Below are 72,089 nucleotides of genomic sequence, written 5' to 3'. Positions count from 1 at the left end.
CGTATGGATTTCCCAAATCGTCGAAAGCCTCAGATGTTTCCTCCTGATCACGACTTGGCTCTCCGATGACATAAATCTGATGATACTTTGTATTCAGATCTATGTTGGGTTTGGTGACGCCATCATGAAGATTGGCGAAGACCTTGCCCATTGTAGTAGATTTGTCGATGAAGTCGTAACTGTCGACACTGCTTGAGCCATCGCTTATATAGGAGTCCGCAGATGACTCAAACGACATGTCGCTGAAGATCTTGGCAAGTTTTTCTCTTGCCCTGGTGCTGATGAAGCGTGACGTCGAAGTTTCTTCTTCTCCTGACTCGGTTGACGATGTATAGCTTGAAAAATCGGAATCGACTGCCGACGATCCCGACGAAATCGGAATTTCGACACGATACGATCCCTCTTTCTCGACGCGAAAGTGAAATCTTCCGAACGTCATCTCCATAGGCTCCTCCAGATACGCATATGCATCCAAACGGGAGGGCGGGTGAGGAACAAAATCGACAAGACCAGTTGCGATCTGTTTACCTCGATCCATCGCGTTGCTTGCGGTTGATGAAGTCGACGATCTTGAACGTGCCATCGAGATCGGATCCTTGACGCCTCTAGTTCCCACAGACGGCGCCAATTGACAAGGTATTAACTTGTCAATGCCTACGGGTTGTAGACTAGGGTTTAGTTGGAAGTAGAGGGCAAGTAGATCTCGAAGGTTTCAGCCGAAAAGTACTCGACGATTATGAAACTAGGGTTTGAGAAACGATGATTCGATGATTTCTTTGTCCCTCGACTCCCCCTTATATAGGAGGCGGAGCCGAGGGATTCGTATTGTACAAGTTACAGAGTCCGGGAAGGTTTCTAACTCATCCCGCAAGATTACAAATAATGCTTCCTATTACAACTCTACTTTCCTTAATAATATCTTGGCTTCCGAATCTTCTTATTCTTCGGGTAGTGGGCCTTCAGTAAACCCCGGGTACTATCTTCGGCAGGCCCACTGGGGATGCCTATGTCAGGCTTCATCCACTTATCCAATAACTTTGCAAAAAGAGCTGGCAATGGGGTTCCCAGTCCCAATTAATTAACTTTCATAATTTTACAAATAGACACTCCTCCATGGTATGTGATTGTTGGACGGCACCCGAGGATTCGGTTAGCCATGGCTTGAGAAAGCAAAGGAGGGGAGGAGTGTCATCTAAATAAAACTAAAATAAAAAGGCACTCCTTCATGGTATGAGATTGTTGGTAGGCACCCGAGGATTCGGTTAGCCATGGTTTGTGAAGGCAAAGGTTGGGAGGAGTGCCAACCTAAAATAAAACTTTATGGGAGCTGCTCTTCGAGAGTTTGTCTGGCAAGGGGGTTAGAGTACCCGCTACCAGTCGTTGACAACAACAAACACCTCTCAAAATATTACTTTTATTCTCTTTATATGATTTCAAATCTGAAAAAGCTCTAGCACATGATTTAATCCCTGCCTCCCTCTGCGAAGGGCCTGTCTTTTACTTTATGTTGAGTCAGTAAACCTATTTCCCTCCATCTTAAGCAAGCATTTGAGTTGTTGTGATCAAACCATCTATATTGTGATTTACTTCATCATGTCTTTTACTCTTCCTTGTTTAGTACAAGTTTTATCCGAATGAATATAGCTTTGAAAGTTATCAATGATTATGAGGAGATTATTATGATTGAGTATGCAAGTTGTGCCATATAAACTTTAACATGAGAGCGCTGCTCGATAGATAAGTATAACCGGTTAATTGTTCTCTGACCAAGAACGAAGTTTGCCCTCACCAATTATGATTTCTTATGCACCTTTATTCGTGATTACCTTATACTTGTTTCAAGTTAAATTATATGAGGAAGTTGTTCATTAGAATGTCTTGTGTGAATGAATATGATGCTTCTTGTCCGTATTTTATTTATCGACTCTTCACTCCATAAACATGTGGTCCTGTTTACCGAGTTCAGTTTCGCTTGGGGACAAGCGAAGTCTAAGCTTGGGGGGAGTTGATACGTCCATTTTGCATCGCTATTTTATATCATAATTTGCTGTTATTCATTGATATATTTCATATTTGGAGATGATACTTATGTTATTTCATCTATTTTGCATGTTTCATGATTATTGGAGGATCGCGCACCGGAGTCAGGATTCTGCTGGAAAAAGCGCCGTCAGAATGCAATATTTCGGAAGATCAACAATTGACGGAAATTATATGAAAAATCCTATTTTTCCAGAGGACGAAGGGAGCTAAAAGGAGGAGCTGAGGAGGGCCGCCATGGGCCCACCTCACAGGCCGGCGCGGGCCAAGGCCTGGCCGCGCCGCCTTGTGGGGAGGGGGCCCACAGCCCCCTCTGGCCTCCTCTCCTTCGCGTACATCTTCGTCCCGAAAACCTAAGCTCCAGAGAATAGTCGCGAAGAGTCACAGCCGCCTCTGCGGGGCGGAAAACACCAGAGAGAAAAGAGCTCTTCGGCAGGCTGAAATCTGCCGGGGAAATTCCCTCCCGGAGGGGGAAATCGACGCCATCGTCACCGTCATCGAGCTGGACATCATCTCCATCATCATCACCATCATCTCCATCATCATCACCGCCGTCGCCACCGCTGCACTTCGTCACCGCTGTAACAATTAGGGTTGGATCTTGATTGTTTTATAGGGGAAACTCTCCTGGTATTGATTTCTACTTGTTATTGATGCTATTGAGTGAAACCATTGAACCAAGGTTTATGTTCAGATTGTTATTCATCATCATATCACCTCTGATCATGTTCAATATGATGTCTCGTGAGTAGTTCGTTTAGTTCTTGAGGACATGGGTGAAGTCTAAATGTTAGTAGTGAATTATGGTTGAGTAATATTCAATGTTATGATATTTAAGTTGTGGTGTTATTCTTCTAGTGGTGTCATGTGAACATCGACTACATGATACTTCACCTTTATGGGCCTAGGGGAATACATCTTGTACTCGTTTGCTAATTGCGGGGTTGCCGGAGTGACAGAAACCTAAACCCCCGTTGGTATATCGATGCAGGAGGGATAGCAGGATCTCAGAGTTTAAGGCGGTGGTTAGATTTATCTTAATTACTTTCTTGTAGTTGCGGATGCTTGCAAGGGGTATAATCACAAGTATGTATTAGTCCTAAGAAGGGCGGTGCATTAACATAGGTTCACCCACACAACACTTATCAAAACAATGAAGATTAATCAGCTGTATGAAGCGAAAGCACTAGACTAAATTCCCGTGTGTCCTCAAGAACGTTTGGTCATTATAAGTAAACAAACCGGCTTGTCCTTTGTGCTAAAAAGGATTGGGCCACTCGCTGCAATTGTTACTCTCGCATTTTACTTACTCGTACTTTATTCATCTGCTACATCAAAACCCCCTGAATACTTGTCTGTGAGCATTTACAGTGAATACTTCATCAAAACTGCTTGTCAACACCTTCTGCTCCTCGTTGGGATCGACATTCTTACTTATCGAAAATACTACGATACACCCCCTATACTTGTGGGTCATCAAACAACAAGTTTTCCCTCAGTAAGAAACCAAGGTTTATCGAACCAGTAGGAGCCAAGAAGCACGTTGAAGGTTGATGGTGGCGGAGTGTAGTGCGGCGCAACACCAGGGATTCCGGCGCCAACGTGGAACCTGCACAACACAACCAAGATACTTTGTCCCAACGTAACAGTGAGGTTGTCAATCTCACCGGCTTGCTGTAACAAAGGATTAGATGTATAGTGTGGAAGATGATGTTTGCGAAGAACAGTAAGAACAAGTATTGCAGTAGATTGTATTCGATGTAAAGAATGGACCGGGGTCCACAGTTCACTAGTGGTGTCTCTCCGATAAGAAATAGCATGTTGGGTGAACAAATTACAGTTGGGCAATTGACAAATAAAGATGGCATGACAATGCACATACATATTATGTTGAGTAGTGTGAAATTCAATTGGGCATTACGACAAAGTACATAGACCGCTATTCAGCATGCATCTATGCCTAAAAAGTCCACCTTCGGGTTAGCATCCGCACCCCTTCTAGTATTAAGTTGCAAACAACAGACAATTGCATTAAGTATGGTGCGTAATGTAATCAACACAAATATCCTTAGACATAGCATTGATGTTTTATCCCTAGTGGCAACAACACATCCACAACCTTAGAACTTTCATCCTTTGTCCTGCATTTAATGGAGGCATGAACCCACTATCGAGCATAAATACTCCCTCTTGGAGTTACAAGTAACGACTTGGCCAGAGCCTCTACTAGCAACAGAGAGCATGCAAGATCATAAAAAGCACATATATGATAGATTGATAATCAACATAACATAGTATTCCATATTCATCGGATCCCAACAAACGCAACATGTAGCATTACAAATAGATGATCTTGATCATGTTAGGCAGCTCACAAGATCCAACAATGATAGCACAATGAGGAGAAGACAACCATCTAGCTACTGCTATGGACCCATAGTCCAGGGGTGAACTACTCACACATCACTCCGGAGGCGATCATGGCGATGAAGAGTCCTCCAGGAGATGATTCCCCTCTCCGGCAGGGTGCCGGAGGCGATCTCCTGAATCCCCCGAGATGGGATTGGCGACGGCGGCGTCTCTGGAAGGTTTTCCGTATCGTGGCTCTCGGTACTGGGGTTTTCTCGACGAAGGCTATATGTAGGCGGAAGGGTAGGTCAGGGGGAGTCACGAGGGACCCACACAACAGGGCGGCGCGGCCTCAGGCCTGGCCGCGTGGCCCTGGCATGTCGTCGCCTCGTGGCCCCACTTCGTATCTCCTCCGGTCTTCTGGAAGCTTCGTTGGCTTCCTCATTGCTATATTTCTTTCAACTTTGTTGGCTTCCTCATTATTACGATGGCTTGTATTTTGTCGGGATTTGCTTCAATCCCTCTTGCTGAAACTAGGAACCCAAGAAGTTCTCCAGCTGGGACGCCGAAGGAGCACTTCGTCGGGTTCAGCTTGAGGCAGAATTTGTCGAGGTTGTCAAAGGTTTCCTTGAGATCCTCGATCATCGTCGTCCCCTTTTTTGACGTTATGACGATATCGTCGATGTACACTTGCACATTTTTTCCAATCTGTGTCGCCAAACACTTCTGCATCATCCTTTGATATGTTGCTCCCGCGTTTTTCAAACCAAAAGGCATTGTTCTATAGCAAAACACGCCGTAAGGTGTGATGAACGTTGTTTTTACTTCATCTTCTTCTTTTAATCTGATCTGGTTATAACCAGAATATGCGTCCAAAAAGGAAAGACGTTCACATCCTGCCGTGGAGTCGATAATTTGATCGATCCTTGGGAGGGAAAAGTGATCCTTTGGACAATGTTTATTGAGACACGTAAAGTCGACGCACATGCGAAGGACCTTAGTGTTTTTCTTTGGCACCAACACTGGATTTGCTACCCATGTGGCCTCTGTGTGCAGCTCCTTGATAAAACCAGCTTCTCTTAGTCGATCAATTTCTGACAGCATAGCCTTGCGGTTTGGTTCCGAAAAACGTCGCAAAGGTTGTTTGATTGGTCTCGCTAGTGGATCCAAGTTTAGGTGGTGCTCGGCAAGTTCCCTGGGTACTCCTGGCATGTCAGCTGGACACCATGCGAAGATTTTCCAGTTCTCACGGAGGAACTCGACGAGCGCGCTTTCCTATGCGAGGTCCATGTCGTTTGCGATGGACGTCGTCCTTTTCGGGTCTGTCGGGAGAATCTGCACCTCCTTAGAATTTTTCTCAGTGTTGAAAGTTGATTCTTTATTTGGCCTTCCAACGTCTGGCAGCACGTCGTAGTCAGTCATGAGCCTTGACGCCAAATACTCAGCTTGCATCCCGAAAGTTTCTGATATTCGATGAAAATCCTTATCACATTTATCGGCTAGGGCGAAGCTTCCTTTGACTGTGATTGGCCCCTTAGGTCCAGGCATCCTCCACAACAGGTACGTGTAATGTGGTACCGCCATAAATCTAACATATGTTGGTCGTCCCAATAGAGCGTGGTACTGTGACGGGAAATCTACGACTTCAAACTCCAACTTCTCAATTCTGTAATTTTCTCGGGTCCCAAACTGAACGTCGAGATTAATCTTCCCCAGCGGATAGCTTGGCTTCTCTGGTGTGATACCGTGGAATCTCGTGTCTGTTGGCTTCAGGTTTGCTAGGGATATGTTCATCTTCCTTAATGTATCTGCGTACATAAGGTTTAAGCTGCTGCCGCCATCTATAAACACGCGAGATACGTCAAATCCTGCGATGACCGCTGGTAGTATGAGTGCTGACTGCCCTGGTCGAGGAACTTGCTGTGGATGATCCGCTATGGTGAAGCCAATGTCTTGCCCTGACCAATTAAGATACTCATTGTTGGTGGAGGCATTTTTACGCCATGAACACCTGTCGCGAGATTACTTTCTGAGCTCTATTGGATGGCCTTCCCTTCTGAATCATCGAGACCGCTCCGTTAGAGTTAGGATCAACGTAAGGCGGTGGTGGAGGTGCTGCCGCTATTCTGAGCTGATGTCGATTGTCGTCCGTAATCGCGGGAGGAGGTGGCAAGTGAATCTCACTCCTGGGTTCTCGAGGATTTCTCTGTGCTGCCTAAGCATTAGCATGCCCTGCATACCTTAGCATTGCCTGGAAATTGCGACAATCCTTTTGCGAGATGTCTGTTGTCTTTTCCGTTCTTTGTCGAGAAAAAAGTGCGTCTGACACGGCCCGTTCATCATCTCTTCGGGAGACACGAAGGGTCTCTGGAACCTTGGCCCGCTATTTTGCCTATTGTTTCGAGAGTCATCTCTATTGTCGCCTCGTTGCTCGTTGCTTCTCTGGTACTCATCTCTGTTGTTTCCTCCTGCGCTTGCTCGGAAACCAGCCGAGATTTGTCCTGGAGCATCATAGCTCGAGTACTACCGAGGAAATCGTCGCCTTGGTTGATAATTTCGACCGCGGTCTTCCTCTGGCGACCTATGCCGTTTGTTGTGAACAGCATCTTCTCCATCTGCCCATCTGTTTGCTATTTCCATTAACGCGGATACTGTCTTTGGATTGGTCCTCCCCAAATCCTCGACAAAATCTCCACGCTTTGATCCACTGCGACAAACGCATCTATTGCTCTCTCGTCGGATATATTTTACGCCGAGTTTTTGATGATATTCCACCTTTGGATATATTTTCTCATTGGCTCGTACGGCTTTTGTCGGCACGCTCTTAGCTCCTCTAATGACGCAGGTTTTTACATGTGGACCGAAAGTTCTTGACGAACACTTCCTCGAAGCTATCCCGGTGTCGATAGATCCTGGAGGAAGTTTCTTTATCCAAGATCGTGCGGCTCCACTCAAGTGCACCTGGATGCTTTGCATAGCTATTGCTCTGGTTCCTCCTGTGAGCTTCACTGTCTCGAGATAATCAACTAGCCAATCCTCTGGATCTTGGAGGCCGTCGAATTTCTTGAAGTTATCAGGTAACTTGAATCCCGAAGGGACTCGAGTTTTTCGAACTCTCCTTGTGAAGCATGGCAAACCACACATATCCTCGTCGTTTAACTGCGGGGACCGCCGATGTTCCCTTACGCTTTGTCGCGCTACGTTGACCCTTGCTTGTGCTGCCGTGTCCCTTGCTCCACTTGGTCCTTCGGGAGCTGCTGTTGTTGCTGCCGCAGGTCGTGGACTATTTTGCCTTGCCGTTCCTTCGGGAGGTGTTGATACAAACGCCGTCCCCATGGCTCCAACTCCTGCCATCGCCATGTTGTACAGTGCCTCTCTTGGATCTCCTGGGGGTGGTCTGGATGCAAGGATGAAAGCTTGTGTCGCCATATACCCAGCTTCTGGTGTCTTGGGGATGATGTTTCCTCTCGTGTCTATCGACATAAAAGACATGTCGAGGTTTTGAACCAAGTGCTATCTTTCTCCTTCAGGTACGTTTTGTAACCTTGATCTTGCTCTGTTCCGAGCTTCCCTGTGGCTATCGCCCGAAGTTCTAGATTGTCGACTCAGCTACGCCTTACTGCTCCTACTTGATGCGAGCCTGCCTCCTTTCTTACGTTTTAACTCAGTGTCTGTTTTTCCAATTCCCTTGCAGCTCGTGCGAGCCTATATTGATATGCTTGTAATTCTTCTGGCGTGGCTGTGGTGGCCATTGGTTCAGAGCCATCCATAGCCCTTGCGGCTCTATCCCATGCTGTTTGCGGAAGTTGGACTCTGTCTCGCGGCTGTGGCCCGATATATTTATTGCCTAGGCCTCGTCGCAAATCAGAGGGATCGACGTATGGATTTCCCAAATCGTCGAAAGCCTCAGATTTTTCCTCCTGATCACGACTTGGCTCTCCGATGACATAAATCTGATGATACTTTGTATTCAGATCTATGTTGGGTTTGGTGACGCCATCATGAAGATTGGCGAAGACCTTGCCCATTGTAGTAGATTTGTCGATGAAGTCGTAACTATGCCGACACTTTGCTTGAGCCATCGCTTATATAGGAGTCCGCAGATGACTCAAACGACATGTCGCTGAAGATCTTGGCAAGTTTTTCTCTTGCCCTGGTGCTGATGAAGCGTGACGTCGAAGTTTCTTCTTCTCCTGACTCGGTTGACGATGTATAGCTTGAAAAATCGGAATCGACTGCCGACGATCCCGACGAAATCGGAATTTCGACACGATACGATCCCTCTTTCTCGACGCGAAAGTGAAATCTTCCGAACGTCATCTCCATAGGCTCCTCCAGATACGCATATGCATCCAAACGGGAGGCGGGTGAGGAACAAAATCGACAAGACCAGTTGCGATCTGTTTACCTCGATCCATCGCGTTGCTTGCGGTTGATGAAGTCGACGATCTTGAACGTGCCATCGAGATCGGATCCTTGACGCCTCTAGTTCCCACAGACGGCGCCAATTGACAAGGTATTAACTTGTCAATGCCTACGGGTTGTAGACTAGGGTTTAGTTGGAAGTAGAGGGCAAGTAGATCTCGAAGGTTTCAGCCGAAAAGTACTCGACGATTATGAAACTAGGGTTTGAGAAACGATGATTCGATGATTTCTTTGTCCCTCGACTCCCCCTTATATAGGAGGCGGAGCCGAGGGATTCGTATTGTACAAGTTACAGAGTCCGGGAAGGTTTCTAACTCATCCCGCAAGATTACAAATAATGCTTCCTATTACAACTCTACTTTCCTTAATAATATCTTGGCTTCCGAATCTTCTTATTCTTCGGGTAGTGGGCCTTGATAAACCCCCGGGTACTATCTTCGGCAGGCCACCGGGGATGCCTATGTCAGGCTTCATCCACTTATCCAATAACTTTGCAAAAAGAGCTGGCAATGGGGTTCCCAGTCCCAATTAATTAACTTTCATAATTTTACAAATAGACACTCCTCCATGGTATGTGATTGTTGGACGGCACCCGAGGATTCGGTTAGCCATGGCTTGAGAAAGCAAAGGAGGGGAGGAGTGTCATCTAAATAAAACTAAAATAAAAAGGCACTCCTTCATGGTATGAGATTGTTGGTAGGCACCCGAGGATTCGGTTAGCCATGGTTTGTGAAGGCAAAGGTTGGGAGGAGTGCCAACCTAAAATAAAACTTTATGGGAGCTGCTCTTCGAGAGTTTGTCTGGCAAGGGGGTTAGAGTACCCGCTACCAGTCGTTGACAACAACAAACACCTCTCAAAATATTACTTTTATTCTCTTTATATGATTTCAAATCTGAAAAAGCTCTAGCACATGATTTAATCCCTGCCTCCCTCTGCGAAGGGCCTGTCTTTTACTTTATGTTGAGTCAGTAAACCTATTTCCCTCTATCTTAAGCAAGCATTTGAGTTGTTGTGATCAAACCATCTATATTGTGATTTACTTCATCATGTCTTTTACTCTTCCTTGTTTAGTACAAGTTTTATCCGAATGAATATAGCTTTGAAAGTTATCAATGATTATGAGGAGATTATTATGATTGAGTATGCAAGTTGTGCCATATAAACTTTAACATGAGAGCGCTGCTCGATAGATAAGTATAACCGGTTAATTGTTCTCTGACCAAGAACGAAGTTTGCCCTCACCAATTATGATTTCTTATGCACCTTTATTCGTGATTACCTTATACTTGTTTCAAGTTAAATTATATGAGGAAGTTGTTCATTAGAATGTCTTGTGTGAATGAATATGATGCTTCTTGTCCGTATTTTATTTATCGACTCTTCACTCCATAAACATGTGGTCCTGTTTACCGAGTTCAGTTTCGCTTGGGGACAAGCGAAGTCTAAGCTTGGGGGGAGTTGATACGTCCATTTTGCATCGCTATTTTATATCATAATTTGCTGTTATTCATTGATATATTTCATATTTGGAGATGATACTTATGTTATTTCATCTATTTTGCATGTTTCATGATTATTGGAGGATCGCGCACCGGAGTCAGGATTCTGCTGGAAAAAGCGCCGTCAGAATGCAATATTTCGGAAGATCAACAATTGACGGAAATTATATGAAAAATCCTATTTTTCCAGAGGACGAAGGGAGCTAAAAGGAGGAGCCGAGGAGGGCCGCCATGGGCCCACCTCACAGGCCGGCGCGGGCCAAGGCCTGGCCGCACCGCCTTGTGGGGAGGGGGCCCACAGCCCCCTCTGGCCTCCTCTCCTTCGCGTACATCTTCGTCCCGAAAACCTAAGCTCCAGAGAATAGTCGCGAAGAGTCACAGCCGCCTCTGCGGGGCGGAAAACACCAGAGAGAAAGAGCTCTTCGGCAGGCTGAAATCTGCCGGAAATTCCCTCCCGGAGGGGGAAATCGACGCCATCGTCACCGTCATCGAGCTAGACATCATCTCCATCATCATCACCATCATCTCCATCATCATCACCGCCGTCGCCACCGCTGCACTTCGTCACCGCTGTAACAATTAGGGTTGGATCTTGATTGTTTGATAGGGGAAACTCTCCCGGTATTGATTTCTACTTGTTATTGATGCTATTGAGTGAAACCATTGAACCAAGGTTTATGTTCAGATTGTTATTCATCATCATATCACCTCTGATCATGTTCAATATGATGTCTCGTGAGTAGTTCGTTTAGTTCTTGAGGACATGGGTGAAGTCTAAATGTTAGTAGTGAATTATGGTTGAGTAATATTCAATGTTATGATATTTAAGTTGTGGTGTTATTCTTCTAGTGGTGTCATGTGAACATCGACTACATGATACTTCACCTTTATGGGCCTAGGGGAATACATCTTGTACTCGTTTGCTAATTGCGGGGTTGCCGGAGTGACAGAAACCTAAACCCCCGTTGGTATATCGATGCAGGAGGGATAGCAGGATCTCAGAGTTTAAGGCGGTGGTTAGATTTATCTTAATTACTTTCTTGTAGTTGCGGATGCTTGCAAGGGGTATAATCACAAGTATGTATTAGTCCTAAGAAGGGCGGTGCATTAACATAGGTTCACCCACACAACACTTATCAAAACAATGAAGATTAATCAGCTGTATGAAGCGAAAGCACTAGACTAAATTCCCGTGTGTCCTCAAGAACGTTTGGTCATTATAAGTAAACAAACCGGCTTGTCCTTTGTGCTAAAAAGGATTGGGCCACTCGCTGCAATTGTTACTCTCGCATTTTACTTACTCGTACTTTATTCATCTGCTACATCAAAACCCCCTGAATACTTGTCTGTGAGCATTTACAGTGAATACTTCATCAAAACTGCTTGTCAACACCTTCTGCTCCTCGTTGGGATCGACATTCTTACTTATCGAAAATACTACGATACACCCCCTATACTTGTGGGTCATCAAACAACAAGTTTTCCCTCAGTAAGAAACCAAGGTTTATCGAACCAGTAGGAGCCAAGAAGCACGTTGAAGGTTGATGGTGGCGGAGTGTAGTGCGGCGCAACACCAGGGATTCCGGCGCCAACGTGGAACCTGCACAACACAACCAAGATACTTTGTCCCAACGTAACAGTGAGGTTGTCAATCTCACCGGCTTGCTGTAACAAAGGATTAGATGTATAGTGTGGAAGATGATGTTTGCGAAGAACAGTAAGAACAAGTATTGCAGTAGATTGTATTCGATGTAAAGAATGGACCGGGGTCCACAGTTCACTAGTGGTGTCTCTCCGATAAGAAATAGCATGTTGGGTGAACAAATTACAGTTGGGCAATTGACAAATAAAGATGGCATGACAATGCACATACATATTATGTTGAGTAGTGTGAAATTCAATTGGGCATTACGACAAAGTACATAGACCGCTATTCAGCATGCATCTATGCCTAAAAAGTCCACCTTCGGGTTAGCATCCGCACCCCTTCTAGTATTAAGTTGCAAACAACAGACAATTGCATTAAGTATGGTGCGTAATGTAATCAACACAAATATCCTTAGACATAGCATTGATGTTTTATCCCTAGTGGCAACAACACATCCACAACCTTAGAACTTTCTGTCACTGTCCCAGATTTAATGGAGGCATGAACCCACTATCGAGCATAAATACTCCCTCTTGGAGTTACAAGTAACGACTTGGCCAGAGCCTCTACTAGCAACAGAGAGCATGCAAGATCATAAAAAGCACATATATGATAGATTGATAATCAACATAACATAGTATTCCATATTCATCGGATCCCAACAAACACAACATGTAGCATTACAAATAGATGATCTTGATCATGTTAGGCAGCTCACAAGATCCAACAATGATAGCACAATGAGGAGAAGACAACCATCTAGCTACTGCTATGGACCCATAGTCCAGGGGTGAACTACTCACACATCACTCCGGAGGCGATCATGGCGATGAAGAGTCCTCCAGGAGATGATTCCCCTCTCCGGCAGGGTGCCGGAGGCGATCTCCTGAATCCCCCGAGATGGGATTGGCGACGGCGGCGTCTCTGGAAGGTTTTCCGTATCGTGGCTCTCGGTACTGGGGTTTTCTCGACGAAGGCTATATGTAGGCGGAAGGGTAGGTCAGGGGGAGTCACGAGGGACCCACACAACAGGGCGGCGCGGCCTCAGGCCTGGCCGCGTGGCCCTGGCATGTCGTCGCCTCGTGGCCCCACTTCGTATCTCCTCCGGTCTTCTGGAAGCTTCGTGGAAAAATAAGACCCTGTGCGTTGATTTCGTCCAATTCCGAGAATATTTCCTTACTAGGATTTCTAAAACCAAAAACAGCAGAAAACAACAACTGACTCTTCGGCATCTTGTCAATAGGTTAGTGCCGGAAAATGCATAAATATGACATAAAGTGTGTATAAAACATGTGAGTATCATCAATAAAGTAGCATGGAACATAATAAATTATATATACGTTTGAGACGTATCAGGGATCGCAATAGTCTTCGAGGGAAGTAAAACCCAAATTTATTGATTCGACACAAGGGGATGTAAAGAATACTTATAAGCCTTAACAACTGAGTTGTCAATTCAGCTGCACCTGGAAAAGCACTAGTAACAGGGGTGATGTGAAAGCGTGATAATATGAGAGCAATAATGCTGATAACACTGACATCGATGCTTGATAACACGGAGGCAATGGTACCAGAAAATAGATGATACTACTTCCAATGTCATATAGGAACGAGTATATGATGATGAGAGATGGACCGGGGTTCCCAACTATCTACACTAGTGGTAACTCTCCAATAACAAGTGACAAGTGTTGGGTGAACAAATTACAGTTGGGCAATTGATAGGATTGAAATAGCATTAAGATAGAACATCAAGTTCATTAATCATGTAGGCATGTTTTCCATATATAGTCATACGTGCTCGCAATGAGAAACTTGCATAACATCTTTTGTCCTACCAGCCGGTGGCAGCCGGGCCTCAAGGGAATCTACTGTAATTAAGGTACTCCTTTTAATAGAGCACCGGAGCAAAGCATTAACACTTGGTAAAAACATGTGATCTCATATCTAAGCCATCCCCTCCAGTTATCCCAGTTGCTGTCACTCTGGGGCCTCGGGTTCCGGACATAGACATGTGCAAACAACTTGTAGATACAATCTAAGCAATAATTATAGAGCTTAAATCTAAGATCATGCCACTCGTGCACTAGTGACAAGCATTAAACACAACAAGATTGCAGCAACAATAACTTCACAAAATTTATAGATAGACTAATCATAATGTAACAATTCATCGGATCCCAACAAACACAACACCGATTACATCAGATGGATCTCAATTATGTAAGACAGCTCATGAGATCATTGTATTGAAGTACATGGGAGAGAGAGTACCAACTAGCTACTGCTAGAACCCGTAGTCCATTGGGGAACTACTCACGGAGCATGATGGAGGCGGTGGCGTCGATGGAGATGACTTCCGAGGGCACTTCCCCGTCCCGGCGGCGTGCCGGAACAGAGATTCTATCCCCCGAAACGGAGTTTCGCGATGGCGGCGGCGCCCCTGGTGTCTTTCTGGAGTTTAGTCAATTAGTGTAGGGTTTTTACGTCGCGTGGGATTATATAGGCGAAGAGGTGGCGCGAGGGGGTGCCTGGGGGGCCCACCCCATAGGGCGGCGCGCCCCCCTCCTAGGCCGCGCCCCAGTGTGGTGTGGGGGCCCTGGGCCTCCTCTCCGGCTCCCCTTCGGTGTTCTGGTCCGTCTCGGTGAAATAAGATGTTTGGCTTTTGTTTCGTCGAATTCCGAGAATATTGCCCGAACAGCTTTTCTGGAACCAAAAACAACAGAAACGAGGCGGCACCTCGGCATCTTGTTAATAGGTTAGTTCCGGAAAATGCATGAAATCATTATAAAGTGTGAGCAAAACATGTAGATATTGTCATAAAACTAGCATGGAACATCAGAAATTATAGATACGTTGGAGACGTATCAAGGCATATGCCGAAGATGAGGAAGAAGGCGACGACGTCGGGTGGGAGAACGACGTGTACACATATTTCAAGGCTCCCGAAGAGATCCCGCCGGCCGTTGCCGACCCCAAGGGCAAGAAAAAGAAGGTCAGCATCGCGTCGGGCGCCACCGCGACGGACCCGAAGAAGAAGGCCGGCGGGCGCGTGCCAAAGTGGAGCTCGAGGGAGGACGAGTGCCTGGCCGAGGCATGGAAGACCGTGAGCATCGACCCCTTCACCGACGCCAACCAGAACGTAGAGTCCTATTGGAAGAGGGTGAAGGCCACGTTCGACGAGCGTCGGCTACTTGATCCCTACTTCAAGGCGCTCACCGCCGATCGCAACGTGTCCGCCATGTCTCATCGTTGGCACATGATCCAACACGCCTGCAACAAGTGGCACGACGTTGTGGAGGAGGTTCGCCGCATCCACATTAGCGGCGCCAGCTTCGAGAATCAGGTATTATCGCCGCTCCCACCATGCATTGCCCTTGATCACCGACGTTTCAACCATCCGCAGTTTATTGCAGATGCGCGCCATGATCACCGCCTACCGAGAGGACAACCACGCCGCGAGTTCAAGTTCGTGCATGTGTTCGCCCGTAATCGTGACGTGCGACAAGTGGAAGGAGGTCTGGACTGCCCTAGCCAAGGCCATCGCGCCGTTTGACCCCAACGACGCACCTACACCAGTTGCTGTTGGCCAGCCCGTCGGGAACAAGAAAGCCAATGCAATGAGGGATGCCGCGCCGGCCATCGATAAGCTCCACTCGTTCATCCTGGTGTGCATCGCTGACGCTACCGCGCACACTGCCACGCGGGCGGAGCAAGCCACGAAGATGGAGGAGGTGGCGTCGGCAAGGTGGGCATTGGTCATGGAGTGGCAAACATCAAGCTGGACCTGATCAAGGCCAACATCGTCGACAAGAAGAGGAAGGAGGATCTGGTGATCCTGCTCATCGACACCAGCGGCATGGACGACGACGTCAAGGCGTGGTGCGCCCCGCAGCGTGGCACGATCCTAGCGGAGAGTCGGTCTCCACCCGCGCCCCAGCCCAGCACCGCGACTCCAGCAACGGCTACTACTCCACCGGCCACTGGCGCTACCCCATCGACTGCCTCACCGCCATCGCCTATTTACGGGTTACGCGCCGGCACCCTCATACGGTCATGCGCCGGATGCCGTGTGGGGGGGGGGGGGGGGGGACGAGTGGAGATGCTCTAATAAGTGTAAATTGTAAGGTGAGAAAAGAGAAGACTAAATAAGTATCTGGGTTGTTTAAACGTGAGCCTTACTCAAAGAATAATCCAGAGTATCTACTACACGCAAAAGAAAAAGATAAAAAGAAACACTGGAACCGGGAAAAAAGACCGCGACATAACCGACACCTAAGAAACCTCCGGCATAATCCGCTCGCCGACGCGTGGGCCCCACCATCATTCACCGCCCCGTCCGTCTCCCAACTTCTCCACCGCGATAACTCCGTGCCTCACAAATATCTTTTTCTCGCCACAGAAATAGCCTCTCCTCGTCATCATCATCTCTATCCATCGCCACACTCAACCACCCACCCACCGCTCCGCTACGGGTACTCGCCATTCCTCCCCCGCCGCCTCCCCTTCCCAACTCAGAGCAAGCCAGCCCATGGCCGGCGGCGCCGCCCTGTCACCATCGCTCCAGCCGCCGGCGCCGGCCCCAGCCCCGCAGCCGCAGCAGCAGCAGGCCAAGGAGCAGCTGCAGAAGGCGGTGGCCATGAACGGCCTCCGCCTGCAGGCCATCGGCGACCGGATCAAGGTCCACTTCCGCGGCGGCCACAACACGCTCCCCTCCTCCGACCTCAACCACCTCGTCTACGCCTTCGCCAGGTCCGTCCGTCCACTCACATCCGCGCTTCCCGGCATTCCCCCAATTCTTAGGGTTTTTGGCCGCCGCCGCCGCCTTGTTTCGCGCGTCTGACACAGCGCTGTGGCCTAATTTCGTTTTGGGCGTGTGCTTGCAGAGGGATCGATTACGCGCTCTCCGGCGGCGATGTTCCCAAGATCGCGGCCGAAATACCCGACACTATGAGAAAGGTAAAAATTTGTGCTTTTCCTCTTCTTCCTGCACCGGACAGTTTCCGCTTGCTCTTGTTCTTCCAGGGCAGTCTTCTCAACTGCCTCCACCATCTTTTTATTATAACTGCTCCATACAACTGATGTGGCAGTTATCTGCTCGCGTGTCAATCGTTTTCCCATGACTGTTCTTCTTAATTTTAGTGGCAGACTGTTCGTGTGGCTTACTACTGCAGTGTGCAGTTACAAATTTTGGTCAACTTAAATATGTATAGAATAGTGGTTATTTGCTGTAATTGAGTAAGGCATTTTACCTTTGATCTTTTGCGAATTAGCTTACTTTGGCCTGAAATTGGATTGTTTAGCGAACCAACATAATATATAGGGAGTCAGGGAGTGCAAGCTGTGTAATTTGGGGGGAAATTTTACAATTTGCCACACTTTTCTTCGCACTTTCTGTGTCACTTACATGTGATGGTAATGTGGCAAATAATAGACACTTCAAAGAAAAGTGTGGAAAATCATGAAATGTACCATAATGCCATGTTAGGCCCGTATGTTTTCTGTAAATTTACCATAACTTCTCTTTGACACTGTTAGGGCTATCATAGTCCTAGTCATACGTAGATGTCACTTGGTTTTCTGCAACATCCCAAAATGCCACCTGTTCTGGCTTAGAGGAATGTAATTTACATGTCCCAACTTCTTTCTTTTACGCAACTTTCTTACTTTCCAGCTTTGTTGTGTGAGTTACCTAACACAATGACCTGTTCAGTTATGTAATTTCACTGTCAACTGTTTCCTTTTCACTTTCTTTGGAAAGGCTGATCATGTGTTTATGCAGTGAATTGAGGTATGCACACATTTTTTTTTGCACTCGTGTGTTACTAATATGAAGTCTACCTCTATTCACCAGGTGTATCAGCTGAGAAATGATCCTTATCTACAGTCTTCCGTCATGATACTAATTATATCATGCAAGGTAGATTGCTTTCCCTCTCAGTCATGTATTGGCAGTATGAGTATCAGTTAGAACCTTTTTTCTCATCCATAACTGTTACTCTATGTAAAATATCCATGCTTTTAGCCTTCATTCATTCACGTTGGTTTATTTAAAAATCCAAGCGTATACAGGTCTATAGCTAACAATATATTTTGTTTTGTAACTGCATTGATGTATCAACAGTTAATTTGCTTGAACACAATGCTAACTATATTTCCTTTACTGCATAATCACATTCTACTTGGAGCTGTCTCAAGCGGCTTAAAGGGTTTCATGCATATGCTAATTATGTTATATGCCAAAGTTACAGTTTGTGTAATAAGCTTACTTCTCCACCATATTATGTGGCTTATCACCCACTGAAACTTTTTTCTCATCCATAACTGTTACTCTATGTAAAATATCCATGCTTTTAGCCTTCATTCATTCACGTTGGTTTATTTAAAAATCCAAGCGTATACAGGTCTATAGCTAACAATATATTTTGTTTTGTAACTGCATTGATGTATCAACAGTTAATTTGCTTGAACACAATGCTAACTATATTTCCTTTACTGCATAATCACATTCTACTTGGAGCTGTCTCAAGCGGCTTAAAGGGTTTCATGCATATGCTAATTATGTTATATGCCAAAGTTACAGTTTGTGTAATAAGCTTACTTCTCCACCATATTATGTGGCTTATCACCCACTGAAACTTTTTTCTCATCCATAATTGTTACTCTATGTAAAATATCCATGCTTTTAGCCTTCATTCAATCACGTTGGTTTGTTTAAAAATCCAAGCGTATACAGGTCTATAGCTAACAATATATTTTGTTTTGTAACTGCATTGATGCTTCAACAGTTAATTTGCTTCAACACAATGCTAACTAGATTTCCTTTACTGCATAATCACATTCTACTTGGAGCTGTCTCAAGCGGCTTAAAGGGTTTCATGCATATGCTAATTATGTTATACGCCAATTTGCCTAATAAGCTTACTTCTCCACCATATTATGTGGCTTATCACCCACTGAAATGTTCTGGTAACACACTTGCGTTTTTGCAGAATGCTTGTAAAAATAAATGGTTTCAACCTGCAGATTACATCGACATTCTCAGAATGGCTGATGAGGTGGGTATGAAATATTATCATGTTTCGTTTCTTCTTGTATGGTTCTATGATCACCTTTGTCCTTCTGGGTGCATGTTTGTATTCTTAGGCAGTGGCATGGCCGTATCATCTTAGCTAGTTATAATTTCTCTTGCCATGCAGATATCGGGGAACTTCTGCACGCCGGTTAGCCAAGCTAATGACAACACTGTGCTTGAAATCATTTCAACAGTAATGCCAAGGTAAGGAAGGAATTGCTTCCTCTGAATATTTGCATGATATTTGCCATCAATTTCACTGTTGTCTAGGTTATGTAGATCCCATGGTTTGCGAGTCGACGAGTCGACCGGTCGTTCTGGGCCAGCGACTCGTAGACTAGTCTAGACTAGTCTCGACTCAGCAAGACTCATTTTTAATAAAAATATATAATTTAGGATAAAATCATAGAATATGAGGCTGGGGACAGGGGAAAAACCTGGGCAATTCCTTCCAATGGCCAAGGCCTTCCTCTTGTCCATGAACCAGCAGCCTACAGGTTGGGGACAGGGGAGTGGGGGAAAACCTGGGCAATTCCTTCCAATGGCTGGCAGGTTCTTGCAGAGGCGGCGGCCAAGGGAGAGAACACCAAGATGTGTTTTGGCTTTTGGGGTTGAGCGGGGGAAACTGTCTCTCGATCTTGGTTTCATGGGGAAACACGGGGGAAAATGGGAATGGGAGGAAAGAATGGAAAAAATTATAACATGTGGGGTCATTTTTTAAGTCGACCGACTCACAAACCTGGACTAGTCGAGACTAGTCAAGACTAGTCGATCGACTCATCAAATGAGTCGAGTCGACAGGCCGAGTCGACCTTGCAAATGCGACTCGTAGACTAGTCATCGACTAGTCTCGACTAGTCTCGACTAGTCTTTCGACTTGAAATCCATGGTAGATCCTTATACATGATAGAATTTGGGACTACAAAAACTAACAAAAAACCCTATTTTCTTGAAACTTGTTCAATTATTTGATTAAAACTTTTAACTTATTATATTCAAGCTGACACGGATATCACAATCATATTATCAAGTTCAAATGTGAAAATTACTGGAAATATATTATTTGTAATATGGAATCCGAATCCAATATTTGGTAGCTTAGAGCAGTATGTATTTAAGTTTTTTTTCAGTATTAAATTCAAAATTTAGTTCCTTATTTTCAGCTGTTTAGGTTGACAAAATTGGTTATAATATGATCAACTTAAGCCATTCATTAGCTTGGTAGCACATGCTATATGTTTTAATGTAATCCTGCTTGTAGGTACTATCCTAAGTTGAAGTTCGACCGTTTAGTCACTTCGCTGGAAGCAAAGGTGGTCAATCTGTTCAATTTAAATATCTGTTTTTGAAGATAAAGTTCTCCATTGTTGATTACTATGCCAACTTTTTTGCATTCTTAAATCCTCATATGTGAGAACATATGTAGATGACCGATAAAGGTATGTTTTGTAAATATAGCCTGATTTGGATACATCTGTCTGTACTTACAGGTTGGATATGATATTTTGATGGCTGACTTCTTTATTCATAGAAATCTACCTAAAAATGAGAAGATTGTAAGTATCATTCCAGGCAAAATATTTGTTTCATTAATTTTCAGTGATGTTACATGTATGGTTGTCTCAAGGAGTGTTAATTAAGCTGCTCATGTACTGATTTTGTTTTATTTTGCTATTATAATATTCACTTAATTATCTAGGTTTCTTTTGAGTTTTCTTGATCAAAAGGATAAAACTATTTTGACAGAGTGCAACCTCTAAGTTAGTTTTTACAATGTTTCAGATAAGACTGTAGCATCATGTTCTGTTCGCATCTGTAAGTAGTGCATTAAATCTGATAGCTGATTCCATCAGGCAACTGAATCTTGGTAAATTTGTTGTTTCTAGCTTTCTGCATGTTGCCCACTTTGGTTCTGTTGACCGTGATACCTCTTCTGGAATACCTCTTCTGGAATATGTTCTTCGTTCGAGCTGTAAATAGCCTCTGTATGCTCATTGTTGTAAAATCCTCATCTGTGTGGTAGCACTTCATGACTATGTATTTGTTGTAGTTATCGAGAGTGGTGTTTTGGCACATGGGAGCATATGCTCCCTATATTTTGAAATGCATGTTACACATATTTTGAAATTTTTAAAAATTGAAACGAAAAATTCGCATGTACATCTTCACATGCTACACGCCCGCAAAGTTGTTTCATGAAAAATAGACTTGTGTAAAAAAGACAAATCAATGCTAAAAATAAGGCTTTTTCAGAATATAAATTTTCTCTTTTTTTACGTAGACCACACAAAATATTGGTTCCTCCCGAAACTTGACGAATGCACATAGATTGTGGAGATGTACATGTGTAATTTTTTGTCAAATTTTTTTGACCTTTCGAAATATAATTTTTTGGTAGAGGGAGCATATGCACCCTGGAGCCAAATTGAATTTCCAGTAGTTATCACCTTATTAATTTTATTTGCATGCCATTGTCTCATGATGTTATATCAGGTGTATTTATTGGTTGTTTCACCTTCTGCAGAGTCTAATTGTTGTCCAAAAGGAAAACTTAGATGTCTCATCATGTATTGCAACCCCACCGCATGTGAGGTACATTACTTTCTTTGCTTTGATGTTTGCCATTGTTAAGCAAAGAAACATGACTGACGTCTTTTATGTTTCAGCTTTTTAGTAAATGGAAAAGGTGTGGACAAGAGGACTAATGTTTCACTGGTTAGCAGCATCCTTGCCTACATATTTGAAGAAAAAAGCCATTCCTTGCCATTTCTCTTGCATCGAGCCAAAGCTTTTTCAACCTGTGGACTGTTGTTAATCTCAATTGTTAAACAAGCTTAGCTCACGCGTTTCAAACATTTAACAGGAAACAGGAGCCCAGTTTCCCACTGATATCACCAAGATGCTCAAATATGGTGCAAACATCTTACAGGCTGTTGGATATTTTAATGGTACGCTTAGTGGTGCTGATCTATGTTCTTCCATTTCTTTGCCAGAAGCATACATCAATTTTTTTACATGTGCTGATTTAACTTTATATTGCAGCCAACTACATCATAGCAGTAGCATTTGTCAACAATTTGATGTCTTCTGATGCTCCAAAACTCAATGACTATGCCCAACCAGTCACAGCAGATCTTCCTGGTAGGTGGTTAAGTTAAATTGTTTCTGTTATATGTAACGCTTCGACAAATGACACTCTGTTTTGTTTATGATTGTGAAATTTCTTTGGGACACGTCTTGATTTTCATGTAGATTCAGATATACTTGAAGGGCCATCAAGAGTATCCCTAAAGTGCCCCATAAGGTACTGTATATCATCCTTCATGGCATGTACTTTGCTGTATCATGTTTGGACTATTCTAATCTGGTTAAGTCGTCCAAATTGAGTTCATGGGTTGTCTTGTCAGCTAGTCAAATGTGCATGCATGATATAATTGACATCCACAGCTTCTGTGTTGGCAACCAGAAACAGGAACCAGTGCAGATGTTCATAGTTCATGTAGAAGTTCTTGTCGTTTCACATGCAAGAGCCCACTTGAGACCTCGTAAAATATGTATTTTACGTAAGATGATTGAGGACACCCAAATTTCTTCTATTTATAATGACCACTTTGATAGTCGATGTGTCTTTCTAGAATGTTGGTGTTCAGTTTTGTAAATCCATTTTGTTTGAATGGAAAGTGCTGATGATCTGCAACTTGAAAATGTTTTTTTTCCTATTGCAGTTTTAGGCGCATGAAGACACCAGTTAAAGGGCAGCTATGCAAACACCACCAGGTATAAATTTAATCTGTTTGTTTTTGGTGGTGGATTGAGCTTTTCCGTTCGTGACAGAAATAATAATATTACCCATATTTCTAGTGTTTTGATTATGATAATTACATGGAGATGAACTTGAAGAAACCGACCTGGCGCTGTCCATTTTGTAATACTCCTTCAAATTTTATTGACCTACGAAATGATCAAAAGATGGCCAAGGCAAGTTGTACAATGTATCTCTAGTTACCTGTTTTCATCTCATTATATTTTCTTGTGTGATTAATCTCCTTTTTCTTTAGGTTTTACAAGAGACTAGTGATGACATCATTGATATTCTTGTATTCCCTGATGGATCTTGGAAAGCTATTCATGATGAGAAATCAGATAAAAATAGACACGCAGGTGACATGATTCAGCAGAATGGGGATACTGTAGATACCGATGCAACTATTTCCGAGGTTATAGACCTTGTAAACAAGGATGATGATGGTGATCTGCCTATGAGTTTGGCGTCTACCCCTGAAGATTTGAAGCCTGTGTTGAATAGTCCAGATTTATCTGTCATGGACTATCTTGCAGATTTCCCTGTAAGCACAACTGCCCAGTCAGAAGATCTATATGTAGGAGGTGGAAATAACGGATCTAGCAATGGTACCTCAACTTCTGGCCAAAATTTGTTACTATCATCTACAAGTGGACCAAGCTCTAGTTCTTTTGGGACCTTGGAGTCTATTCTGCCTAGAGATATCATGCAAATGCAACCTGCTACCAGAGATGCCGCCTCTCCTTCTTTTGGAACTCCCAATTTGACATTTGCCATGCAACAAATTTCACAAGGAGCATACCCCAATATTATGCACACACAATCACAGCTAGATTCTCAACATAGATCAGAAGTAGCACGGCATGCTATACCTAGTATACCTAGAAATGTCAGGAGAGAACCTATTGCAATCCAGGCTTTGGCAGTGCCTCAGCAGAATTCATCTAGAAGGGTGCACGCAAATGTCTTGAATCCTCCATCTCCCAACCCACAATCAATTTCAGCTTCTTCGAACTACCAAGCACATCATGTGACAAATGTAGACAGCGTAATCACATCTATGATTAATGGTGTTGGGCCACTCTCAAGGGCTCCTGATGGTTCCCCATCGTTGCATCAACAGTTGACACAACAGGTAATACTCTTTTGTAGGCCCTCTGGCATGATATTTCCCAACATAGTGTAGCATCGCATTGTTCTGTCTTGCAATAACTTTGCCATGCGCATCATATTAAATATACACTGTCACATTAGAACTAGTTGATGACTGCAATACTAAGGTGAGCTGCAGTACTAGTATGAGTGTTGGATATTGAAAAATTTCTTGTTTAGTTTGGGGAGGTACCTAATGCCTAGTTTTGGTCACTTCACTCTCTTTGTTACTTTGTTGCATGCTATTATGCCTTCGTTTTGCAACTGCAGTAATTACTTAGCATGTGACGATACCTGTTTTTCTCGACTATAGCGGTTATTTGTACTACTATGTCACCTAAAAGAACGGCATAGTTGAGTAACAGTACTGTAGTCAGGGTAGCCAGTTTAATCTTATTAGTGAGAAATGGAATTGACTTCTCCGTTTGCTTTGCTTGAATTAGATTTATCTTGACAAACATATACTGACGAACTTACAAAATGTTGGCAGGACATGCGCAACATGCCAAACCATGCACGTGGCCGCGTTATGGGCCTTGCTGCACCACCCTTCGTGCATATGAGACCACCGACGGGGGTTCCAGGACAGGGTAGAGGTGCTAATGCGCATGGAGCTCCCTTTCCCCAACAATATCAGCACTTAGACCAGCGACAAATTGACAATCTAATGGGCCAATTCATTTCCCAAGTTGGTGCAGTTAGCCAGGGCATGCCGAGCAATCTCTTTGCTCCCCAGCAGAGCCAGGCATTGAGATCGCAAGCAGTATCCCGACCAGGAACTCCACCGGTGCAACCACCCCAGCAGAGCCAGGCATTGAGATCGCAAGCAGTATCCCGACCAGGAACTCCACCGGTGCAACCACGTGTGCAGTCTCCCGGTCTACCACAGACTGCTCCTGCCACTCCTCTTGTTGAATCTTCCGATGCCCCAGAGCTTCAGATGGACCCGAACTGGCAGCCTACGGGGCGGATGAGGGGGAGCCTGGTAGGCCCTGCTTACGATCAAGCAATAGGACGCTATCTGCAGCCAGGTGGTGAGCGGACAAGCCAGGCTCAGCCACCTGGCAGGTAGTCAGGTGCTGTGGGTGGCTTTGGATGCAGAGTAGCTAACATGGAGCTGCTTTTGTGAGTGGCTCCTAACTCAGAACCTCTAATTTTAGGTGTTAGTTATATTAGGTTCCGATGTAGGGATTACGGAAAGTCTAGTAACTTCACGCAGGCCCTTTTTCTTATAGCAGTCCTTGTGCTGCTTAGCGTACAACTGTGTTGTGTAATGGAACAATGCAACTTCAATTTATGTCACCTCTCTCGGTGTGTTATCCTGTGGCCTACATTCTTAAAATTTGAATGTTTATTCGAAACAATTAAACTTTGGACTGGAACCTGCACTTGGATTATTTGCTGCGCAGAGTGTGAATTGTATTCCAATGTAGTGCACTCAAGTAAACGCTGTCTTTTTTTTTCTTCTCTTTCTAAATAGCAGAAGCGTGAAATGATCTGCTTTCTCCGACTAATCACCTGAAATGAAACCTGAGTTCTGTCAACTTTCCAAACCATCTACTTTCTCCTTTACTGCAGTGGATGGCAGTTTTGATACTGCTATTTTACAAAAAAGATATCACGCTAATGGTTAACCGCCTAATGGTTAACCGCCCCTGGTATTTGGCGGCAGTTGGAAGCGCAACTTGTTAAACAGCCAGGTGCCCTGCTCCGACGAGGCCGGCCACTTGGCGGGCCAAGATTCTCCCGCTTGAGCGTACAAAACGCCATGAAACCGACGGTGCTACCCAGGTACAAGGAACCGACCAAGCAAAGAGCAACTGTCGTGCCTCTCCAGTCTCACAGGCAGCAGCAGAGTGTCGCTTACAATGCTAAAGATCTAGAGGACCAACAGACACAACAAACGGTGAGTAGTGACGGCTGAATTCCGAGCGTGATGTACACAGGTAAATGGTCTGCATGTAGCAGTACCAACGCGGTACCAACTTGTCCCACTTGACCTTGATTTTCGTGACCACTGAATGTCTGAATGCTACCGCAGGCGCTGCAGGTTCAGTTGCTCCGGCCTTCTTTGAATCGGATTCATGCATGTCTCCATGTCGCTGGCTTATCCGCTTCTTCCACGATGTTCCAGATACTTCTACCAAGCAAGCAACAGATCCTACTCGGAGTCTCGGACTGCTCTTTTCCACTTCACCTCTATATAAGCCGATGTGCTAAGCGAAGAACACACTCTTTCTTGGTCAGAGATTCAGTTGTCAAGAAGCTGCCACCTGAAACAACAAAGTATTCCTCCCGACCTAAGAGCGTGATGTGCGGAGGAAAGCTCCTCCCGAACGACCACGGCAAGGGCCGTCGTCCCGGCCAAGTCCTGCCGGCGGGGAAGAGGAAAATGCGCGACAACAGGCCCGCCGATGAGGATACTCATGACTGGGAGGCCGCCTTCCGGCAGTTCATGGACGACGACGACGACGACGACGACATTGAGCCGTTCTTGACAGGTTTGCCTGCACATCAGTTCTCTGCTGCGAGCCTGCGACTCAACAGTAAGTTGTTCGGTTCAGTTTCCATGATGCGTCTTCTCTCTATGCAGGAGTCATGGCGGAGTCCTGCAAGCAGGCGCACCGTTCGCCGCCTTCCGGGAGAAGTGGCAGCAAGAAGAAAATGCGCGTCAGCAGGCTCGTGGATGAGGACACTCGTGACTGGGAGGCCGCCTTCCGGGAGTTCATGGACAATGACGACGACGACATTGAGCCGTTCTTTACAGGTTTGCTTGCACATCACTTTGCTGCTACGTCTCAACACAGCAGGAATTTTCGATGCAGTTAGTGATGTGTGTTCTCTCATCTCTGTATGCAGGGGTCATGGCGGAGTCCTGCAAGCTCGAGCACTGTTCGCCGGCCATTGTGAGGCCGAAGCGGCGCAGGGCGAGCCCCAGCCACCCGTACCGCGGCATCCGGCAGCGGGCGTGGGGGAGGTGGTCGGCGGAGATACGCGACCCCACGAAGGGCGTCCGCGTCTGGATTGGCACCTTCGACACCGCCGAGGACGCCGCGCGCGCCTACGACGCCGAGGCGCGGCGCATCCACGGTAGGAAGGCTAGGATCAATTTTCCAGCCGGCACGGCGGCGCCGGCGTCGTACAGTGATCATCCCGGGCCGTCTCATCGCAGCACCATCGGCGGCAAGGGCAGCGTGGTCAGCGCGACGGAGAGCTTCTCCACGTGGTCGTCGTCGTCGTCCGAGGCCTCCAGTACCTCCCCGTCCGACGCGCGGATTCTGTTGGAGTGCTGCTCGGACGACGTGATGGAGAGCCTCCTCGCCGGCTCTTCCGACAGCATGGACTTCTGGAGCTTCCTTCTCCCGAGTAACAACTACTAGCATAGCATGGAGTTAATTAACATGTACTGTATCTAGAAAAAAAAAGGGACTAGCATTCCCTAGATGCATATGTTCAAATCCTACGAATTTTAAGGAACAGCATTCGCTTTCAGTAATACGATGTGTGTACAGTAGAATAAATTCAGCAAGTTGTGCCACTTGTTCTTCATTTTCCTATCATTTTCGGAGATTTTGTAACGTCTGGCCTGTGCCTGTAAATTATGTAGTAAAATATTGTGCGTGGTTGAATCGTTCGAGATGGCCATGGATGCTTCCATAGCGTAATTTTATTTGCAGCGAGGTTGTGAGGTCTGCTCACTCATGTATAGGGTTACAAAAAGACTCATCAAATAATTTTGGGTAGTTTATTTTGGTCAATCCAACGGTCCAGATTGGCAATACTATGTCAGATCTAGATGGACTGTAGCCCAATAGAGTAACACATATAGCCTATAATTTCTGAAATTTCAAAGACCATCATATTGACAGCTTGGAGATAGCTTTGGAGAGAAAATTTAGTCTCACATTACTAATTAGAAGAGAGTTGGAGTTATTTATAAGGGATGTTGTTCTAGTCCTTATAAGTGAGTGAGAAGAGAAGAGTCCTCGCGCACTCCTCCTCCTCCTTCGCTGCACGTATCACCACGCCACGCCATGAATCGCACGCGCGCCACGTTTGGTGACTCGAGTTCGAGTTCGAAACTGTTTTTGTAGAAGCTAATTTTTTTTGTGCACCAACTGAGTTGGGTATGTGTCGACCATATATGTGTGTCCATGCTCGCCGCGTGTCCCTAACTTTCCACCCTGTCCCAGGCTATACCAGAAGACATAACAGATCTGGAGTACTCCACTCTTCTCTATCTCTCTCGCGTCAAGTTCCTTTTGTTGCGCCGTTCTCTAGTTTTCTCCATCCCGACGGCTGCATGCACGATCGTCTTGGAGAGTAGGCCTCTGAAACCCCATCCTTCGAGACCCTGCACCGGGAGGCGGGCGATAAGTTTTTGGGGAGCATCTCGATGCGAATGCTGATACATCTCAAATGTATCCACTTTTCCAAGCACTTTGCTCGAAGATTTGCTCCGGAATCTCATCATACTTGGATAACAACTGCTGAATTTGATGCTGTTTTTAGCAAAGTCTCGTTTTTGTTAGCTTTCGCATAAATAAAATCGGTAAAAAATACCGGGGAGTTTGTCATGAAAAGAGAGGGCCCGGAGCTTTGGATCACGAGAGGGGAGCCACGAGGCCCAAACGGAGCCAGGTGGCGTGCCCACCTTCATAGGGCGCGCCACCAGGGCCCGTTTGGCCCTCGGACGTCGTCTCGCCTCCCCCTTTGCGTGTGCCTTATATACCATGAAAACATACCCTGCCAGGAGGAGACGGTGTTTCACGAAACAGAGCGACGTCGAGACCACGATCTTCATTTCGGGGACTAGATTGATCCTGCTCTCTGATCAATACTATTGTAAAGCATATGAGATGAATAAAGTGACTCAAAGCAATGGTCTATAGTTTGCTAACAAAAAGATAATGACTAAACAACTGAATCATATAGCAAAAACTTTTCATGAATAGTACTTTCAAGACAAGCATCAAAAAGTCTTGCATAAGAGTTAACTCATAAAGCAATAGATTCTTAATAAGAGGTTTTGAAGCAACATAAAGGAAGATTTAAGTTTCAGCAATTGCTTTCAACTTTCAACATGTATATCTCATGGATAATTGTCAACACAAAGTAATATGATGAGTGCAATAAGTAAACATGTAAGAATCAATGCACACAGTTGACACAAGTGTTTGCTTCTAAGATAGAAAGAAGTAGGTAAACTGACTCAACATAAAGTAAAAGAAGGGCCCTTCGTAGAGGGAAGCAGGGATTAAATCATGTGCTAGAGCTTTTCAAGTTTTGAAATCATATAGAGAGCATAAAAATAAAGTTTTGAGAGGTTTTTGTTGTTGTCAACGAATGGTAGTGGGCACTCTAACCCCCTTGTCAAACATACTTTCAAAGAGCGGCTCCCATGAAGGACGTTACCTCTACCAGCAAGGTAGATCATCCCTCTTCTCTTTTGTTTACACATGTATTTTAGTTTTATTTATAGATGACACTCCTCCCAACCTTTTGCTTTCACAAGCCATGGCTAACCGAATCCTCGGGTGCCTTCCAACATTTCACATACCATGGAGGAGTGTCTATTGCAAAATTAAGTTGCTTTCTGATAAATCAGGGCAAAACATGTGAAGAGAATTATTAATGAAAGTTAATTAATTGGGGCTAGGCACCCCGTTGCCAGCTCTTTTTGCAAAATTATTGGATAAGCGGATGTATATGCCACTAGTCCATTGGTGAAAGTCTACCCAACAAGATTGAAAAATAAAACACCACATACTTCCTCATGAGCTATAAAACATTGACACAAATAAGGAGTAATAAAGTTTTGAATTGTTTAAAGGTAGCACATGAAGTATTTACTTGGAATGACAGAAAAAATACCACATAGTAGGTAGTTATGGTGGGCACAAATGGCATAGGTTTTGGCTCAAGGTTTTGGATGCACGAGAAGCATTCCCTCTCAGTACAAGGCTTTGGCTAGCAAGGTTGTTTGAAGCAAACACAAGTATAAACCGGTACAACAAAACTTACATAAGAACATATTGCAAGCATTATAAGACTCTACACTGTCTTCCTTGTTGCTCAAACACTTTTACCAGAAAATATATAGACCTTAGAGAGACCAATCATGCAAACCAAATTTCAACAAGTTCTACGGTAGTTCTCCACTAATAGATTTAAACTACATGATGCAAGAGCTTAAACATGATCTACTTGAGAGCTCAAAACAATTTCAAAGTATCAAATTATCCAAGACAATATACCAATTACCACATGAAGAATTTTCTGTTTCCAATAAAATAACAATAAGTGCAGCGGCTTTCAGCTTTCGCCATGAACATGAAAGATAAAAAGAAGAACACAAGTGTTCAAATGAAAAAGCGGAGCGTGTCTCTCTCCCACACAAGCATGTTAGGATCCGATTTATTAAGAAAACTTAAAATAACAAACGAGAATAAAAGCACACGGGCGCTCCAAATAAAGTACATAAGATGTGACAGAATTAAAATATAGTTTCACTAGAGGTGACCTGATAAGTTGTTGATGAAGAAGGGGATGCCTTGGGCATCCCCAAGCTTAGACGCTTTAGTATTCTTGAAATATGCAGAGATGATCACGGGGGTATCCCCAAGCTTAGACTTTTCACTCTTCTTGATCATATTATATCATCCTCCTCTCTTGATCCTTGAAAACTTCCTTCACACCAAACTCAAAGCAATCTCATTAGAGGGTTAGTGCATAATCAAAAATTCACATGTTCAGCAAGGACACAATCATTCCCAACACTTCTGGACATTACCCAAGGCTACTGAAATTTAATGGAGCAAAGAAATCTACTCAAACACAGTAAAAGAGGCAATGCGAAATAAAAGGCAGAATCTTTCAAAACAGAACAGTCCGTAAAGACGAATTTTTTCGAGGCACTTAACATGCTCAGATGGAAAAGCTCCAATTGAACGAAAGTTGCGTACATATCTGAGGATTACTCATGATTTTTTTCAGGATTTTACGATTCATCTACAAAGAGAAAAACTCAAATTCGTGATAGCTAAAAATCTGTTTTTGCGCAGAAATCCAAATCTAGTATCAACTTTCTATCAAAGAATTTACTTGGCACAACAATGCAAGAAAATAAAGATACAAAGGTATTGCTACAGTAGTAACAAGCACCTTGACTCAAATATAAAACAAAAATTGCAGAAATAAAATAATGGGTTGTCTCCCATAAGCACTTTTCTTTAACGCCTTTCAGCTAGGCGCAGAAAGTGAAAATCAAGTAACATCAAGAGAAGAAGCATCAACATCATGAGCAAGACTATCAACCTTAGAAGCAAGAACATCAATTTTACCAAATTTTTACTCAACAAATTTGTTAAAAGCAGTTTGTGTACTAATAAATTCTTTAAGCATGACTTCAAGATCAGAGGGTACACTCCTACTATTGTTGTAAGAATTACCATAACCATTACCACTATTAGAAGGATATGGCCTATAGTTGTTGTTACCAAAATTATTCCTATAAGCATTGTTGAATTTTTTTTTTAATGAAGTTCACATCAACATGCTCTTCTTGAGCAACCAATGAATCTAAAGGAACATTATTAGGATCAACATGAGATTTACCATTAACAAGCATAGACATAATAACATCAATCTTATCACTCAACAGAATTTACCTTCTTATCTTGAGGAGTTCTTTCAATGTGCCATTCAGAGTAGTTGATCATCATATCATCAAGAAGCTTTGTTGCAGCACCCAAAGTGATGGACATAAAAGTACCTCCAGCAGCTGAATTCAATAGGTTACTTGAAGAAAAATTTAATCCTGCATAAAAGGTTTGGATGATCATGCAAGTAGTTAGTCCATGGGTGGGGAAATTCTTTACCAAAGATTTCATTCTCTCCCATGCTTGGGCAACATATTCATTATCCAATTGCTTAAAATTCATAATGCTACTTCTCAAAGATATAATTTTAGCAGGAGGATAATATTTTCCAATGAAAGCATCTTTACATTTAGTTCATGAACTAATACTATTTTTAGGCAAAGATAGCAACCAATCTTTAGCTCTTCCTCTCAAGGAGAAAGAAAACAATTTCAGTTTTATAATATCTCCATCTATATCCTTATACTTTTGCATTTCACAAAGTTCAACAAAATTATTAAGATGGGCAGCAGCATCATCAGTACTAACACCAGAAAATTGCTCTCTCATAACAAGATTTAGTAAAGCAGGTTTAATTTCATAAAATTCTGCTGTAGTAGCAGGTGGAGCAATAGGAGTGCATAGGAAATCATTATTATTTGTGCTAGTGAAGTCACACAACTTAGTGTTCTCAGGAGTATTCATTTTAGCAATAATAAAAATAAATAAAGCAAAACCGAATTAAATAAAGTAAAGCAAGTAACTATTTTTTGTGTGTTTTTGATATAAAGAAAGCAAACAAGACAGAAAATAAAATAAAGCAAGACAATAAACAAAGTAAAGAGATTGGGTGTGAGAGACTCCCCTTGCAGCGTGTCTTGATCTCCCCGGCAACGGCGCCAGAAAAGTAGCTGCTTGTGACGGTAAAGCACACGTCCGTTGGGAACCCCAAGAGGAAGGTATGATAAGTACATCAGCGAGTTTTCCCTCAGTAAGAAACCAAGGTTATCGAACCAGTAGGAGATGTTGTTGGTGAAGGAGTGTAGTGCGGCGCAACACCAGGGATTCCGGCGCCAACGTGGAACCTGCACAACACAATCAAACTACTTTGCCCCAACTTAACAGTGAGGTTGTCAATCTCATCGGCTTGCTGAAAACAAAGGATTAAACGCATGGTGTGGAGAATGATGTTTGCTTGCAGAAAACAAAAGAGAACAATGATTGCAGTAGGTTGTATTTCAGATGTAAAAGAATGGACCGGGGTCCACAGTTCACTAGTGGTGTCTCTCCAATAAGATAAATAACATGTTGGGTAAACAAATTACAGTTGGGCAAAATTGACAAATAGAGAGGGCATAACAATGCACATACATATCATGATGACTACTATGAGATTTAATTAGGGCATTACGACAAAGAACATAGACCGCCATCCAGCATGCATCTATGCCTAAAAAGTCCACCTTCGGGTTAGCATCCGCACCCCTTCCAGTATTAAGTTGCAAACAACAGACAATTGCATTAAGTACTGTGCGTAATGTAATTAATACAAATATCCTTAGACAAAGCATCGATGTTTTATCCCTAGTGGCAACAACACATCAACAACCTTAGAACTTTCTGTCACTGTCCAGATTCAATGGAGGCATGAACCCACTATCGAGCATAAATACTCCCTCTTGGAGTCACAAGTATCAACTTGGCCAGAGCCTCTACTAGCAACGGAGAGCATGCAAGAACATAATCAACACATATATGATAGATCGATAATCAACTTGACATAGTATTCCATATTCATCGGATCCCAACAAACACAACATGTAGCATTACAAATAAATGATCTTGATCATGATAGGCAGCTCACAAGATCTAAACATGATAGCACAAGAGGAGAAGACAACCATCTAGCTACTGCTATGGACCCATAGTCCAAGGATGAACTACTCACGCATCAGTCCGGAGGCGGGCATGATGATGTAGAGCCCTCCGGTGATGATTCTCCTCTCCGGCAGGGTGCCGGAGGAGATCTTCTGAACCCCCCGAGTTAGGGTTGACGGCGGCGGCGTCTCTGGAACTGTTCTGGTATTTTGGCTCTCGGTGCTAGGGTTTTCGGGGACGAAGGAATAAATAGGCGAAGAGGCAGCGTTGGGGGAGCCAGGGGGCTCCCTCCCCACATCACGGCGCGGGGGGCCCCACTGCCACGCCGCCCTATGGTGTGGGCCCCCTGCTGGCCTTCCTCGATTCTTCTTCGGTCTTCTGGAACACTCCGTGGAAAATAGGGCCGTGGGCTTTTGTTTCGTCCAATTCCGAGAATATTTGTAAACTAGCTTTTCTGAAATCAAAAACAGCAGAAAACAGGAACTGACACTGTGGCATCTTGTTAATAGGTTAGTCCCAGAAAATGCATAAAACATTATAAAGTATGAATAAAACATGTAGGTATTGTCATAAAACTAGCATGGAACATAAGAAATTATAGATACGTTGGAGACGTATCACTCTCCACCCCGGAGACAGGGATTTCGAGAGCTTCTTGATCATCACCGCCACCGATATCATCACCAATCACCATGGACTCACTCTCCTTCACCATGAGTGAGTAGTCTCCGTAGCCTTAAGAGGTGGATGTGGTTTGGATGAGATTGATCATGTAATCATCTATATGTATCGAGATTTGAGGTGTATGTCTTCAAGATATTCTTGTATGAGTGTTGGTACACCTTTGCTATGTTTAATACTTGTTACTACTAGGGCCCAAGTGATATGATTTCAGTAATGAATCATATATATGAGGTTGGTATCTATTTGCAAGGTATATTATTACTTGTTATTATGTTGTATTATGTTGACTCTGCTCGATAGACCGGGTCTGAATTCTAAAAGGTTTTGTGGTGTAATTTTTCAGGCCAGGCCGTATGTAACACGCTGAAACACTCATGTCTTGTTCGGTACTTAGGTTTTAAACAGATCAAGCCCCGTCAATCACCATTTTGTAGCCTGTAATCTCGCTGAGTCCACGGGAATCAGAAACACGGCACCAAGCTCGCGTTTTTTCTGGTTTAAATTTGTGGTTACCCGGCAGATCAGGAGGTGATTATAGCCAGTTCTGTTACACCATTGCCCGAATTTGCGGATAGACGGGGATTGGCGTTCAGATCAGCTCCCTTTTTTCTATTCGCCCCATCGATCAGCTATCGTGAATACCTTTCTCAGTTTCTCCTACGTAGGTGAAAATACCCCAACCACCTAAAATACACGCTGATCCATGTCTCGATCACCGAAAACACTTACACGACTGCCGAACGAGGCCTAAGGTAACAGATAGGAAAAACAAGGGGAATATGTGATTGTTCGGGGATTATGTGTGTTCATGAATCTTAATGCTCTGTTTGGGTCTATTCGAAATGGTAATTGCTTATAGTTCCAAGTTGACCCCGGTAAAATGGGCAATCAAGATAAAAGATGTTATACAAATTCTCTTAGTTGATACGTATGATTATATTTAGATCCCACACCTACATACAACTGAATTAGAGATGGATGCTATGTTAGTTGGATTACATTATATGATTAATATCATCCATACATTACCCTCATTGTAACCTCATGCCTACGCTTTTAGCCACTGAAAGTTACATACTACTACTTGAGGTGAAAACTGAAAATCTGCTGCTTTTATTTACTGTTTGCTTTTACTGCTTTGAATCAACTGCTATAAAATCACCACTTGCTTTGTGAGTTTATTGATATACACGTCACAATTGCTAAAATCTTATTGGTATTATTGTGTTCCCTTGAATCAAACTATAAATTTGGGTAATGTACTTCTCATTGAAAATTTCAGCGATCCCCTATACTTGTGGCCATGAACTGCTCGATGCGGTTCGAGTTCTTCCTCGCCAGTTCGTCTGCTTGCTCAACATATCCAGCTACTCCGACTACACCATGGGCGGCATCAACAATGGCCATAGTGATGTTGCTGATGCGTCCTTCTCGGTCACGATGTACCTTGCGCTACTACGGGTGGAAGATGACCAGGGGGTACACCATTCCCCTGTCCCGAAGCGCGATGCCGATCTCCTGCCGTACATTCACCGCCGCCGGGACACTATACCGCCATGGGAGCATGACAAACCCACCTGGGCGGAGGACAACACAATGTGGCAACCGGTTTTCAAGGCGTAGCATGATGTGGAGCTATCAATGACGTACGACCCCTACGGCAGGCCATATAACCGCCTCGGTTACCAGGCATTCTGGGACAACAAGAACTTCAACGCCTTGATCGCTGTGCACGGCTACAAGCCGCCACCAAGGCGGGTTTCACGCAAGCTGCCTAGACTGTACGTCGAGCCAGTCTCGCCTCCGTGTTGCTCGATTATGAAGCTTGCATCTCCACCCCCTCGGCGACGGTCACTCCAAGCCGGACCCGAGCTTGCCTCTGCGTCGCTGGGGCGGTATTATCTTCAGGCCATTGGAGACGCCCTGCCAGCCGCTGACGAGGTATTAACTCGTCAATGCCTACAGATGGTAGACTAGGGTTTCGTTGGATGTAGAGGGCAAGTAGATCACGAAGGTTTCAGCCAAAAAGTACTCGACGATTATGAAACTAGGGTTGTGTTGACAATAGATTCGATCCTCTCTTTGTCCCTCGACTCCCCCTTATATAGGAGGCGGAGCCGAGGGATTCGTAATACACAAGTTACAGAGTCCGGGAGGGTTTCCAACCCGTCCCGCAAGATTACAAGTAGTACTTCCTAATACAACTCTAGCTTTCCTTAATATTAACTTGGGCTTCCGATTCTTCTTATTCTTCAAGTCATGGGCCTTCAGTAAACCCCGGGTACCATCTTCGGCAGGCCCTTGGGAATGCCTATGTCAGTAGCCCCCGAGATTTTGCTTGAATCGAAGAATCAGGGAAAATCTCAAACTTTAATCATTCAATAACTGTTGCTGCCAAAACCCACCGGCGGGCAGCGACAGGCAACACCGTAGAGCCGGGAACAACCTAGGGCTGCGGCTGGCCGAGGTCCCTCCGAGCGACGGCCCGCAAAGCCTTCTGGTACACACGTCCGATGCTGATGCAAGGGCGTGCCACCTGACCTATACCTGGTCAGGAAGGTGATGGAGATGCCTCGCTTAGTTTCCTGCATGGCATACACGTAAACATTAAATACGAGCCTCGATCGGCTCTCAGGTTATCCTGTGAATCGGCTCAGGGAGCCGATCCACCCATGATTCGTACGAGGTGCACGAATATATGGTGGTCCTGCTTGATCAAGATAAAGCTAATGAGATCTACGACGATTTAGGGTTTTCACCGCATAATCGGATCATCCTACTCAGGATTGGGCCTCGCGGCCACGCACGGTGATCATAAGCCGATCCTAGACAAGGCCTAAAAACCAACACGAGGTTGATCCCCGGAACATCCTGTCTAGGACTAGCGAACGACACCCTACGTGCCGCTGGATCCTCCAGCCCCTTGTAAGGCCTAACTATTGCAGATATTAAACTAATCCTTGATGAACAAGGAGCAACCGTAACGGATCAGATCTACTAAATAATGATCAAGCGGGGTGCCGCCCCTACACCTAAGATAGGTGTAAGGGCGGCTAGATATGCAAGGGTTGCACTACGATAGCATGTTACGCGAAGAACTATGCTAACCCTAACACATCTATGATAACTACGTTGCTCGCCATCAAAAAGGCTTCTGTACGAGCAACGCATGAACAACGTGGAGCTTGTGCTGCCTAGATCGCAAGATGCGATCTAGGCAGCATGTTGCTTACCGGTAGAAACCCTCGAGACGAAGGAGTTGGCGATGCGCCGAGATTGATTTGGTTGGTTGAACGTTGGTTGTCGTTTATTCCATAAACCCTAGATACATATTTATAGTCCAGGGGACTTTCTAACGTGGGAATAATCCCCACCGTGCACGATACAAACTCTAACTTCTACCATAATTAAAGATACATGGGCAATCTAGCCCAAACTCTTCGTGCAAGGCCGCTTCAGAGATCTTCCACGTGTAATCTTCCAAGCCCATCTCTCTTACGGCCCACTTCCTGATTTGGCCAAAATCTGGTGATAACACATGCCCCCCTGGTTTTGGTAATGATAATTTCAAAACCACTCTGTTTTTCCTTCGAAGGGTCATGTCGTGGCAGAGCAGACCTGTCGCAGTATTCTTCATCATGATGCCCTGTCTTTCCAGCTTTTCTGCAAAATTCGATAGCTTTGGCATCACTTCCTCGGAAACTGCAATGGCATTAAATTTCCACCAGGCTTCTCATTATTTAACCGTGCCGATTGATTAGCCCACTTCATCCCCTTCCTCTGTTCCAGCCATCGGCACCAAAAAACCCTCTTCCTCTGTAGTGATGCCTTCCTCTTCCTCTGTCTCCTCCGGCCTCTCCCCCCAGTCCTTCTCTTCGAGCGAGCCGGAGTGGAACTCCGACCACGCGCCAGTGGACGACCTGCCTCTGACCGATGGGGAAGAGGACCTCAAGTTCCTCATCGATGGGGAGCTGATAAGCGAAAGTGAAGACGACCTCCATCCTTGGGCGAAACCCACCTCCCCCGACGGGAAGGGGGAAGAAGTAGAGGAAGAGGAAGGAAAAGAGGAGGACGACCCCCCTTCCCCCACTAAGCTTCTGCCGGCCAAGCGATTCCGCGCTTGAGCGGACAGTGAGGACGATGATGATGACGAGGAGGAAAAGGAGGAGGATGAATCCTCCTCCTCCATCGGGTATCCGCCGACCAAGCGCTTCCGTTCCTGGGCGGACAGCGAGGATGATGATGATGACGAGGAAGACGAAGCTCCGGCCAAAGGCTGGGGTAGCAGCGACGAGGAGCTTCCTGGGAACAGCGCCGATGACATCGACAACGGCGATGATGAGGACAGCGACGACTAGTAGAGTAGGACTAGTAGTAGCAGTGCACTAGGCGCTAGATCCTTCTTTTGAGAGCCATCGGCTCTTTCTTGTAAAGCCGCTCCTTTGAATTAATGAAAATTGTTCTTTCAATTAATCCAATTTCATTCCTTCCGCCTGTCATGCCAAGACCGATAGCAACGTATCGGATTCCTTTTCTTTTGGACGCCCGTGAAGCCGGACTCACATGTCGATTAGCCCGTCAGTCAAGCACTTCTCCAATTCAGGCTGCGATTTGATATCTGACCATAATTTTTCGCAATCCCTTAGCCGATGACTACTCATCGGCTATTTTGAGAATCCAGTCGCTTTCCTTTTCTTGCAATGACGGGACGGTCCAAAACCTGTAAAGCCGACGGCCTCCTCTTCCGGTTCCTCTCCGTAGCTTTAGCAGTTTTCCTTTGCAACACCTGAACTGCTTTCGTGAGAAGATCACGATGCAGGGTCAGTCGATGCGACTCCAATCGGCTCCCAAAACAGAACATCTACCAAGTTAGCTGCCCCCCGAGCCTTAATCAAGGCGAGAATGCCGGCGAGGATGCACAGATCGTTGATCAGCTTTATTCCACTGAACGTCGATGTTGATGTGAACTTTGAGCACATAGCAGTAGGTCTTGGTCTTGTGTAACTGTACTAGAGTCGATGGCTGCGCATCGGCTTCGTTTCTTAATTCTAAAGTCGATGCCCTTGCATCGGCTGTAAAAAAAATTTTACTGGCCGATTTTTCCTAATCGGCTCCCAGTGTTTCACTGCACACATGTTCTCCTGCACCTGTTCCCATGTTCACCGTGTTTAGGTGCCCCCCGAGTCGAATCTGTCAGGGAATGGCAGATATCGGCTCTGTAATTCGCACGTCGGCTCCGATAGGATCAAGGACGAACACAAGTAGAACATGTGGTGAGGATAATTTTGGCCGATTGCTGGAATCGGCCTCCATATCGATTGAAGCGCTGACTGAAGGTTCTGTAATGCTCCTTCATAATTTTTTGGGGCCGATCACAAGGATCAGCCTCGCCACGTTTGCTCATCTCTTTGCTTCAGCTACTCGGTCAGGCTGGTGGATAAAACCAGCCCAACCTCTAACTTGATGCGCTTGCCGTCGTCCACCTTGAGTGCATCGTGTAATCGTGGAGCACTAAGCTCCGTCGGAAGGATGAGCACCATGTTTGTACCAGCCGATGTTTCATCATCGGCTTTCCTTTGCTTGGGGCGCCACTCCATTTTCCGTGGACGACCCTCTTCGTCCAGGGTTCGCTGAACTTTCGCAGCCAGATCAGGTCGTGCCTTCCTTAGCGTATGCAAGTATAACCTTTCGGCTTCCTCCAGACCGCGCAATCGCTGAACCCTGCGCTTTTGTGAACGGCTGAGTCCATCAGGGCACCACCTTGGACGGTGGTACCTGTCTTCTTCTTCTTGTCCCTCGTCTTCTGAATCCTCGAGATCTGCCCACCGAGGGGACTCAGCGCGTTTGCTTTGTGGCAGGAGAGGCCCTAAGCGCCTGAACACAGATACGTTGGCTGCCTCCAGTGGCTGCCTCCTTCTTCTTCTGGTTGCATTCTGGGCAATTGCCGATTGTGGGCAATCGGCTCATTCCTGAATCCCAGCAGTGTCTGAAGAAGGGGCAGTCCAGGCTACTGTCGTTGTCATCTTGCTCCCTTGATTCTCCTTTGGCACGGCGCTCGTGCTCCTCCTCATCGCGATCATGCCGACGATGTCTTCTGGCTTCTCTAGCCAGACGATCTCTTTCATCATCATCGCTGGATCGTCGGCGTTGGTCATACTGACTCACATATTTGTTGAGGAGGTGATCAGAGAGGGGTCGCTGGTATCTCATGGTCCCACCGGGCGTGCCAGAATGTGTTGCTGCCAAAACCCACCGGCGGGCAGCGACGGGCAACACCGTAGAGCCGGGAACAACCTAGGGCTGCGGCTGGCCGAGGTCCCTCCGAGCGACGGCCCGCAAAGCCTTCTGGTACACACGTCCGATGCTGATGCAAGGGCGTGCCACCTGACCTATACCTGGTCAGGAAGGTGATGGAGATGCCTCGCTTAGTTTCCTGCATGGCATACACGTAAACATTAAATACGAGCCTCGATCGGCTCTCAGGTTATCCTGTGAATCGGCTCAGGGAGCCGATCCACCCATGATTCGTACGAGGTGCACGAATATATGGTGGTCCTGCTTGATCAAGATAAAGCTAATGAGATCTACGACGATTTAGGGTTTTCACCGCATAATCGGATCATCCTACTCAGGATTGGGCCTCGCGGCCACGCACGGTGATCATAAGCCGATCCTAGACAAGGCCTAAAAACCAACACGAGGTTGATCCCCGGAACATCCTGTCTAGGACTAGCGAACGACACCCTACGTGCCGCTGGATCCTCCAGCCCCTTGTAAGGCCTAACTATTGCAGATATTAAACTAATCCTTGATGAACAAGGAGCAACCGTAACGGATCAGATCTACTAAATAATGATCAAGCGGGGTGCCGCCCCTACACCTAAGATAGGTGTAAGGGCGGCTAGATATGCAAGGGTTGCACTACGATAGCATGTTACGCGAAGAACTATGCTAACCCTAACACATCTATGATAACTACGTTGCTCGCCATCAAAAAGGCTTCTGTACGAGCAACGCATGAACAACGTGGAGCTTGTGCTGCCTAGATCGCAAGATGTGATCTAGGCAGCATGTTGCTTACCGGTAGAAACCCTCGAGACGAAGGAGTTGGTGATGCGCCGAGATTGATTTGGTTGGTTGAACGTTGGTTGTCGTTTATTCCATAAACCCTAGATACATATTTATAGTCCAGGGGACTTTCTAACGTGGGAATAATCCCCACCGTGCACGATACAAACTCTAACTTCTACCATAATTAAAGATACATGGGCAATCTAGCCCAAACTCTTCGTGCAAGGCCGCTTCAGAGATCTTCCACGTGTAATCTTCCAAGCCCATCTCTCTTACGGCCCACTTCCTGATTTGGCCAAAATCTGGTGATAACACATGCTCCCCTGGTTTTGGTAATGATAATTTCAAAACCACTCTGTTTTTCCTTCGAAGGGTCATGTCGTGGCAGAGCAGACCTGTCGCAGTATTCTTCATCATGATGCCCTGTCTTTCCAGCTTCTCTGCAAAATTCGATAGCTTTGGCATCACTTCCTCGGAAACTGCAATGGCATTAAATTTCCACCAGGCTTCTCATTATTTAACCGTGCCGATTGATTAGCCCACTTCATCCCCTTCCTCTGTTCCAGCCATCGGCACCAAAAAACCCTCTTCCTCTGTAGTGATGCCTTCCTCTTCCTCTGTCTCCTCCGGCCTCTCCCCCCCAGTCCTTCTCTTCGAGCGAGCCGGAGTGGAACTCCGACCACGCGCCAGTGGACGACCTGCCTCTGACCGATGGGGAAGAGGACCTCAAGTTCCTCATCGATGGGGAGCTGATAAGCGAAAGTGAAGACGACCTCCATCCTTGGGCGAAACCCACCTCCCCCGACGGGAAGGGGGAAGAAGTAGAGGAAGAGGAAGGAAAAGAGGAGGACGACCCCCCTTCCCCCACTAAGCTTCTGCCGGCCAAGCGATTCCGCGCTTGAGCGGACAGTGAGGACGATGATGATGACGAGGAGGAAAAGGAGGAGGATGAATCCTCCTCCTCCATCGGGTATCCGCCGACCAAGCGCTTCCGTTCCTGGGCGGACAGCGAGGATGATGATGATGACGAGGAAGACGAAGCTCCGGCCAAAGGCTGGGGTAGCAGCGACGAGGAGCTTCCTGGGAGCAGCGCCGATGACATCGACGACGGCGATGATGAGGACAGCGACGACTAGTAGAGTAGGACTAGTAGTAGCAGTGCACTAGGCGCTAGATCCTTCTTTTGAGAGCCATCGGCTCTTTCTTGTAAAGCCGCTCCTTTGAATTAATGAAAATTGTTCTTTCAATTAATCCAATTTCATTCCTTCCGCCTGTCATGCCAAGACCGATAGCAACGTATCGGATTCCTTTTCTTTTGGACGCCCGTGAAGCCGGACTCACATGTCGATTAGCCCGTCAGTCAAGCACTTCTCCAATTCAGGCTGCGATTTGATATCTGACCATAATTTTTCGCAATCCCTTAGCCGATGACTACTCATCGGCTATTTTGAGAATCCAGTCGCTTTCCTTTTCTTGCAATGACGGGACGGTCCAAAACCTGTAAAGCCGACGGCCTCCTCTTCCGGTTCCTCTCCGTAGCTTTAGCAGTTTTCCTTTGCAACACCTGAACTGCTTTCAGAGAAGATCACGATGCAGGGTCAGTCGATGCGACTCCAATCGGCTCCCAAAACAGAACATCTACCAAGTTAGCTGCCCCCCGAGCCTTAATCAAGGCGAGAATGCCGGCGAGGATGCACAGATCGTTGATCAGCTTTATTCCACTGAACGACGATGTTGATGTGAACTTTGAGCACATAGCAGTAGGTCTTGGTCTTGTGTAACTGTACTAGAGTCGATGGCTGCGCATCGGCTTCGTTTCTTAATTCTAAAGTCGATGCCCTTGCATCGGCTGTAAAAAAAATTTTACTGGCCGATTTTTCCTAATCGGCTCCCAGTGTTTCACTGCACACATGTTCTCCTGCACCTGTTCCCATGTTCACCGTGTTTAGGTGCCCCCCGAGCCGAATCTGTCAGGGAATGGCAGATATCGGCTCTGTAATTCGCACGTCGGCTCCGATAGGATCAAGGACGAACACAAGTAGAACATGTGGTGAGGATAATTTTGGCCGATTGCTGGAATCGGCCTCCATATCGATTGAAGCGCTGACTGAAGGTTCTGTAATGCTCCTTCATAATTTTTTGGGGCCGATCACAAGGATCAACCTCGCCACGTTTGCTTATCTCTTTGCTTCAGCTACTCGGTCAGGCTGGTGGATAAAACCAGCCCAACCTCTAACTTGATGCGCTTGCCGTCGTCCACCTTGAGTGCATCGTGTAATCGTGGAGCACTAAGCTCCGTCGGAAGGATGAGCACCATGTTTGTACCAGCCGATGTTTCATCATCGGCTTTCCTTTGCTTGGGGCGCCACTCCATTTTCCGTGGACGACCCTCTTCGTCCAGGGTTCGCTGAACTTTCGCAGCCAGATCAGGTCGTGCCTTCCTTAGCGTATGCAAGTATAACCTTTCGGCTTCCTCCAGACCGCGCAATCGCTGAACCCTGCGCTTTTGTGAACGGCTGAGTCCATCAGGGCACCACCTTGGACGGTGGTACCTGTCTTCTTCTTCTTGTCCCTCGTCTTCTGAATCCTCGAGATCTGCCCACCGAGGGGACTCAGCGCGTTTGCTTTGTGGCGGGAGAGGCCCTAAGCGCCTGAACACAGATACGTTGGCTGCCTCCAGTGGCTGCCTCCTTCTTCTTCTGGTTGCATTCTGGGCAATTGCCGATTGTGGGCAATCGGCTCATTCCTGAATCCCAGCAGTGTCTGAAGAAGGGGCAGTCCCAGTGCCTGTCGTTGTCATCTTGCTCCCTTGATTCTCCTTTGGCACGGCGCTCGTGCTCCTCCTCATCGCGATCATGCTGACGATATCTTCTGGCTTCTCTAGCCAGACGATCTCTTTCATCATCATCGCTGGATCGTCGGCGTTGGTCATACTGACTCACATATTTGTTGAGGAGGTGATCAGAGAGGGGTCGCTGATATCTCATGGTCCCACCGGGCGTGCCAGAATGTGTTGCTGCCAAAACCCACCGGCGGGCAGCGACGGGCAACACCGTAGAGCCGGGAACAACCTAGGGCTGCGGCTGGCCGAGGTCCCTCCGAGCGACGGCCCGCAAAGCCTTCTGGTACACACGTCCGATGCTGATGCAAGGGCGTGCCACCTGACCTATACCTGGTCAGGAAGGTGATGGAGATGCCTCGCTTAGTTTCCTGCATGGCATACACGTAAACATTAAATACGAGCCTCGATCGGCTCTCAGGTTATCCTGTGAATCGGCTCAGGGAGCCGATCCACCCATGATTCGTACGAGGTGCACGAATATATGGTGGTCCTGCTTGATCAAGATAAAGCTAATGAGATCTACGACGATTTAGGGTTTTCACCGCATAATCGGATCATCCTACTCAGGATTGGGCCTCGCGGCCACGCACGGTGATCATAAGCCGATCCTAGACAAGGCCTAAAAACCAACACGAGGTTGATCCCCGGAACATCCTGTCTAGGACTAGCGAACGACACCCTACGTGCCGCTGGATCCTCCAGCCCCTTGTAAGGCCTAACTATTGCAGATATTAAACTAATCCTTGATGAACAAGGAGCAACCGTAACGGATCAGATCTACTAAATAATGATCAAGCGGGGTGCCGCCCCTACACCTAAGATAGGTGTAAGGGCGGCTAGATATGCAAGGGTTGCACTACGATAGCATGTTACGCGAAGAACTATGCTAACCCTAACACATCTATGATAACTACGTTGCTCGCCATCAAAAAGGCTTCAGTACGAGCAACACATGAACAACGTGGAGCTTGTGCTGCCTAGATCGCAAGATGCGATCTAGGCAGCATGTTGCTTACCGGTAGAAACCCTCGAGACGAAGGAGTTGGCGATGCGCCGAGATTGATTTGGTTGGTTGAATGTTGGTTGTTGTTTATTCCATAAACCCTAGATACATATTTATAGTCCAGGGGACTTTCTAACGTGGGAATAATCCCCACCGTGCACGATACAAACTCTAACTTCTACCATAATTAAAGATACACGGGCAATCTAGCCCAAACTCTTCGTGCAAGGCCGCTTCAGAGATCTTCCACGTGTAATCTTCCAAGCCCATCTCTCTTACGGCCCACTTCCTGATTTGGCCAAAATCTGGTGATAACAATAACTCTACCGAATTTATCACATATCTTTAGATATGCAATCATATATTGTACAGGGATAATGGTAGTTGGGGCTAGTTCATCTGACGGATTAGGTACTAGTTAACTGCTCTAGTGGCAATCCGCAAAAACCTACTTCAAGATCACGTCCCTGGACATGATCTCGGGATACTGGTGTAAACTTTGACAGGTGCCGCTTAAGGTCTTACCATTCTGTCGAGTCCCAGTCATATTTTATCGGGTACCTAACGCGTCCGTTAGGATTTTTCTTCGTATCTGTTGATACGGAAAAAAGTAGCAAACCGACGTCAGAGACGGCGCCACGCTGCTCAGAACGGATCTGGGGTCTTACCTTCGCAAAGTTTTGCGGCATTCAGAGATTATTCGCTACTTTGGCGCTCTGAGAATATATTGTCGAGTGCTTTTTCGGCTGTTGGAATAGCACATTTTATTGAGTCAACGGATGACTTATTTTGCCTTCCCGATGGGAGTATATGTAGAGTTATTTGTATAACTCGAAATATGCTCACTTCCTCTTTTTTCTTCTCTCTCTTTCTTTCTTTCTTCTCACTTTTTTGTATAATTTCTTCGGGCACGCGAACAGCGTTCCCGATGGGAGTAGCCCCCGAGGCTACAGCCAAGGACTTGTGCTTGGTTGTAGGCTCAACACTTTAATGCCTCATGTCAATATATTTTCATTCTTTTTCGAACTTTTCATATCTATCGGGTGCGCGACCAGCGCTCCCGATGGGAGTAGCCCCCGAGGCTATGAACAAGTTCTTTGCATTTGGTCATAGGCTCTCGACATTTCTATTCTGTCATACTCGAATTTTTCTTTTTTCCAAAGTAGCCCCCGAGCATTTTGGTGACAATTTTCTCTATTGTGTATGCGAGGTTCAACCAAGGCGAAAACAATGAACTATATTGATTGTACTATTTTTGCGGGTATTAGCCCCCGAGCTCTTTTGTCGACCACTATTTTGTATCGTCTTTTTTCTTTTGCGAGGTGCTTTGCACCAAGGCGAGATATTTTGTGCGTTGGCGTTGTATATATATTGTAATTTCTGGGCGCAAGCCCCCGAGCATGTCGAAGGAAAAGATGTATATCTCCACTATCTTTATTATATTGCAGCACCGCGAGTCCGCCTCATTTAAAACCTTTTCCAGCCCCACTCGGTGCCCTGAAAAAGGAAAAGAGTGCGTCTGAAAACTCGCGGGCGTTTCAGTACATTGTAGTTTTACAAGGAGGACTATATTTCGACTCTAGGCGTAGAAACGCCTGAGGTGTGCCACGTTCCAAGGATTTGGCTCGACAGCTCCTGACTTCTTGTCCTTTATTCTGTATGCGCCTCCCTCGATTACTTCTGTGACAATGTAAGGTCCAAGCCACGGCGACTCGAGTTTTTCATGGCTTTTTTTATTGAGCCACAAAACTAAGTCTCCAACTTGAAAAGATCTTGGTCGCAAACGTCGACTGTGGTAATTTTTCAAGTCTTGCTGGTACTTAGCGACCCGTGATAACACTTCGTCTCGAGCTTCATCAAGTGCGTCTACATCGTCTTCCAATGCTCTTCTGGAAGCGTCTTCATCGTATTCCGTGACTCTTGGTGAGTCATGCTCTATTTCTATCGGCAGTACTGCCTCAGCTCCATGGACCAGGAAAAACGGAGTCTCCTGTATCGCTGTATTTGGTGTTGTTCGAATACTCCATAACACGCTCTGCAACTCTTCTGGCCAAGTATGTCGAGCTTTTTCCAATGGTCCTAACAAGCGCTTCTTGATACCATTGGCTTTTTCGACTTGCCCGTTAGTCTGCGGGTGCGCAACTGACGCGAAGTGCAATTTAATGCCCACCTTTGCACAGTATGCCTTGAATTCCTTGGATGTGAAATTACTGCCATTGTCCGTGACGATGCTATGAGGTACTCCAAATCGAAAGACAATGTTTTTCACAAACTTGATTGCCGATGCTCCGTCTGGTGAATTTATCGGCTTTGCTTCTATCCACTTGGTGAATTTGTCGACAGCGACGAGCATATACTCGTATCCTCCTGGCGAGGCCTTGTGTAGTTTTCCCACCATATCGAGACCCCATTGCGCAAAGGGCCAAGACAACGGTATGGGCATCAGCTCTGCTGCCGGAGAATGAGGCCTTGCGGCAAATCTCTGGCACGCGTCGCAAGTTTGCACTATTTCCTTCGCATCCTCGATTGCTGTCAACCAATAAAACCCTGCTCTGAAACCCTTGGCCGCGATAGCTCGGCTACTTGCGTGATGACCGCATACTCCTTCGTGTACTTCTTTCAGAATTACCCTTCCTTCTTCGGGTGTGACACACCTTTGTAACACACCCGAAATACTTCACTTGTACAACTCTCCTTTGACCACAGTGAAGGCTTTGGAACGTCTAATAACTCGCCTTGCTTCAACTGGATCGTCGGGTATTGTTTTCCTTAGGATATATGATATGTACGTCTGCATCCATGGGATTTGCACCATCATTACTAAATCCTGTTCCTCTTCTTCTTCGAGTGCTTCTTCCGTGGTTCCCGGGGGTTTCTCATCCTTCTCCTTCTTCTTTGGTTTCTTCGGCTTTGTAGATCTCCCTGTTATATCCTCCCAAAACACGCCTGGTAGAATCGCGAGACACTGCGACCCAATGTTTGCAAGAACATCGGCTTCACCATTACTTAGCCTGCTGATGTGATTTACCTCGCATCCGTCAAACAGTTTCTCCAGCTCGTTGTACATTTCCTTGTATGCTATCATGCTTTCGTTGACTGCATCGCATTGATTCATAACCTGTTGAGCCACCAATTGTGAGTCGTCAAAGATTTTTAATCGAGTTGCACCACAAGCTTTCGCCATCTTCATCCCATGTATGAGAGCTTCGTATTCTGCCTCATTGTTAGACGCGTTTGGAAACGTCATCCGTAAGACATACTTTAATTTATCGCCTTCAGGTGATATCAGTATCACGCCTGCTCCAGCTCCCTCTAATCTCTTGGACCCGTCGAAGTTCATAGTCCAGGTTCTCGATAGATCTGGGGGTCCCGTATTTTGCAGTTCCATCCATTCTGCGATGAAGTCTGGTAGAATTTGCGACTTTATTGCTTTTCTTTTTTCATACGTGATGTCCCGAGGGGAAAGCTCTATTCCCCAAAGGGAGACACGACCTGTAGCTTCTGGATTGTTTAATATATTGGATAAAGGTGCCTCATTGACCACTATTATCGGATGTGCCGAAAAATAGTGTCGCAACTTTCTTGCTGTCGTAAACACCCCATATGCTAGCTTCTGGTACTGCAGGTACCGCTGTTTTGAAGGCGATAATACTTCACTGATGAAATATACTGGCCTCTGTACTCCATGAAGTTTTCCTTCTTCCTCCCTTTCAACTACAAGAGCTGTGCTGACCACCTGAGGTGTGGCTGCAATGTAAAGCAAGAGGGGTTCCTTTTCTTTAGGCGCCACCAAGATGGGTGGTGTCGACATTGTGCGCTTGAGATCCTCGAAAGCTTTGTCTGCCTCTTCGTTCCACTGAAACTTCTCTCCTTGCTTAATTAAAGCGTAGAATGGCAATGCCTTCTCTCCTAGCCTGGCGATGAATCTGCTTAATGCTGCGACTCGCCCAGTTAACTGTTATATTTCTTTCAATTTTGTCGGCTTCCGCATTGTTACGATGGCTTGGATTTTCTCTGGATTAGCCTCGATCCCTCTTACTGATACTATAAACCCAAGAAGTTCTCCTGCAGGGACGCCGAAAGAACACTTCGTCGGGTTCAACTTGAGGCAGAACTTGTCAAGGTTGTCAAAAGTTTCCTTCAAATCCTCGATCAATGTTGTCCCCTTTTTTGATGTTATGACGACATCATCAATGTATACTTGTACGTTTTTCCCAATCTGTGTTGCCAAACACTTCTGCATCATCCGCTGATATGTTGCTCCCGCGTTTTTCAAACCAAAAGGCATTGTTCTGTAACAAAACAGGCCACAAGGTGTTATGAACGCTGTCTTTACCTCATCATCTTCTTTTAATCTGATCTGGTTATAACCAGAGTATGCGTCCAGGAAGGAAAGACGTTCACATCCTGCCGTGGAGTCGATGATTTGATTGATCCTTGGGAGGTGAAAGTGATCCTTTGGACAATGTTTATTGAGACACGTAAAGTCGACACACATGCGAAAGACTTTCGTGTTTTTCTTCGGGACCAACACTGCGGTTAGCTACCCATGTGGCTTCTGTATGTATCTCCTTGATAAAACCAGCTTCTCTGAGTCGATCAATATCTGACATCATAGCTTTGCGGTTTGGTTCCGAAAAACGCCGAAAAGGTTGTTTGATTGGTCTCGCTATTGGATCCAAGTTTAGGTGGTGCTCGGCAAGTTCCCTGGGTACTCCTGGCATGTCGGCTGGACACCATGCAAAGATTTTCCAGTGCTCACGGAGGAACTCGACGAGCGCGCTTTCCTATGCGAGGTCCATATTTGTTGCAATGGACGTCGTTTTCTTTGGGTCTGTCGGGTGAATCTGCACCTCCTTGGAATCCTTAGTAGTATTGAAGGTTGGCTCCCTGAGTGACCTTCCCGCATCTGGCAACACATCATAATCAGTCGTGAGCCTTGACGCCATATATTCTGCTTGCATCCCGAAGGTTTCTGACAGTCGATGAAAATCCTTGTTGCATTTATCAGCTAACGCGAAACTTCCTTTAACTGTAATTGGTCCCTTAGGTCCAGGTAGCCTCCATAACAGGTATGTGTAATGTGGTACCGCCATAAACCTAGCATATGCTGGTCGTCCCAACAAAGCGTGATATTGCGACGGAAAATCCACAACTTCGAACTCCAACCTTTCTATCCTGTAGTTTTCTCGGGTCCCAAACTGGACGTCGAGATTGATCCTTCCCAACGGATAACTCGGCTTATCTGGTGTAATTCCATGGAAACGTGTGTCAGTTGGTTTTAGATTTGCCAGGGATATGTCCATCTTCCTTAGTGTATCCGCATACATAAGGTTTAGACTGCTGCCTCCATCTATGAAAACTCGAGATACGTCGAATCCTGCGATCACTGCTGGTAAGATAAGTGCTGACTGCCCTGGTCGAGGAACATGCTGCGGGTGATCCGCAATTGTGAAGCCAATGTCTTGCCCCGACCAATTTAAGTATTCTATCGTTGGTGGGGGCATTTTCTCTGTCATGAACACTTGTCGTGATATTACTTTCTGAGCCCTATTAGATGGACTAGCTTTCTGAATCATCGAGACCGCGCCATTGGAGTTAGGATCAACATATGGAGGTGGTTGTGGTGCTGCCGCTATTCTGAGCTGGTGTCGATTTTCGTCCGTGATCGCGGGAGGAGGTGGGAGGTGGATCTCACTCCTGGGCCCCTGGGGGTTTCTATTTGTTGCTTGAGCATTAGCTAGCCCTGCAACCCGCAACATTGCTTGAAAATTGTGACAGTCCTTCTGCAGATGTCCTGACTGCCTCTTCCCATTGTTGTCGAGATAGAAATGCATCTGGCATGGCCCGTTCATCATATCCTCGGGAGTTATAAAAGGTCTCTGAAACCTTGACCCACTATTTTGCCTGTTGTTTCGAGAGTCATCTCTACTGTCGCCTCGCTGCTCGTTACTCCTTTGATATTCATCTCTATTGTTTCCTCCAGTGTTTCCCCGAAAACCAGCCGATATTTGGCCAGGAGCATCATAACTCGAGAATTGTCGAGAAAACCGCCTTCTATTTTGAAAATTTCGGCTACGGTCCTCTTCCGGTGACCCGTGCCGCTTATTATGAACAACATCTTCTCCGTCTGCCCATCTATTGGCGATCTCCATCAATGCTGACACTATCCTTGGGTTGGTTCTCCCCAAGTCATCGACAAAATCTCCTCGTCGAATTTCTGCCACGAACGCATCTATTGCTCTCTCGTCAGATATATTCTCTGCCGAGTTTTTGATGATGTTCCACCTTTGGATGTATTTTCTCATTGATTCATCATGCTTTTGTCGACACGACCTCAACTCTTCTAATGATGCCGGTTTTTTGCAGGTTGATCGGAAGTTTTTGACAAACACATCCTCGAAACTATCCCAGCTGTCGATGGATCCTGGAGGGAGTTTCTTGATCCAAGATCTTGCGGCTCCGCTTAGGTGTATTTGAATACTTTGCATGGCTGTTGCTCTGGTGCCACCTATCAGTTTCACCGTCTCAAGGTAATCGACAAGCCAATCTTCGGGATCTTGCAGGCCATCGAATTTTTTGAAACTATCTGGCAGCTTGAATCCTGGCGGAACTCGAGTTTTTTGAACCCGTCACGTAAAACACGAGAGTCCACACATATCTTCTTCAGCAAGTTCTGGTGACTGCCGATGTTCCCTTCTATCTTGTCGCGCTCTATCCATCCTGGCCTAAGTCACTGTATCTCTGACTCCACTTGCTATCGGTGGATCTTGCACTGCTGCAGTAGTGAAAGAACATCTCTCATATTTTGTTTTGTGTGTTTGATGTCAATGTATGTGATACACTAATGTTTGTCTAAGTGGTACAGGAATTATATAGATACATATATATGTGTGATGGATGTTGAAAGTCGTGTCAAAAAGAAGCAGCAAAAAGATCATCAGGCCGGATAATCCGAACCGGATATTTCCAAAATATCCGGCCCCAGTTTTTCGGCTAAGGACTTGAGGAAGTGCGGCTCAGTATGCCTCTGGATAGGGGCCGGACATTTTCCCGGATATTTGCCCGGATTTGTCCCAGGGCCGGATTATCCGGGCCGGATATTTTGAAGAATATCCGGCCCCCTCGAAAAAGGACCAGGAGAAAAGCAGCTCTGGACAGGGGCCGGACATTTGGCAGGATATTTACCCAGTTTTGTCCCTGAGGCCGGATTATCCGGCCCTTACTTAGGCCGGATTATCCGGCCCCCCGGAAGGCTCAACGGCTGGATTTTGGGAGGGGTATTTATACCCCTCTTCTTCTTCCTTCCTCCTTTGCTCAATCATTGCAAGAAATATCTGCCAAGCTTCACCACCATTAGAGCCACCTCAAGAACACAAGATTTGCAAGATCTCCTTCCTCCCCCAACCAAAGCTCTTGATCTTTGGAGATTCGAAGGAGAAGACACCGATGTACATCCTCACCGAAGCGTTTCTCATTTCCCCCTCATTTGTTTGAGGGATCTCATGCTAGTGTTCCTATTTGGTTCCCTAGTTGATTTGTGTTGATGTATTGTTGTTGATTGTTGTGTTGTAACAGATTTGGGAGCCTCCAATTCGGTTGTGGATGTGTGCCCCAAGAACCTTGTAAAGGCCCGGTTTCCGCCTCGAGGAAATCCCTTAGTGGAAGTGGGCTAGGCCTTCGTGGCGTTGCTCACAGGAGATCTGAGTGAAGCCTTCGTGGCTGTTGGTTTGGCTTTCGTAGCAACCACACTCCTCCAAACGTAGACGTACCTTCTTGCAAAGGAAGGGAACTACGGGAATCATCTCCGTGTCATCGCGTGCTCCACTCTCGGTTACCTCTATCCTATTCTATCTCCTATATATTGCGTAGCTATATCTTGCTTAGTTGATAACCTTGTCATATAGGGAAATTCACTTAGTTGCATATCTAGAGAATTTACCTTTGTGTCAAGCCTAAATTGAAAAAGAACTAAAAATTGGTTAGCACCTATTCACCCCCCCTTCTAGGTGCGGCATACGATCCTTTCAATTGGTATCAGAGCCTCGGCTCTTATTTCGGGCTTAACCGCCTAAGAGTATGCCGGACGATGGGCCTGCGGAAGAGGCCGCTAAGATGGTCACCATGGATGACATCAATTCGTTGAGGTCCTCCATGGAAGCTCAAATGGAAAGCATGAGAAAGATGATTTCCGAGCTTTTGACTCCGATCCTTCCTAGGGCTCCCGTTCTAGAGGTAAAGGACACGGGTGTGTTAGAAGAGGGAGGTGCTTCGGCATTACCCGCATCTACCAAACCCGTGGATGGTGATAACTCAACTAGTGGAGGTGAGAGCTACAATCGAGTGGCTCCACCTTTTCTATCTCCCGATATACCGGTTCCCCATCCTCATATGAACATTCGGGGTGACCCACCTAAGTTTTCCGTTGAGAATTTCGATACTTGGCAATTTGAGTTTCTCTCTCATGTTTGCAGTGCCTCCAATGAACTTTGGAGAATCATCGTCGATGGCTTCAAGCCATACAACCCCGACAAGTTGACTAGAAGAGAAGCGGTTGATAGTCAACTCAACAACACCGCCTTGCACATGATTCAAACTAGTGTGGGGACAAAGGATTTGTCTCGTGTTCGGAACTACACCACCGCCAAGGAAGCTTGGGATGGTTTGGCCGCTAGTTGCATTGGAAGTGAGAGCACGAGAAGGAACAAGTATAATGCTCTTCGGAATAAAGCCGAAGGATTCATGAGGCTACCGGATGAAGATCATGAAGTCATGTATGGAAGACTTCTCACCGTTGCCGATGCCTTTCGTCTTATTGGTGCCACCCACATCAATGACTCTTGGATCAAGGAGAAGTATATTGAATGCATGATGCCGTTTGTACCCATTGACGTCAAGACTCTTGTCGGTAGAGAATGCTATCCCTCTCTCACTTCTCAACAAGTCGTGCACGAGATGCAAGCTCTCAAGGTGCTTGAGCAAAACTCTCATGATTCTCGCAATCGAGCTCTTGGGATGACAAAAGGGTCCAACCTTGCCTTGGCGGTCAACTCCGTTGAAGAAGTGTTTCCTCAAGAATCTTATAGGGCATCTTGGAGTATGTCCTATCCGGAAGACTTGGAACACCACTACCATGACCACATGGCATTCCATGCTAACTCTTTTTGGGTTGACCCATCCAAGGCCAAGGAAGACAACATCAAGAGAAACAACTCAAGGGGGCCCACAAGTTCAGGCCCAAGGACAAGATCGTGCTACAATTGTAATGACAAGCGTCATTTCATTGCCGAGTGCCCCTATGAGAATAGGGAGACTCATGGTGGAAGGCTCATTCCCAAGGACAAGAGCAAAGATTCAAAGGGCAAGTATTCAAAAGCCGCCAAGAAGAAATTCTACAACAACAAGACCAAGAAGGGCAAGAGGCCCTCAAAAGTTGTGCTAGTGACTAGAGAAGAATATTCTTCCGATGAAGTGGAAAGCTCTAGTGATGATGAAGATGAAGAAAGCTCAAAGGAAGTGGCCGCCATTGTCACCACCAACATTCCCTCTTCATCACTCTTTGAATCCCCCAATGAAAGTCCTCATATCAAGAATGCACATTGCTTCATGGCAAGGTCCTCCTTGGACACATCTATCGTGCTATCAACTCAAGAAGAATATACCTCCGGAGATGATGATGTTGATGATGAAGAAGATGCCACCTCTAATGGATTGGTAGCTCTTGCCTCCCTCTCCACTAACTCTTCATCACCAAGTGAATCCCCCAATGAGGTCATTCATGTGGAGGAAGAAAGTTGCCTCATGGCTAAATCCTCCGAGGTATCATCTCCTAACCCCTCTACGCCTGACATTTCAAATGATCTAGGGGTTGATCTTGCTAGTCTAAAAGTGAAACAAGAAATGGTTGAGTTTGATGATTTCATGCTTAACCTACAAGGTAATTGTTGGAGATATGCCCAAGAGGCAATAATAAAATGGTTATTATAATATATCTTTGTGTTTATGATAATGTTTGCATACCATGCTATAATTGTATTAACCAAAACATTGATACATGTGTGTTATGTAAACAACAAGGAGTCCCTAGTAAGCCTCTTGTATAAACTAGCTTGTTGATTAATGGATGATCATGGTTTCGTGATCATGAACATTGGATGTTATTAATAACAAGGTTATGTCATTAGTTGAATGATATAATGGACACACACCCAAATAAGCGTAGCATAAGATCAAGTCATTAAGTTCAAAATGCTATAAGCTTTCGATACATAGTTGTCTTAGTCCTTCGACCATGAGATCATGTAAATCACTTACACCGGAAGGGTACTTTGATTACATCAAACGCCATTGCGTAAATGGGTGGTTATAAAGATGGGATTAAGTATTTGGAAAGTGTGAGTTGAGGCATATGGATCAATAGTGGAATTTGTCCATCCTGATGATGGATAGATATACTCTGGGCCCTCTCGGTGGAATGTCATCTGATTAGCTTGCAAGCATATGAATGGTTCATAAGAGATCACATACCACGGTACGAGTAAAGAGTACTTGTCGGTAACGAGGTTGAACAAGGTATGGAGATACCGATGATCGAACCTCGGACAAGTAAAATATCGCGAGACAAAGGGAATTGGCATCGTATGTAATTGGTTCAATCGATCACTAAGTCATCGTTGAATATGTGGGAGCCATTATGGATCTCCAGATCCCGCTATTGGTTATTGCTCGGAGAGGAGTCTCGACCATGTCTGCATTGTTCACGAACCGTAGGGTGACGCGCTTAAGGTTCGATGTCGCATAGGTAGATTCGGAATATGAGATGGAGACCGAATGTTGTTCGGAGTCTCGGATGGGATCCAAGACATCACGAGGAGGACCGGAATTGTTCTGGAAGAATTCTGCTGTTTTGTATTTCAAGAAAAGTTGTTCTGGAAACATTCTCGGAATTGGACAAAATAAAAACAGAAGTTCTTATTTTTCTATCACGTAGACGGAGTCCAAAGGGGAGAAGAAGAAAGGCCAGGGGTGGGCCACACAACACCTCGGCGCGGGCCCCCCCAGGCCGCGCCAGGGTATTGTGTGGGCCCACCAGGCACCAACACTAGATGGGTTTTGTGAAACCCTAACACTAGTTCCCGACTATATATAGAGGGATAGTTTGGCCGGCCAAGGCTGCTCCGTACGCAACCCTAATTTGCCACCTCTCCTCCCTCCCAGTTTCTCCTGCTCCGGCTTAGGCGAAGCCCTGCAGGAATTCTTCTCCACCACCACCACCACGCCGTCGTGCTGCTGGGATTCCGTGGAGATCTACCACACCTCCGCTGCCCGCTGGAACGGGGAGAGGAAGGAGCTTCATCGACACCGTACGCGCGACCGAGTACGGAAGTGCTGCCGGACTGCAGCACTGGGGATGATCGTCTACACCAACAACGAGATCTAATCTCGTAGGCTTTGGAAATCTTGGAGGGTTAGTCTCATATCAATCTCGTTGCTTCGATCTTGTAGATTAGATCTTGGGTGTTCCATAGATTAGATCTTGGATTTATTTGTCTTGCGGTAGGAAATTTTTTGTTTTCTATGCTACGAACCCCTTCAGTAATACTAAAAAGCATGTTTCAAATCTCATGGTTCGTATGGCTCAACTAAATGGTACTCTTGAGAAAAAATGCCAAATAGAGAGAGAAGTCGCTCTTGAACTACATGCTCTTAGAAATGCTCTTGAGGAAAGTCAAGAAACCATAGCTTCTCTTGAAGAGAGGTTAGATAATCTTGGAGATCCTCAAGATAAAATCAACAAACTCACTAAAGCTAGAGATCTTGCTAGAGCTAAGTCTAAAGTGCTTTCAAAGGAAAAGGCCAAATTTGGTGTTGATCATGAGAAACTTGTGAGAGATCTAGATGATCTAGACAAGGCACACAAAGCCTTGAAGAGTGAATACTCTCTCCTCTCCGAGTCTTATGAGCAACTTCAAATTAGGCTCGCTTCATATGACATACCTAGCACCTCTACTCCTTCATGTGATCATGCAAATATTATTGAGGAAAATGCTAGGTTGAAGGATGAACTTGCTAAGGCCTCCTCTCCCCAAAGTAAACTTTCCTTGGATGATCTCTTGAGTAAGCAAAGATCAAACAATGGGAAGGAGGGCCTTGGTTACAATGCCAAGGCAAAGAAGGCAAACAAGCAAACGGCCAAGCCCGCACAAGAGAAGAAGAAAGCCATCACTAATAGTGAAGTCCCCAAGGGCAAAACCATAAATGATGATGATGCGGGAATTGCTAACCCTCACTATGTTTTATTTAAAGATTATTATGGTGATGTTTATGCTAAATATGTTGGCCCATATGATGGTTATGTTGCTTGGTCTATTTGGGTCCCAAAGATCCTTGTTGCTAACAAAAGAGGACCCATTACGAAATGGGTACCTAAATCCAAGAATTGATCTCATGTAGGACTATGCCGCCGGAGGTTCAAAATGGGTACTTGATAGTGGATGTACAAGTCATATGACCGGCGGCAAGAACCTCGTCAAGGAGTTGAGGCCTAACATAAACAACATCACCGTCTCCTTTGGCGATAATTCTACATCCGAGGTATTGGGTTTTGGCAAGGTTGTGGTTGCACACAACATTACTCTTGTGGATATCATGCTTGTCAAAACCCTTGGTTACAACTTACTTTCCGTTTCCGCCCTTGGCAAGATGGGTTTTGCCGTCTTTATTGATAATGATATTGTGGTCCTCTTGTGGAGGAAGACTCTAAAAGTCGCTTTTGTTGGGTATCGCGAACATAATTTGTATGTGGTGGACTTTTCGGGGACCACCACTTCAAATGCGATGTGCCTATTCGGAAAGTTGGATGTGGGTTGGTTGTGGCATCGCCGCTTGGCCCATGTCAACATGAGAATTTTGCAAAGTCTTCACAAGGGGAACCATATTGTGGGACTAATGGAAAATGTGTCTTTTGCCAAAGATCGTGTTTGTAGGGCTTGTGTTGAAGGAAAAATGCATGATTCTCCGCATCCAAGCAAGACCATTATCTCTTCCAAGAGGATATTGGAGCTCCTTCATCTGGATCTCTTTGGTCCCGTTACTCATGCAAGTCTTGGTGCGAAGAAACATTGCTTGGTGATTGTTGATGACTACTCAAGATACACTTGGGTCTACTTTCTCAAGACGAAAGATGAGACTCAACAAATATTCATTGACTTTGCTACCGAGGTGCAACGCCAACACAACCTCCTCATTATGGCAATAAGAAGTGACAGCGGCTCCGAGTTCAAGAACTATACACTCAATGATTTTCTTAGTGATGAGGGGATTCGTCATCAATATTCCGCTGCTTACACCCCTCAACAAAATGGTGTTGCGGAGAGGAAGAACCGGACTCTTATGGATATGGCAAGATCTATGATGGCGGAGTATAAATCCCGCTATAATTTTTGGGCCGAAGCCATCTCCACCGCTTGCCACTCTTCCAACCGGCTCTATCTCCGCAAGGGCTTGAACAAGACTCCATATGAAATACTCACCGGGAACAAGCCTAATATCTCATACTTCAAAGTTTTCGGGTGTAAGTGTTTCTACAAAATCAAAGGAGTTCATTTATCTAAATTTGCTCCAAAAGCTTTGGAGGGTATATTTGTTGGTTACGGTTGACAAGGTATTAACTTGTCAATGCCTAGGGATTGTAGACTAGGGTTTAGTTGGATGTAGAGGGCAAGTAGATCTCGAAGGTTTCAGCCGAAAAGTACTCGACGAATATGAAAACTAGGGCTTGTCAAACAATGATTCGATGCCTTCCGCGTCCCTCGACTCCCCCTTATATAGGAGGCGGAGCCGAGGGTTTCGTATTGTACAAGTTACAGAGTCCGGGTAGGTTTCTAACTCCTCCTGCAAGATTACAAATAATGCTTCCTATTACAACTCTAGCTTTCCTTAACAATATCTTGGGCTTCCGGACCTTCTTATTCTTCGGGTAGTGGGCCTTCAGTAAACCCCGGGTACCATCATCGGCAGGCCCATTGGGGATGCCTACGTCAGTAGCCCCCGAGATTTTGCTTGAATCGTAGAGTCAGGGAAAATCTTCACTGTTTATTTTTACTCGACAATTCAAAACCTTTCTATATTTCTTCACATAAGTTTCTATATTGTGCAGGGATAATGGTAGTTGGGGCTAGTTTATCTGACGGATCAGGTACTAGTTAACTGCTCTAGTGGCAATCCGCAAAAACCTATTTCAAAATCACGTCCCTGGACATGATCTCGGGATACTGGTGTAAACTTCGACAGGTGCCGCTTAAGGTCTTACCATTCTGTCGAGTCCCAGTTATATTTATCGGGTACCTAACGCGTCCGTTAGGATTTTTCTTCGTATCTGTTGATACGGATAAAAGTAGCAAACCGACGTCAGAGATGGCGCCACGCCTCACAGAACGGATCTGGGGTCTTACCTTCGCAAAGTTCTGCGGCATTCAGAAATTGATCGCAACTTTGGCGTTCTGAGAATATATTGTCGAGTGCTTATTCGGCTGTTGGAATGGCACATTTTATTGAGTCAAAGATGACTTACATTTTTCTCCCGATGGGAGTATATGCAGAGTTATTTATAACTCGAAATATACTCTTTGGCCCTACTATCTTTCTTCTTTGCATTCTTTCTTTCTCTTTCTCTTTTTTTTTTTAATTTCATCGGGCACGCGAACAGCGTTCCCGATGGGAGTAGCCCCCGAGGCTACAGCCAAGGACTTGTGCTTGGTTGTAGGCTCCACGCCTTATGCCGCTATATTTTCTTTCTCTCCCAAAGTTTTATAATTTCTCGGGTGCGCGAACAGCGCTCCCGATGGGAGTAGCCCCCGAGGCTATGAACAAATATTTGTATTTGATCATAGGCTCATGCCATTTCTATTTTGCTTTTCTTGATCTTTTCATTTTTCCAAAGTAGCCCCCGAGCATTTGATCAAAAACTTGTATTTGATCAAAGGCTCTCCGATATTTTTTCATGTCGCCTTTTTATGCCGCTGTTGAGTCGAATTTTTCTCTCTGACAAGGTGACGTTATTGCTGACGATAGCCACGATTGCGAATCCGAAAATGGCGAGAAGTTTTCTCCCACTGCCTTGCGGACCCAAATTATCCATTATCTTGACACGTCGTGTAAGTGGGGGACACACGTCCTCCGCTTTTCCTGGCGCACGTACCGTAACTTCTCCAGTGTTAAAATACTTTTTTACCCTTGTGTCCACGTGGTTATCATCTGTCACACATTTTTTCCATCCAACGGTCCGCCGCTTCGTCGCACCTCTATATAAGATCTCCTTCTTCTTCCTCGAGCACTTCCGCTCGCGCCGCTCTCCTGCTCTTCTTCGCAAAACCTTCTCCTGCGCCCCACAACTTCCTGAGCCCATCCTCTTCAAGCTGCATTCCTGCGCCATTGTTGATGCCACCGCGTCGGTTGATCAAGCGCAGTACGCCTGAATCATCAATGGCTGCCGCAGATCTGGGAAGCGCGGAGTGGGAAAGGTCCAAAATTTCCTCTCAGGACATCAATCTCTTGAAGAAGCTAGGGATTAGCAAGAAGCCCAAAGCGCTGTGCTTCCCTAGTGAAGAAAGCTACCCAACCCCTCCAATGGGGTACCGGGTAAGTTTTGTCGACCATCTCATCCGCGGTCTTTCCGCCCCCATTCATCCTTTCCTCCGTGGATTGCTTTTTGTTTATGGTCTTCAACTTCACCGCCTCACGCCCAACTCAATCCCCCATATCTCCATTTTCATCACCCTCTGCGAGGCCTTCCTTGGCGTCCAACCTAACTGGGCGCTATGGAAGCGCATTTTCTTTTGTCGCCGCAATGGCTCTCCCAATATCGCCTATAATATAGGCGGCGTTGTTATTTCTATGCGCCCCACTGTTGATTACTTCGACGTCAAACTCCCTGACTCAGTTCAAGGGTGGCGCAAGAAGTGGTTGTACATTCAAGAGGAGAACCATGGATGCGCTGAAGACAACATCCCTCCTTTCGATGGTGCCGAAAAAATCCTTCGCCGCCGCTCCTGGGATGCAGAGGCTACCGAGGAAGAAAAAACATCGACAGAGGCCTTGATGACTCGCATCCATGAGTTGCAAAATACTCGCGGCGAAGAATTGTCAGGTATCCAAATCACAGCGTATTTTCTTAGGGCCAGAGTGCAGCCTCTTCAGGCTCGCAAAAATCCTCTCTGGAAGTATGCTGGCGACGAGGACGCAGATCGGTTGTCGGTAGATTTGGAGGTCAAGGATTTAGAAAAGCTTGTCCGAAAAATCTACTCTCTCAGCAAAAAAGATTCTGTCCCTTCTTCTTGTCGTGTAAAACCATACAGCGCCACCAATGCGCTTCCTAAGGTAGACTTTGTCGATTGATTTGTTATTGCCTTGCTATCTTTTTGTAACTCCTTTTTTGACACCTTCCCCTGTTTTTTTATAGAACCATCCAAATCTTGTCTCACTTCCGCCCCTTCCTGAGGGTGGAGAAGTCGAGGAAAGGGTCGTTGTCACCGATGACAACCAAGATGCCCCCTCTTTTGTGAATGAACCCGCAGATTCTCGAAAATCTGCGGGATCTGTTGAAAAGGAGGCTGCCTCTGAAGGCACTGCATCAGCACAATCTCCTCCTCCTGCTGTTTCTCCAAAGAACAAAAGGAAAAGGAGTGATGTCGAAGATTCCGGCACCTCCAAAGCCGAAGAAGCTGTTCCTTCACATCAGAAGGCAGCTTATGATCCATACCTTGAGGCCCTCATCAGTTCGTAAGTCACCTCTCTTTTTTTTTTGTACTCGAAGATTTTTCTCTATCTTGCTTTTTATGCTGCCATCATTTAATCGCAGTGATGATGAAGAAGAAGTACCAGCTTTTGATGTGGCTGCTCGAACGAGTACGTCACATACTCTAGTTGTTTCGGAGACGCCAGTTGAAGGAGATGAATCCTCGCCTCCTCAACAAGACGTCGGCGCTTCTACTCCTCCTTCCAGCCCCCTTGTCCCTTCACCGAAAAGGGCAAGGGTTGAAACAATCCCGGAGCCTACTCTCCAATTGAGTAACTCCTCTAACCCTCTCTTGGATGATGTAAGTTCTTATTTTTCTTGTCACAGTCTATATTTCCTCTGTTTGCTTCTTTATGCCATAATATTTTTCCTATATCGACATTTTCTTTCTTTGTCCTTCTCTGACAGCCTATGATCAAAGAGCTTATTCGTATTGGTGCCCAATTCATTGGGTATCGTGAGTATGCGAGTAAGACTGAAGGTAATGCCTTGCTGCTTCTTTTTGACCTTGCCTTCTTACTCCTTTGTTGTCGATGTTTTTAACTTAATATAACTTTCTTGGCAGAAAAACTGGCGGAGGTCAACGAACGAGCCAATACACTTGCTCAAAAATTAGAGCAAAGTGAAGAGGCTCGTAAGAAGGCCGAATCAGATGTTATCCAAGCTAGAGCAGAGGCTGACAAGGCCAAGGCCGATGCTGCTGGTGTCGAAGATCTTAGGAAGAGACTTCACGATGCCGAGACTTCGCTGAGCGAGCATATAGCTGCACAAGCTGCTCGCGAGAAAACGATCCTTAAGCGCATAAGGTCGCAAAACCGTCACTTTGTCAGTAAGTATCTGAACCACTTCACATCCTTTGGACTTTCTTTTCTTCACTTGCTTTTTGATCAATAAGTTTTGATCGTGACAGGTAAAACATCTCAAGAATTTGAACTTGAAGATCCTGACAATGATCCTCTTCTTGACGCCATTTCGTTCCTTGAGTTTCATGGAACAGAAGCACGCGAGGGCATTGATCAAGCTAAAGCAGGGCTGTCGCGACTCTTCCCCTATTTCTTCCCGAAAAAGGAGGAACCCGCAACTTTCCTTGCTCTTGCCAAGTGCTTTAATCCGCCTGAAGATCTTGGGCTGAAGATGCGCCAGGAAAATATGAAGGTCGCTGTTGAAAGCACTGTTGCCTTGGTTGCTGATAGCCAACAAACTATTGACTGGGCGAAAGCAGGCGACACAGAACAGATAGTGCAGACAAAATGGCGATCGTTGATCAAGGCGGCGAAGCCCAACACGAAGAAAATCCTGTCCTATCTTGGGATCAAGCCATCTTCAACTCCTAGCTCATCAAAGCCGGAGGTCTAGTTGAATGCCCCTTCTTTTTATTTTTTCTTGTTTCTTTAGCTGTTGTCGCCATATTATCTTTGGCGACAATTACCTTAGTACTTTTGAAGAACTCCTTCTGTAATATCCATGTAAATTTCTTGAAGATCAATGGAATTCTGTCTTGTGCAATCCTTTGATATTGGAGTTTTCTTTTCCAGTTGATATTTGATAACTACTCTGCCGATCCTCATTCTGCCGATACTTCTCCTGCTTCCTCCTTCTCGAAGAAAACACTAGTCAATGATAACCTTGTCGACGGTTCTTCAGGACAACATCTGTCGCAAGATTTGCAAGAATTGCGCCAACAACTCCAATCCATGCAAAAACAAACTCTTGCGATGATGGAACAATCTCGACAAGCATCTGAGAGAGAAAAAAATGCCCTTCAACAAGCACAAGAGGCCATTGCTGCAAAGGATCCTGCTGTTGCTGAGGCTACCGAAGCTTCCTCTCGAGAAAATTATATGCTTCAGCTAATGACTGATGCCAGCCTGGACATGACAGGTATGCTTCCTGTTCCTAACCATGCTGGATTTTATTTTTGCTATTTGTCCTTCCTTGTCAATTTATTTGCTGTACCAGGCTCATTTTTGGATACTGCTGCCGAAGATCAACGTGTTGAAGCTCGAGCCAATGCTCTGCTCAGACTGGCTCCGCAACATGGTTCTAACTTTTGGGTTACTCCCGAGCGTACCCGTCAAATTGTCAGATTCCAAGATCGCGCGGGTCAGGTCCGTGATTTCCTTGACTTCTGTACGAAGACTTTGTTTTTAGTTTATGGAACCATGTTCCCTCGCAACAAAATGCCAGAAACTCTTCCTGCATTAATGGAAAAGTTTCGAGATGCTCCTCGAATCCATGGCTTTGTGCGGGCTCAACTCTCTGCTGGCGCAAGATTTGCTATGATGATGATAAAGATTTGCCATCCAAAATTGCCCATGGATCAAATTGTTCCCACGTGCCTGGCTAAAATGTCGAAGAAAAAGAGAAACATGAGCAAGATTGATGATCTGGTGACTCCTGTAGCCGAAGATATGATGGATGAACTTCTTCGGATGGACGCTGAATTCTTCGTGAAGGGTAGCTATGCCGAGCATAGTACTCGTCCTTCCAATGAACGAGTAACCATAGACCATGTGCTAGGTATCCATTGAGGGTTTTTCCTTTTTTCTTGCTGTAGTTTCACCATTGATACGCCTTTGTAAACATGATCTATATTGTAAAGATGTCAACTCTGTAAGTATGTATTGTTTTTATTTTTGATCGTCCAGCCCCCGAGCCTTTGGCTGGAGTTTGTACTATTTTGTTATCTCGAAGATTTTTCTCTTATTGCGAGAAGGTATATATATTTTACTGTCAATGGGCATGAGCCCCCGAGTGTCTTGGTGGTCACGTTCTATATTTTTGTTGCGAGGTTTTCAGACCAAAGCAATAATATTTTGACGAGTACGCTATATTTACAGTTGTTAGCTTCCGATATTCTATTTGGCGAGGTAATCTTGTACCAAGGCGAAATATTTCGGTAAGTCTAGTTTATCTATATTGTATATATTTTGTGACTTGAAGGCATTGAGCCCCCGAGCTGTCGAAGAATAAGAAGTATATCTCCACTATCTTTATTATATTGCAGCACCGCGAGCCCGCCTCATTAAAAACCTTTCTCGGCCCCACTCGGTGCCCCGAAAAAGGAAAAGAGTGCGTCTGAAAACTCGCGGGTGTTTCAGTTCATTGTATTTTTGCAGAGGAGGACTATATTTCGACTCTAAGCGTAGAACCGCCTGAGCTGTGCCACGTTCCAGGGGTTTTTCTCGGGAACCCCTGTCTTCTTGTCTTTTATCCTGTATGCTCCTCCTTCGATTACTTCCGTAATGACGTAGGGGCCAAGCCATGGCGACTCGAGTTTTTCAGTACGCTCTTGGTTGAGTCGCAAAACTAAGTCTCCAACTTGAAAAGATCTTGGTCGCAAACGTCGACTGTGGTAGTTTTTCAGGTCCTGCTGATATTTGGTTACCCTTGATAATACTTCGTCTCGAGCTTCGTCGAGTGCGTCGACGTCGTCTTCCAGTGCTTTCCTGGAAGCTTCTTCATTATACTCTGTGACTCTGGGGGAGTCGTGCTCTATTTCTATCGGCGATGCGCCTCTGCTCCATGGACAAGGAAAAACGGGGTCTCTGTGCCATTTGTATTTGGTGTTGTTCGGATGCTCCATAACACACTTGGTAATTCTTCTGGCCAGGTATGTCGAGCTTTTTCCAGTGGTCCTAACAAGCGTTTCTTGATGCCATTGCAGATGATGCCATTGGCTTTCTCGACTTGACCATTGGTTTGAGGATGTGCAACTGACGCGAAGTGCAATTTAATGCCTACCTCTGCACAGTACGCCTTGAACTCCTTTGACGTAAAGTTGCTGCCATTGTCTGTGACGATGCTGTGAGGTACTCCAAATCGAAAAACGATGCCCTTCACGAACTTTATTGCTGATGCTGCATCTGGTGAATTTATCGGCTTTGCTTCTATCCATTTGGTGAATTTATCAACAGCAACCAACATGTACTCGTATCCTCCTGGCGAAGCTTTGTGTAATTTTCCCACCATATCGAGACCCCATTAAGCAAAAGGCCAAGATAAGGGTATTGGCATTAATTCTGCTGCCGGAGAGTGAGATTTTGCGGCAAATCTCTGACATGCGTCACAAGTTCGCACTATCTCCTTCGCGTCCTCAATTGCTGTCAACCAGTAGAATCCTGCTCGAAAAACTTTGGCTGCAATAGCTCGACTGCTCGCGTGGTGTCCACATACTCCTTCGTGTACGTCCTTCAGAATTATCCTTCCTTCTTCGGGTGTGATGCACCGTTGTAACACACCCGAGATACTGCGTTTGTATAACTTCCCTTTAACCACCGTGAAAGCTTTGGATCGCCTAATAACTCGCCTTGCTTCAACTGGATCATCGGGTATTGTTTTTCTTAGGATGTATGATATGTACGCCTGCATCCACGGGGTTTGCACCATCAATACTAGATCTTGTTCCTCTTCTTCTTCTTCCAATGCTTCTTTCGCAGCCCCCGAGGGTTTCTCGCTCTTCTCCTTCTTTGTTAATTTCTTCGGCTTCGTGGACCTCTCTGTTATTTCTTCCCAGAACACACCTGGGGGAATTGCGAGGCACTGCGATCCGATGTTTGCGAGAACATCGGCTTCATCATTGCTCAGCCTACTGATATGGTTTACTTCGCATCCGTCAAACAGCTTCTCTAGCTCGTTATACATCTCTTTGTATGCCACCATGCTGTCATTGACCGCATCACATTGGTTCATGACTTGCTGAGCTACCAATTGTGAGTCGCCATATATTTTTAGTCGAGTTGCGCCACAGGCTTTCGCCATCTTCATCCCATGTATAAGGGCTTCATATTCTGCCTCATTATTAGATGCGTTTGGGAACGTCATCCGCAGGACGTATTTCAATTTGTCGCCTTCAGGTGATATGAGTATTACCCCTGCTCCAGCTCCTTCTAACCTTTTGGATCCGTCGAAGTTCATAGTCTAGGTTCTCGATAAATCCGGAGGTCCTGTGTTTTGCAACTCCATCCACTCTGCGATGAAGTCTGGTAGAATTTGTGACTTTATTGCCTTTCTTTTTTCATACGTGATGTCCCGAGGAGAAAGTTCTATTCCCCAAAGGGATACACGGCCTGTAGCTTCTGGATTATTGAGTATGTTGGATAAAGGCGCCTCATTGACCACTATTATCGGATGCGCCGAAAAATAATGACACAATTTTCATGCGGTTGTGAATACTCCATATGCTAGCTTTTGGTACTGCGGGTACCTATGTTTTGAAGGCGATAATACTTCGCTGATGAAATATACTGGCCTCTGCACTCCATGGAGTTTTCCTTCTTCTTCTCTTTCGACAACTAGTGCCGTGCTGACCACCTGAGGTGTAGCCGCAATATATAACAGGAGCAGTTCTTTCTCTTTTGGCGCCACTAAAATTGGTGGTGTCGAAATTTTTCGTTTAAGGTCCTCGAAGGCCCTATCTGCCTCTTCGTTCCACTGGAACTTCTCTCCTTGTTTGATTAGGGCGCAGAATGGTAACGCCTTTTCTCCCAGCCTGGCGATGAATCTGCTTAAAGCTGCGACTCGCCCAGTTAACTGCTGTATTTCCTTCAACTTTGTTGGCTTCCTCATTGTTACGATAGCTTGGATTTTTTCGGGATTTGCTTCAATCCCTCTTGCTGAGACTAGGAACCCGAGAAGTTCTCCTGCAGGGACGCCGAAAGAACATTTTGTCGGATTCAACTTGAGACAAAATTTGTCGAGGTTGTCGAAAGTTTCTTTCAAGTCCTCGATTAGTGTTGCTCCCTTTTTTGATGTGATGACGACATCGTCGATGTACACTTGTACATTTTTCCCAATCTGTGTTGCTAGGCACTTCTGCATCATCCGTTGATATGTTGCTCCCGCGTTTTTCAACCCGAAGGGCATTGTTTTGTAACAAAATACGTCGTACGGTGTGATGAACGCGGTTTTAGCTTCGTCGTCTTCTTTTAGTCTGATCTGATTGTAACCAGAATATGCGTCCAAGAAGGAAAGACGTTCACATCCTACCGTGGAGTCGATAATCTGATCGATCCTTGGGAGGGGAAAGTGATCCTTTGGACAATGTTTATTGAGGCACGTAAAGTCGACACACATGCGAAGGACTTTCGTGTTTTTCTTCGGCACCATTACTGGGTTAGCTACCCAAGTAGCCTCCGTAGATATCTCTTTGATGAAACCAGCTTCTCTAAGTCGATCAATTTCTGATAGCATGGCTTTGCGGTTTGGTTCCGAAAAACGTCGCAAAGGTTGCTTGATTGGTCTCGCAATAGCATCCAAGTTTAGGTGGTGCTCGGCAAGTTCCCTGGGTACTCCTGGCATGTCAGCTGGACACCATGCGAAGATTTTCCAGTGCTCACGGAGGAACTCGACGAGCGCGCTTTCCTATGCGAGGTCCATGTTTGTTGCGATGGACGTCGTTTTCTTCGGGTCTGTCGGGTGAATCTGTACTTCCTTAGAATCTTTTGCTGTATTGAAAGTTAATTCCTTGTTGGGCCTCCCTACGTCTGGCAGCACATCGTAATCAGTCATGAGCCTTGACGCTGCGTACTCTGCCTGCATCCCGAAAGTTTCTGATAGTCGATGAAAATCTTTGTCGCATTTATCGGCTAGCGCGAAGCTTCCTTTGACTGTGATTGGTCCCTTAGGTCCAGGTAACCTCCAAAGCAAGTACGTGTAATGTGGTACCGCCATAAACCTGGCATATGCTGGTCGCCCCAACAAAGCGTGATACTGCGACGGGAAATCCACAACTTCGAATTCCAACCTTTCTATCCTGTAGTTTTCTCGGGTCCCAAACTGAACGTCGAGATTGATCTTCCCTAGTGGGTAACTTGGCTTCTCTGGTGTGATGCCGTGGAAACGTGTGTCGGTTGGTTTCAAATTTGCGAGGGAAATATTCATCTTCCTTAGCGTATCTGCGTACATAAGGTTTAGACTGCTGCCGCCATCTATGAATACTCGAGATACATCGAATCCCACAATTACTGCTGGTAAGATCAGTGCTGACTGCCCTGGTCGAGGAACTTGCTGTGGATGATCAGCTATTGTGAAGCCAGAATCTTGCCCTGACCAGTTAAGGTACTCGACTGTTGGTGGTGGCATCTTCTCTGCCATAAACACCTGTCGCGAGCTTACTTTCTGAGCTCTATTGGATGGCCTACCTTTCTGAATCATCGAGACCGCTCCGTTAGAGTTAGGATCGACGTAGGGCGGTGGAGCAGGTGCTGCCGCTATTCTGAGCTGATGTCGATTTTCGTCTGTGACCGCGGGAGGAGGTGGCAAGTGAATTTCACTCCTAGGTCCTTGAGGATTTCTGTGAGCTGCCTGAGCATTTGCATGTCCTGCCCATCTTAACATTGCCTGGAAATTTCGGCAATCCTTTTGCAAGTGTCCTGACTGTCTTTTTCCAGTGCTATCGAGAAAAAAATGCATCTGACATGGCCCGTTCATCATTTCTTCGGGAGACACAAAAGGTCTCTGGAACCTTGGCCCGCTATTTTGCCCGTTATCTCTATTGTCGCCTTGCTGTGCATTACTTCTCTGGTAGTCATCTCTACTGTTTCCTCCATTGTTTCCCCGAAAGCCAGCCGATATTTGGTCAGGTGCATCGTAACTTGAAAATTGACGGGGGAATCGATGTCTATTTTGAAAATTTCGACTGCGATCTTCCTCTGGGGTCCTATGTCGTTTGTTATGTACCGCATCTTCACCATCAGCCCATCTGTTTGCTATCTCCATTAAAGCTGATACTGTTCTTGGGTTTGTCCTCCCCAAGTCCTCCACGAAATCTCCTCGTCGAACTCCTGCAACAAATGCATCTATCGCTCTTTCATCAGATATATTTTCTGCCGAGTTTTTGATGATGTTCCACCTTTGGATGTACTTCCTCATTGATTCATCATGTTTTTGTCGACATGACCTCAACTCTTCTAGCGTCGCAGGTTTCTTGCAAGTTGACCGGAAATTCTTGATAAATACGTCTTCGAAACTTTCCCAGCTGTCGATGGAACCTGGGGGAAGCTTTTTTATCCATGATCTGGCAGCTCCGCTTAGATGTATCTGGATGCTCTGCATGGCTGTCGCTCTGGTCCCACCTATCAATTTTACTGTCTCGAGGTAATCCAGCAGCCAATCCTCGGGGTCTTGCAGGCCATCGAATTTCTTGAAACTATCGGGTAGCTTGAATCCTGATGGAACTCGAGTTTTTTGGACTCGTCGTGTGAAACATGGAAGTCCACACATGTCCTCTTCAGCAAGTTCTGGTGAGTGCCGACGTTTCCTTCTTTCTTGTCGCGCTCTATCAACTCTAGCCTGAGTTGTTGTGTCCCTGGCTCCACTTGCTCTTGGTGGATCTTGCACTGCTGCAGTAGGTCTTGGACTATTTTGCCTTGCAGTTCCTTCGGGAGGTGTGGCTGTGAACGCTGCTCTCATGGCTCCACATCCTGCCATGGCCATGTTGTACAACGCTTCCCTTGGATCTCCGGGAGGTGGCCTGGACGCTAAGATGAAGGCTTGTGTCGCCATGTACCCTGCTTCCGGTGTTTTTGGGATAATATTCCCCCTCGTGTCGATTGACATAAAGGACATGTCGAGGTTTTGGATTAAAGTCTCTCTTTCAGCTTCCGGTATATTTTGCAGCCGAGATCTTGCTCTCCTCCGAGCTTCTCTGTGACTATCTCCCGAAGTTTCTGAGTGTCGACTTAATTCCGCTCGTCGCCTGCTCGATGCGGAAGCTGCCTCCCTTCTTCTGTTCAAAGCAGCTGTTTGTTTTTCCAACTCTCTTCCAGCTCTAGCGAGTCTATATTGATAAGCTTGCAGTTCTTCGACTGTAGCAGTTGTCTCCATTAGTTCAGAGCCATCTAAAGCTTTCGCAGCTCTATCCCAGGCTGCTTTTGGGAGTTGAACTCTGGCACGTGGTGTGGGCCCGACATATTTAGTGCCCAAACCTCTCCTTAGATCTGAGGGATCGACATAAGGATTTCCCAAATCGTCGAAAGCCTCTGATGTTTCCTCTTGATCGCGACTTACTTCTCCAATGGCATAAACTTGGTGATATTTTGGAGTTTTCGCTTTGCTTGGTTCGGTGACACCATCATAGAGATTGGTGAAGACCTTCCCAATAGAGATGGATTTGTCGATGAAGTCGAAGCTATCGGTGTCGCTCGAATCATCGCTTATATAGGAGTCCGCCGATGACTCGAAGGACATGTCGCTGAAGATTTTGGCGAGTTTTTCACTTGCCCTGCTGCCGATGAAGCGTGGCGACGAAATCTCCTTGTCGCTTGACTCGAAGGATGACACTGAGTTTAAGGGATCAAGACCATCCACCGATAATCCCGATGAAATCGGAACTTCGAGACGATACGATCCTTCTTTCTCGACGTGGAAGTGGAATTTTCCAAACGTCATCTTCATGGGCTCCTCCAGATACGCATATGCATCCAAACGGGAGGGTGGGTGAGGAATAAAATCAACGAGACCAGTTTCGATCTGTTTACCTCTGTCCATGATGTTGCTTGCTACTGATGAAGTCGACGATCTTGAACGTGCCATCGAGATCAGCTCCTTGTGGCCTCTAGATCCCACAGACGGCGCCAATTGACAAGGTATTAACTTGTCAATGCCTACGGATTGTAGAGTAGGGTTTAGTTGGATGTAGAGGGCAAGTAGATCTCGAAGGTTTCAGCCGAAAAGTACTCGACGAATATGAAAACTAGGGCTTGTCAAACAATGATTCGATGCCTTCTGCGTCCCTCGACTCCCCCTTATATAGGAGGCGGAGCCGAGGGTTTCGTATTGTACAAGTTACAGAGTCCGGGTAGGTTTCTAACTCCTCCTGCAAGATTACAAATAATGCTTCCTATTACAACTCTAGCTTTCCTTAACAATATCTTGGGCTTCCGGACCTTCTTATTCTTCGGGTAGTGGGCCTTCAGTAAACCCCGGGTACCATCATCGGCAGGCCCATTGGGGATGCCTATGTCAACGGTGCCGAATCTCACACTTATAGAGTCTATGATATAGCCTCCGGGATTATCATCGAATCTTGTAGTGTGAGGTTCGAAGAAAATGATGGCTCCCAAGTGGGGCAAGTTGATGTATGTGCAGGTGATGAAATACCTCAAGATGCCATAGTAAGAATGGGTGTGGTATTTTTCCGCCCCATTGAGGGACACGGTGTGGCTTATCGGGAAGGACTATGCT

General features: G+C 45.8%; 2 protein-coding genes across 3 annotated transcripts; both read left to right on the top strand.

The window, feature by feature from the left end:
* The first annotated feature begins 16,372 nt into the window (after positions 1-16,372).
* Positions 16,373-25,310, top strand: LOC127318092 (uncharacterized). 2 transcript variants are annotated; one of them, XM_051348713.2, is made up of 16 exons: positions 16,373-16,714; positions 16,849-16,921; positions 17,817-17,882; positions 18,955-19,020; positions 19,162-19,241; positions 20,299-20,350; positions 20,528-20,593; positions 21,562-21,629; positions 21,704-21,752; positions 21,901-21,985; positions 22,080-22,178; positions 22,290-22,341; positions 22,763-22,814; positions 22,899-23,015; positions 23,096-23,974; positions 24,482-25,310. In XM_051348713.2, exons 1-16 carry the CDS (start codon positions 16,494-16,496, stop codon positions 25,061-25,063), a joined length of 2,607 nt encoding a protein of 868 aa, XP_051204673.1. In that variant the 5' UTR covers positions 16,373-16,493; the 3' UTR covers positions 25,064-25,310. The 2 variants fall into 2 exon arrangements, with proteins under 2 accessions (XP_051204673.1, XP_051204674.1); XM_051348714.2 differs by lacking the exon at positions 20,528-20,593.
* A 386-nt stretch (positions 25,311-25,696) lies between these two features.
* Positions 25,697-27,622, top strand: LOC127318093 (uncharacterized). Its single transcript, XM_051348717.2, has 4 exons — positions 25,697-25,937; positions 26,033-26,492; positions 26,585-26,758; positions 26,851-27,622. Exons 2-4 carry the CDS (start codon positions 26,117-26,119, stop codon positions 27,369-27,371), a joined length of 1,071 nt encoding a protein of 356 aa, XP_051204677.1. The 5' UTR covers positions 25,697-25,937; positions 26,033-26,116; the 3' UTR covers positions 27,372-27,622.
* The last annotated feature ends 44,467 nt before the right edge of the window (positions 27,623-72,089 follow it).

This window comes from Lolium perenne, chromosome 7 (assembly GCF_019359855.2).
Source record: "Lolium perenne isolate Kyuss_39 chromosome 7, Kyuss_2.0, whole genome shotgun sequence".
NCBI classification, from domain to species: domain Eukaryota; kingdom Viridiplantae; phylum Streptophyta; class Magnoliopsida; order Poales; family Poaceae; genus Lolium; species Lolium perenne.
This window is presented reverse-complemented; position numbering and strand designations above follow the sequence as displayed.

Excerpts from the sequence above, each read along its gene's own strand:
- LOC127318093 (XM_051348717.2), top strand. The coding sequence starts at position 26,117 with ATGTTCCAGATACTTCTACCAAGCAAGCAACAGATCCTACTCGGAGTC. Across the intron at positions 26,493-26,584 it reads CATTGAGCCGTTCTTGACAG|GAGTCATGGCGGAGTCCTGC; the intron begins GTTTGCCTGCAC and ends CTCTCTATGCAG. Across the intron at positions 26,759-26,850 it reads CATTGAGCCGTTCTTTACAG|GGGTCATGGCGGAGTCCTGC; the intron begins GTTTGCTTGCAC and ends CTCTGTATGCAG.
- LOC127318092 (XM_051348713.2), top strand. The coding sequence starts at position 16,494 with ATGGCCGGCGGCGCCGCCCTGTCACCATCGCTCCAGCCGCCGGCGCCG. Across the intron at positions 19,242-20,298 it reads ATTTCAACAGTAATGCCAAG|GTACTATCCTAAGTTGAAGT; the intron begins GTAAGGAAGGAA and ends TCCTGCTTGTAG. Across the intron at positions 21,986-22,079 it reads GGCTGTTGGATATTTTAATG|CCAACTACATCATAGCAGTA; the intron begins GTACGCTTAGTG and ends TTTATATTGCAG.